Source organism: Tripterygium wilfordii, chromosome 1 (assembly GCF_013401445.1).
Source record: "Tripterygium wilfordii isolate XIE 37 chromosome 1, ASM1340144v1, whole genome shotgun sequence".
Lineage (NCBI taxonomy): Eukaryota > Viridiplantae > Streptophyta > Magnoliopsida > Celastrales > Celastraceae > Tripterygium > Tripterygium wilfordii.
This window is the reverse complement of record NC_052232.1, coordinates 10,922,732-10,992,995: the sequence shown is the minus strand read 5'-3', so window position 1 is coordinate 10,992,995 and position 70,264 is coordinate 10,922,732. Positions and strand designations below refer to the sequence as shown.

The 70,264-nt window shown below is 36.8% G+C and overlaps 7 protein-coding genes, 1 long non-coding RNA gene and 2 pseudogenes across 14 annotated transcripts in view; 6 read left to right on the top strand and 4 right to left on the bottom strand.

The window, feature by feature from the left end:
• The window catches only part of LOC120002225 (AT-hook motif nuclear-localized protein 10-like), a 5,350-nt gene extending 4,113 nt beyond the window's left edge, over positions 1–1,237 (top strand). For all 4 annotated transcript variants that reach the window (XM_038851088.1, XM_038851163.1, XM_038850939.1 and 1 more), the window contains exons 5-6: positions 1–158; positions 666–1,237. The exon at positions 1–158 is cut by the window's left edge and continues 4 nt beyond it. In XM_038851088.1, the coding sequence (XP_038707016.1) occupies positions 1–158; positions 666–893 (386 nt within the window). In that variant the 3' untranslated portion in view covers positions 894–1,237. The remainder of the gene's footprint in view (positions 159–665) is intronic.
• A 7,313-nt stretch (positions 1,238–8,550) lies between these two features.
• On the top strand, positions 8,551–12,136 carry LOC120002901 (monosaccharide-sensing protein 2-like). Its single transcript, XM_038851761.1, has 6 exons — positions 8,551–8,687; positions 8,806–8,990; positions 9,394–9,960; positions 10,073–10,932; positions 11,298–11,485; positions 11,578–12,136. Exons 2-6 carry the CDS (start codon positions 8,912–8,914, stop codon positions 12,014–12,016), a joined length of 2,133 nt encoding a protein of 710 aa, XP_038707689.1. The 5' UTR covers positions 8,551–8,687; positions 8,806–8,911; the 3' UTR covers positions 12,017–12,136.
• A 2,664-nt stretch (positions 12,137–14,800) lies between these two features.
• LOC119996776 lies at positions 14,801–25,713 on the bottom strand (annotated as a pseudogene).
• A 7,665-nt stretch (positions 25,714–33,378) lies between these two features.
• LOC119996747 lies at positions 33,379–35,869 on the top strand. The gene is made up of 4 exons (XR_005467934.1): positions 33,379–33,428; positions 33,606–33,663; positions 34,314–34,451; positions 35,733–35,869. It is a non-coding gene; the product is annotated as an uncharacterized LOC119996747 (long non-coding RNA).
• A 3,320-nt stretch (positions 35,870–39,189) lies between these two features.
• Positions 39,190–44,407, top strand: LOC119995052 (protein PIN-LIKES 7-like). Of its 2 annotated transcripts, none has more exons than XM_038841425.1 (11): positions 39,190–39,354; positions 41,823–41,980; positions 42,108–42,187; positions 42,284–42,408; positions 42,496–42,617; positions 42,787–43,002; positions 43,111–43,230; positions 43,339–43,439; positions 43,562–43,614; positions 43,726–43,911; positions 44,014–44,407. In XM_038841425.1, the coding sequence occupies exons 2-11, from the start codon at positions 41,846–41,848 to the stop codon at positions 44,136–44,138; spliced, it is 1,263 nt and encodes a 420-aa protein (XP_038697353.1). In that variant the 5' UTR covers positions 39,190–39,354; positions 41,823–41,845; the 3' UTR covers positions 44,139–44,407. The 2 variants fall into 2 exon arrangements, with proteins under 2 accessions (XP_038697353.1, XP_038697345.1); XM_038841417.1 differs by having other exon boundaries at positions 39,191–39,354; positions 41,773–41,980.
• A 150-nt stretch (positions 44,408–44,557) lies between these two features.
• LOC119995036 (exosome complex exonuclease RRP44 homolog A) lies at positions 44,558–54,859 on the bottom strand. 2 transcript variants are annotated; one of them, XM_038841398.1, is made up of 24 exons: positions 54,718–54,859; positions 54,495–54,635; positions 54,237–54,394; positions 54,054–54,109; positions 53,665–53,787; positions 53,376–53,506; positions 53,023–53,263; positions 52,701–52,860; positions 52,211–52,451; positions 51,914–52,070; positions 51,690–51,758; positions 51,177–51,302; positions 51,012–51,064; positions 50,139–50,245; positions 49,163–49,217; positions 48,954–49,053; positions 48,432–48,543; positions 47,838–47,958; positions 47,295–47,354; positions 47,107–47,212; positions 46,920–47,015; positions 45,954–46,035; positions 45,797–45,862; positions 44,558–45,021 (listed from the first exon to the last, which is right to left on the bottom strand). In XM_038841398.1, the coding sequence occupies exons 1-24, from the start codon at positions 54,769–54,771 to the stop codon at positions 44,823–44,825; spliced, it is 2,814 nt and encodes a 937-aa protein (XP_038697326.1). In that variant the 5' UTR covers positions 54,772–54,859; the 3' UTR covers positions 44,558–44,822. The 2 variants fall into 2 exon arrangements, with proteins under 2 accessions (XP_038697326.1, XP_038697333.1); XM_038841405.1 differs by having other exon boundaries at positions 52,701–52,857.
• Positions 54,860–55,147: 288 nt separating this feature from the next.
• On the top strand, positions 55,148–55,718 carry LOC119995066 (annotated as a pseudogene).
• Positions 55,719–56,735: 1,017 nt separating this feature from the next.
• On the top strand, positions 56,736–59,350 carry LOC120002718 (probable serine/threonine-protein kinase sky1). The gene is made up of 4 exons (XM_038851498.1): positions 56,736–56,921; positions 57,649–58,434; positions 58,603–58,650; positions 58,730–59,350. The coding sequence occupies exons 1-4, from the start codon at positions 56,736–56,738 to the stop codon at positions 59,048–59,050; spliced, it is 1,341 nt and encodes a 446-aa protein (XP_038707426.1). The 3' UTR covers positions 59,051–59,350.
• A 1,831-nt stretch (positions 59,351–61,181) lies between these two features.
• On the bottom strand, positions 61,182–63,387 carry LOC120002194. Of its 2 annotated transcripts, none has more exons than XM_038850841.1 (5): positions 63,113–63,387; positions 62,612–62,696; positions 62,371–62,404; positions 61,442–61,580; positions 61,182–61,291 (listed from the first exon to the last, which is right to left on the bottom strand). In XM_038850841.1, exons 1-5 carry the CDS (start codon positions 63,284–63,286, stop codon positions 61,199–61,201), a joined length of 525 nt encoding a protein of 174 aa, XP_038706769.1. In that variant the 5' UTR covers positions 63,287–63,387; the 3' UTR covers positions 61,182–61,198. The 2 variants fall into 2 exon arrangements, with proteins under 2 accessions (XP_038706769.1, XP_038706760.1); XM_038850832.1 differs by having other exon boundaries at positions 62,371–62,425; positions 63,113–63,384.
• A 303-nt stretch (positions 63,388–63,690) lies between these two features.
• Positions 63,691–66,590, bottom strand: LOC120002186 (WUSCHEL-related homeobox 13-like). Its single transcript, XM_038850821.1, has 3 exons — positions 66,138–66,590; positions 64,528–64,950; positions 63,691–64,057 (listed from the first exon to the last, which is right to left on the bottom strand). Exons 1-3 carry the CDS (start codon positions 66,376–66,378, stop codon positions 63,978–63,980), a joined length of 744 nt encoding a protein of 247 aa, XP_038706749.1. The 5' UTR covers positions 66,379–66,590; the 3' UTR covers positions 63,691–63,977.
• Positions 66,591–70,264: the final 3,674 nt, after the last annotated feature.

The following is a 70,264-nucleotide window of genomic DNA, read 5'->3' as shown; positions in this document are numbered from 1 at the left end:
GATTCGAGATCTTGTCTTTGTCTGGCTCATTTCTCCTGTCAGAGAGTGCTGGTCAACGCAGCAGAACTGGTGGTTTGAGTGTGTTATTATCTGGGCCAAATGGTAATGTTTTGGGTGGTGGAGTGGCAGGGCTTTTAACTGCAGCTTCCCTTGTTCAGGTTTCTTTCTATTAAATATCATAATTTGTTACCTTTTCTCTATTACTTCCTGCTGTATATTTGTGAATATGCAATTTTCCAAGATGTTGGTCCCTGCTAGCCTGGAGGGCAAGTATTGTTGTGCAGTCAATTGGCCACCACTACCTGCCAATTTTTCTTTGTGAAGGAAAGTTATTGGATTTGTTTTGCTTTTATGTCAGCCGGGTTACGTACTATCGTGTCACTTTCTAATTTGCTGTGCCTTTAGAAAGTTGTGTTTCAGATAGCTATGTCGAATAATTCATGGACAATGGAATAGATGTTTTTCGGATGTCTCATCCTTCTTCTAGTCTTTCTTGTGTAGTTTCAATAACGTAAAGGAATAGATCTCCACATGTTTCAAAACTTCTGAACCGGTATTTATCAGCACTCTTAATTGTGACCAACTTTAATTCCCTGCTCATGTAAGAATTCGCTGCCATTGCGGAGCTTGGAATAACTGATCGGTAATGTAATGGTTTGACACAGGTTGTCCTTGGCAGTTTCAATGCAGAGAGGCAGAAAGAAGCAAAGATGGGAAATAGTTCTGACCCTATGTCAGCTCCAGCAAGGCTTGTCCAAGGACCATCTGCAACTTTCAGCCCACCATTGCATGGAACTTTCAATGAATCATCTGGAGGGCTTGGGAGCCCTCTTAATACTGGTGCCTGCAACAACAGCGATCCTCAAGGCTTGACAAATATAAATTGGAAATAGAGCTATGAAAGGGTTGCGCTTGCATGCATAAGCATGCTCTTCGCATGAGCTTCAATCCTGGCTTGCTTAATTAATGTAATTTATGAGTTTTGCAAAAAAGTGATTAGAGAGAGTTCCCATTGGGTTGGCCAACAGTTTGCAGATAGATTAAGTTAGGTTATGTTCTAGGTTTTTCTTTTCTTTTCTTTTTTCTTTTTTTTTCCTCTTTTGTTGGGGTTGTTTTAGTGAGATTTTGAGACATTGCTTTCATTTCTGTTCTCTTATGGCACTAAATATATTTCGTTTTTCCCCTTTGGGATGTGTATCCAGTGCTCATGGATAGCTGCCACAGGCATACGTTGCGTCGCGTTGCGTTTTTGGAATTTGTTGTGTTTGTAAGTTTTGCTTTGAAGTTTGAACTAGTCTAAGAGTATAAGCTCAGGAATTGTAATAGATCTTTAGTGACAAGTGTCGAAATGGTTCCGTATTTTCGAAAAATGGTCGATTAAGTTTTACCTATTTCAAGTTAAACAACCCCCTAAATCCTAAATCCTTAAAAAAAACTGTCAGGCTCCATTTGGATCTTCGTATACCAGAATATAATTTTGTTATTCAATATATAAGTTAATCATTCGATAACTGGATGGGCTAAATCATTGTTTATATCCTTGATGTTTCTCCAAATTCTCGATTATGTCTTCCAAGTTTAAAATTTATCAATTTTATCATTGATGTTTTCAAAAAATTTCAATTCTGTCCAGATTTTGAATTTTTTGGCAATTTGCTCGTCAGAGCTTGCACATGTTTCAAACCTTAGTACAAATGTGCATGACACGTCACGTTTTATTGTAAAATAAAGACAGCTCAAAAAAGGAAAAAAAAAGATTTTATAATTAAAATTTAAAAAAATCAATAAAAGAACATTACTGTAGAGACGTTGTCACATTTTATCGTTCAACGACAGCCACTCGTTTTTCTACCCCCACCCCATCACCACCACCACCAAATATCATAATGGGCAGATCCACAAACTGGGTGGAGGACCAAAACCAAAAAACAAACAATGGAGCCCAGGAACTCACAACAATACAAGCTTGAGGACTTCCTATGAAGAAACTGCCAAGAAAAAACAAGAGATTAAGTCCAAAGCCTAACAACAACCATATCCTCAAGCCAGAAAAGGAGACCACACCACCAATAATTAAAGAAAGACTAAAACTCCCTGCTTGAAATGAAGAAAGTGATTCCATCATTGCTGAAGAAGCAGGAGGTCAGAAACTAAGTGAAATAGATACATTAGAAATTGGTCCAGAATCCAAGAGAGGGGGAACCCCTGAGCAGACTGGAAAAAAGATCAAAGTGGGTTAAAGGATTTTCTGGAAGAAGAAGATAGGGTAGAGTGTCGTTCGGAAAAGAAGATGGATACGATTCTCTCGTTCGCTTAAACCAGTGAGAGAAATAGGAGATTTGCCCTAGGGTTTTATTGAAAAATGACCTCTGCTAATAAACATTTTTCAAATATAACCCTTTTTTTTAAAACACTTAAATCTGACTATTTCAATCAAGGAAAAGACAGAGATACCCTTTCACGTCTTTTTATGCATTTTCCTCTCACTTGTAACCCTAAAAATGTTTTCCCTCCTAAAACTACTTCCCTCTCTCTATAAAACCTCTCTCTCTCCTTCAAACCCAGTAAAACCGCCCCATCTATACCTCTTTCCTTCAAACTTTGTCACAAATCTAGTGAAATCCATATGCCCAAACTCAAATCTTCAAGGTTGAAGTGTCGCGACGTCAAATCTCCGTAAGCTGTCATAGCGATGTCGCCCACAATGCCAACAAGCCTAAAGTCAGCAATGCAAACTCCGTCTTCATTCCCGTTGAACATAGAAGTGCTCACCGTCGTCGATAAGTGTCTCACCCTTCGTACAAAATATTTCGTTAATAAATGTATGTTTTTTTCGTTGAGAACTATATTTGTTTTCGTTGATGTAAGACAAATTTTTCGTTGGAAACTTCGTTTGTTTTCGTTTAACTTAGACAATTTTTTCGTTGATAATATCACGATTTAAATGAAAGGTTTTTCTCCACCAAAGACTTTAAGCATGGCTAGATGCATAGCACAGAACATTGTTCGACCAGTCAAAATGAATGGGATGGTTATTACTTAAGTTTTGCTAACTGCTTAAATGGAATATTGAGGGATGTTCGAAACTTACCTATTACAAAATTGATGGATCATCTGCAGCCTTTATTACAACGATGGTTTCATGAGAGACGATCAATCATTGTTGAAATGAAAGACGAACTGATTAACTATTAAGTTTCAGAAGAAAGAAGGGATAGGTATATAACGTAATTTATTTTTCGTTGATAACGTTGAGAATTTTAGTTGATGATCTATTTATTTTGTTGGGAATTTTGTTATTTTGGTTGACAAACTTTTTTGTTGATAATTATCATTTTCGTTTACTACTTAAGTTTTTTCGTTTATAGTTAGTTTAATAGTATTTTCGTCGACAAATGATTTAGTTTACGTTATAATTTTGTTTACTACTATAATTTTATCGTTGATAATTAAAGTTTTTGTTAAATTGACAGGGCTAGAGTCATGACTGTGGAGCCTATTTGTAACGGCCCATCCCGCAGGATCCAGCCGGGCCCATGGGCCGCTACCCCCAACCCATCCCCAAGTCCGTCTGGGAGGTTGTTGGTGGCTTAGTTGGTAGCATAAGTCGCCTTGTAATAGGGTCTTATGTTAAAGGGTGAGGTCTTGTGTTCAAGTCTCACCAACAACCTCCCAGACGGACTTGGAGATGGGTTGGGGGTAGCGGCCCATGGGCCCGGCTGGATCCTGCGGGATGGGCCGTTACACTATTAGTATAAATATTTTTCTTGTGAAAGACGGTGATGTTGGAGGACAAGTGGATTTGGCCAGTAAGACTTGCTCCTACGGAGTTTTTGATCTTGATCAGATAACTTGCGTCCACGCATTTGCAGCATGTAAAGTTAGGAAATTACCAACAATTTCCTTGTGGTCGCCTTATTACCGTACTGATATGTTTCTACTAACATACGCAGAACCAATCAACCCTATTTTGAACACAGACACTAATGTGTTGATTGAGGAAGTGAGAGTTCTGCTACCATCAGCAACCAGGAGAAAAGTGGGAGACCAAGGAAACGTTGAATATCATATTCCGGTGAGCAAATATCAAAAAAAAATGCAGTCATTGCAAACAAGATTGTCACAACCATCAAACTTGTAGTGAGCTCATTGTTTTACACCCTAACACGTCAGGACCATGAGAATTATGGTTGATAACTATTATTTGTAACGTTGATTACTGTAATTGTTTACGTTGATAGTTATTTGTTAGGGTCACTAATTTTTCATTGATAACTATTGTATGTAAGGTTTATTATTGTATCTGTTTTCGTTGATAGTTATTTGTGAGGGTCACTAATTTTTCGTTGATAACTATTATTTGTAACGTTGATTACTGTAATTGTTTTTGTTGATAGTTATTTGTTAGGGTCACTAATTTTTCATTTATAACTATTATATGTAAGGTTTATTATTGTAACTGTTTTCGTTGATAGTTATTTCTTAAGGTCCCTAATTTTTCGTTGATAACTATTGTTTGTAACGTTTATTATTATAATTATTTTCGTTGATAAATATAATATATCATACATAGAAATTAAATAATTAGAGTTATATAAATTAAATACAGTTAAATACAATATCATTTTTCTGATCATCAATATAAATAATCCCTTCATTCTTTTCATCCTCATTTTCTTTTTTTCTTCTTCTTTTTCAACAATCTCCTCTACACGCTTCTTCTCTTCCTTTTTGTACGTATTCTGAGTCGATTTGAGGGCCAAAATTTTCTGCTCAATTGAACTGAGCCTTACGAAAATATCAATTGTATCATCCAACTTTTTAGCTGAAGTGACATCAGGTTCAACTTCGGGCTTATTCTTGGATTACTTAAATTTCTTTGCCATGTTCACTATGAATTCAACATTCTCATCTATATTAGTAGTATAATTCTGGTCACGCTCTGAATGTGTAGGAACTATTTCAATGACATGTACCTGAAGATGAAAAAAATCATATAAATTAATAAACTATATTGTAAATCATTATCAACCTAATAATACACTTATCAACTAAAATATAATATATTATCAACGTAAATATGGTAATTATCAATGTAAAAATTTACATTAGCAACATAAAAATTTATATTAGCAACGTAAACATCTATATTGTCAACGTAAACATTCTCATTAACAACATAAACATTTTCACTATCAACGAGAAAAAATATATTTACCTCCTCGTCTTCCAATAAATCATTGATTGTCTTGGATTTTGGTGCCTTTTTTGATGACCACTTCAACATTATGGACAACATTTTAACATCAAGACCGTTGGGAAAATGTTCAGCAATATTGGGACTAACCTCATAAGCCAACAATTGAAAAGCCCAAGGAAAACTCAAGAGATTGTACCACTTATAATCATTTTTCTTCTCCTTAAATTTCTCATCTACCAACAACACAATTGTTCAGGGACTGAATTGTTTTCTTGTAGGACAAAATACCCCATGGATACTTGTTAAATAGATCCACAGTCATGACTCTAACCCTGTCAATTTAATAAAAACTTTAATTATCAACGATAAAATTATAGTAGTAAACAAAATTATAACGTAAGCTAAATCATTTGTCGACGAAAATACTATTAAACTAACTATAAACGAAAAAACTTAAGTGGTAAACGAAAATGATAATTATCAACAAAAAAGTTTGTCAACCAAAATAACAAAATTCCCAACAAAATAAATAGATCATCAACTAAAATTCTCAACGTTATCAACGAAAAATAAATTACGTCATATACCTATCCCTTCTTTCTTCTGAAACTTTATCATAATAGTTAATCAGTTCGCCTTTCATTTCAACAATGATTGATCGTCTCTCATGAAACCATCGTTGTAATAAAGACTGCAGATGATCCATCAACTTTGTAATAGGTAAGTTTCGAACATCCCTCAATATTCCATTTAAGCATTTAGCAAAACTTAAGTAATAACCATCCCATTCATTTTGACTGGTCGAACCATGTTCTGTGCTATGCATCTAGCCATGGTTAAAGTCCTTGGTTGAGAAACCCCCTTCATTTAAATCGTGATATTATCAACGAAAAAATTATCTGAGTTAAACGAAAACAAACGAAGTTTCCAACGAAAAATTTGTCTCACATCAACGAAAACAAATATAGTTCTCAACGAAAAAAATAGGCATTTATCAACGAAATATTTTGTACGAAGGGCGGGACACTTATCGACGACGGTGAGCACTTCTATGTTCAACGGGAACGAAGACGAAGCTTGCATTGCTGACTTTAGGCTTGTTGACATTGTGAGCGACATCGCTATGACAGCTTACGGAGATTTGACGTCGCGACACTTCAACCTTGAAGATTTGAGTTTGGGCATATGATTTCACTAGATCTGTGACAAAGTTTGAAGGAAAGAGGTATAGATGGGATGATTTTACTGGGTTTGAAGGAGAGAGAGAGGTTTCACAGAGAGAGGGAAGTAGTTTTAGGAGGGAAAACATTTTTAGGGTTGCAAGTGAGAGGGAAATGCATAAAAAGACGTGAAAGGGTATCTCTGTCTTTTCCTTGACTGAAAGGGTCAGATTTAAGTGTTTTAAAAAGAAGGGTTATATTTGAAAAATGTTTATTAGTAGGGGTCATTTTTCAATAAAACCCTTTGCCCTAATTTGATATTATTTTAGGATTTTAAGAAATGGGTATTACGATGTGGCTTTTAATTTTAAGATGTAAATTATGTGTCATTTGCAAACAGTCTCTCTGGCGCCACGTGTGCAAGCTTCAGTGAGTAAAAGTGGAAAAATTGGAAATCTGGACAGAATTGGAAAATTTTAGAAACATCAATGATATAATCGATAAATTTTAAACTTGGAGGACATAATCGAGTATTTGGAGAAACATTAAGGATATAAATAATGATTTAGCCTAAGTGGATGTATAATTTAATCATATCTAGTGTTTGGAAAAAATATGATATTAGACTTGTATAATATAATTCTTATACAATACAATGTTTAATTTATTGTTAAACAAAATGATAGTATAAAATATGGGGTAATATGTCAGAACTACCCTCAACTAAAACAATTATTATTTTTTAATTATTTTTTACTTTTATCAATTCAATTTTTTATGAAAAATTAAAGATAAAAAATCCTTAGATTTTTGTGGCTAGTATGACTATTTTTTTTAAGATGTACATGCAGTGTATAAAGTGATAAGTGGCCAGGTTTTTTTTTTTAAGAGGGTGTTTTTGTAACGACTGGCCAACCCACAGGCTCCAGCCGGGTCCATGGGCCGCTACCCCCAACCCATCACCCCCTCGCAAGGCAGGCAGGCAGGTTGTTGGTGGGAATCGAACACACGACCCTCCCACCCTTTAACATAGCACCCACGGCAACCTATGCTACCAACCAAGCCATGGCTTAGTTGGTGACATAGGTTGCCATGGGCACTATGTTAAAGGGTGAGAGGTCGCGTGTTTGACTCTCATCAACAACCTGTCTAACGGACTTGGCGATGGGTTGGGGGTAACGGTCCATGGGCCCGGTTGGATTCTGCGGGATGGGCCGTTACAGTTTTTATCATTTGTTATGCTATCCCTTATCCTATACGGTTTGTATAAAATTAAAACGAGTTGGAGATGTTTTAATATTATACGACCTGCATCGTATAAGAGCCTCATTTTGTATAAAGTTATACTATCCTGAGTTTTTTAAAAACCACCAAACACCTGATAATTTCATTAAAAGATAATTTTATATAATACAGAGTCTTATCCTCTGATCCAAACGAACCCTTAAAGATTCATTACATGGACTGGCCCCTAAGGTGACATTTTGGGCCTCAACGATCCAATGGACCAATTGCATCCCTCTCACTTTTAGCCCGCGATTGGTGAACCACTGAACCATATATCACCACAATACATGGCTCTAGAATCATATATGGTTCTCATGCAACAAGTCAACAAACGACAATTTTTTACCCGAATTCCCAAGCAATTTTGTGACCATTTGACTCATATTCCAAATTGTTATGATTTCAATCATTTGGAGACCATTTCACATTCCATTTACTGCTTACCCTCCAATTTGCTCTATTTTACTGGTATACCTAAGGTCTTTTGACGCACCATTTCTTCATGCGAAGTTATCATTTATTATCTGCAATATATGCTGCAAACACACCCTTAGTATGGCTAGATATGTGGATTCGGGGGAGGATGGTGCATTTAGCATGGAATCCGACCAATGCACCAAAAATTTTTAAAAAATTAAAATTATTTACAAAAGAAGATACATACTTCATAAAATATATTCGATATTGCATTAATATGTCAACTTATTTGTAAAGGATCCACATACATTTGGAAGGTAAGTGTGTGTTGTTTGTTACTTGTTTTGCTTAATTTCCTTTTTAAGGTTTTTGAAGATATACAAAATGACTGGATTGGATTAAATTGCCGCGTAAGAATGACTAGGACACCATATATGATTCGTATTTCCAAGTGAAGGAATAATGTCTTCTTCCTTGGACACATCTATAAGAATGTGGTTAATTTTGCTGAATCAGTTAATTTTCAGGCTACACTGATGGTTTTCCTCCTTGTGATTGACAGGCTTTACGTGATTCCAGGATTGTCTTGGAGTCCTGTACAGATCTTTTCTGCTCCTCAAGAGGTAATTAATAATATTTATACTTTCCTTTTCAACATTGTGGTGTGGTTGATTTCAAACGAGATTTTGATACGGGTTATCAAATCCGAAATTGAACCCTTGAAACATTAGTGGCTTGCAGGTTCAGGTAGTATTCCCTTCATTTTCAAAAGTTGGCACATCTCAAAAGGGGAAACTTGTATACATTTTTAGGGTGGAGCATATTTGTTTGTTTCTCCGGAAAAAAGATGAGGGGAGCTGTGCTCGTGGCACTGGTTGCAACCGTTGGAAACTTGTTACAAGGATGGGACAGTTCAACCGTCGCAGGTAATTTATTTGTCCGAATTACTATGAGAGATTTGCAGAGACCAATTAATCCATTTCTGTTTTAATTTTCCTGGAAAATAAGCAACAAACGGTAGCATAGAAGAAACCAGGGAAAAAAAAACCCTCTTCATTCTGTTGATTAACTTCTGTTCTATATGTACTTCCAGGCCCTTCCTCTACTTATTTCATTATTGCAGGAAAATTAAGCTTCAAACGGTCATATGAAAAATTCTTTTTGGAGCTGTTTAGTTGTCGTTGGTGTTAATATACTAGAAGGTCCATAACTCAACGTCGAGAGAGAATTCAAATTGATCATTTTCCTTGTTAAATTTTTCACGGAAATAAGTGAAAAAAGCAGTCATTCATATAGAAGATGAACACATTCATTCTACATACCTTGTAGGGTCCGTTCTCTACATCAAAAGAGAATTCAATCTGCAGACTCAACCAGCAATCGAAGGCCTAATTATAGCCATGTCACTGATTGGGGCTACATTTATCACTACATTTTCTGGCCCTGTATCAGATTTCCTGGGACGAAGGCCAATGCTGATAATGTCATCAGTTCTCTACTTTCTTAGTGGTCTTACAATGTTATGGGCTCCTAATGTTTATGTTGTACTTTTGGGAAGATTAATTGATGGATTTGGGATTGGATTAGCTATCACTCTCATTCCAGTCTATATATCAGAGATAGCCCCTCCTGATATCAGGGGGCAATTGGGTACGCTTACACAGTTGATGAGTTCAGGAGGGATGCTCTTGTCATATTGTATGGTGTTTGGAATGTCGTTGATGCATTCACCGAGCTGGAGGCTGATGGGGGGCTTTATTACTGTCCCAGCACTCATTTATTTTGTATTCACGGTGTTTTATTTGCCTGAATCTCCAAGGTGGCTTGTGAGTAAAGGGAGAACAATAGAGGCCAAGCAGATTTTGCAAAGACTTCTTGGCAAGGAAGATGTTTCAGGTTCTTCGACCATACTTCCCTTGTAATTTCTATCTTTTCCATCTCATAATATCATCAAATTTCTTGGCCTGATTCAGGGTACTTTTTTTTTTTATTGTATTTATCTATACAGGTGAAATGGCTATGCTAGTTGAAGGGCTTGAAGTTGGGAACCATACTCGTATTGAGGAGTACATAATTACTCCGGCATATGAGCTTACTGATGACCATGAGACCACCACTGAGAAAGATCAAATCAAATTGTATGGCCTTGAGGAGGGCAAGTCATGGATTGCCAAACCTGTCTCTGGACAAAGTCGTCAGGGGAGCTCTGCATACAGGAGCCTGCCTCTTATGGATCCTCTGATCAATATCTTCGAAAGTATGCATGAGAATCTTTCTACAGCAGGAAGCATGCAAAGCACTACGAATAGCATTTCTAGTGTCTCGGGAAATCTAGGGCAAACTGATTGTTGGGATTTAGAGAAACAAATAAAGGACACAGATCATCAGGACTGTGTATATGCTCCGGGTAAGATTGATTCTGATTACAATATCCGAACCCCATTCCTCCCTCGTCAAGGGAGTGACACGGAGACGGATAGATCTCATTCTGTAGAAGCCACTGTTGTTGGGGGTGGCTGGCAATTGGCATGGAAATGGTCAGAGAATGAAGGTGAAGATGGGAAGAGGAAAGAAAGACTTCAAAAGGTATATTTGCACCGTGAGAGTACCCTTGCATCTCTGCCTTTAGGATCTTCCATTTCAATTTCTGGTGACGATCTTCATAAAGGTCATGAAGTCCTTCAGGCTGCTGCTTTGGTTAGCCAGTCTGCCTTTCGTCCTAAGGATCCAAGTAATCATCCTCCAATTGGACCACCAGTTGTTCAACCATTGGATATTGCTGCCTCAAGGCCAAGCTGGACTGATCTTTTCGAACCAGGAGTTAGATGGGCACTGATTGTTGGAGTAGGTCTTCAAGTACTTCAACAGGTATAAGAAAATTTCATTTGGGTTGTGCGAAATATTACTACGTTTTAGTTGCTCAAACAAATAAAGAAAAGGAACCAGCAACATCTTTATGCGTTGCACAAACACAAGCTGCAACATCTCTATGCTTTGCATTAACACAAGCTTTACTCGTATTCTCATAGCATGTGGCACAGCGGTAGAGTTGCAAGGGTGCAACCTAAATATCACATGTTCAATTCTTGGAAATAATCTCTCCATATATTATTATTATAATATGGAGATAAAGTCTGCATCCCCAACCCCGCTCATGCGGGAGCCACCGGTGTTGTTTTCCTATACTCTCATAATATAATTTCTCACTTAGTGCAATTTTCTTGACTTTTCAGATTTCTGGGATAAATGCGGTTCTCTATTATGCTCCTCAGATTCTTAAACAAGCAGGTGTAGCAGTTATTTTATCAAATTTGGGATTGGGGACAGATTCAGCTTCTCTTCTGATAAGTGCTTGCACAACATTGTTGATGCTTCCTTGCATTGCCACTTCCATGAGACTAATGGATGTCTCTGGTAGAAGGTTAGAAGTGTTTTTCAGAAAAACCTGCCTGAAATTTTCAATATTCCTTTACTCCTGAACTAACATCAGTAACCTATTGGCTTCTCTTTCAGGTCGATTCTGCTGGCTACAATTCCAATCTTGGTAGTGTCACTCGCTGTACTGATCATCTCCAACACGGTTAGCATGGGCGCCATGGTGAATGCTATAATTTCAACTGCCAGTGTTGTGGTATACTCAAGCTGCTTTGTGATGGGCTTTGGAGTCATTCCTAACATGCTGTGTGCTGAGATATTTCCCACCTGCATTCGTGGAGTCTGCATAGCCTTATGTGCCCTCACCTCTTGGATAGGAAATATGATCATCACCTACACATTTCCTATTATGCTCAACACTCTCGGCCTCGCCGGTGTCTGCTCAATCTATACTGTCGGATGCATCTTGTCTTGGATTTTTGTTTTCTTGAGAGTCCCCGAGACTAAAGGCACGCCTCTGGAAGTCATTCCGGAGTTATTTGCAGCAGGGGCAGCCACAGCTCCCAGGAGTAGCTGACAAAAACCCATGTTTTGTACTCCTAGCTAGGTTCATAAAAGTAGAGTTTGTTCCATTCATCCTGTGCTCTTTTGCACCATCCCCATTGCATCATGTTTCTTGATGAAATAATGGCTTGTCCTCAACATCATTATTATTTTCATTGCCCAAATTCAAGACTTTGGTCGATAGTTATCCTACGCTCAGAGGGAGAGGGAGATCAGTGCAAGCCGGTTTCCTCAAGTTTTAACTGTTTAACATTTGGGAAATTTTATCTACACCCTACAAAAACACAAAAACACTATCTTTACATTATTTTTAAATTTTTTATAATTTATATAAATATTCTAATATAAAATGACATATTAACCCTTAATCTTTAAATCACTAATTAAAAAAAAGGATTTTGAAACCATACAGATGGAGCTGAATATCGAGTTTAGTCCTCACCCATTTCATGTTTGTAGCCCCAAATCAACATTACAATTAAGAATCTCCAGTTTTATTAGATCCAACATATTCACTCAATTGAAAAATAATTAACATATCAAAAATCACAACATTTTTATTCCAAAGCAAAAAGATGCGAAGAGAGAGAGAGAGCAGCTTCGTTCGTGATTAGATCTACAAGCTTTCTTTGGTGATGAGATATGTTCTCGTTGATAACGAGATCTACAAGCTTTCTTGGTTTCTTATAACACAAAGCTTTGCTTTGTGGGTCAAAGAGACAATGGGTTTGAAGCCACTCTCGCAAGTCAGTTCATCAATTTTTTTAAGAAAATTATTTAATGTACTAAAGAACAATAGTCGAGCAATTTTAAATCGGTAAGAGAGTGTGAGGATGAATTTAGGGTTAAAAGACTGTATGTAAACTTAACAATAGAATTTTTAATATTTTACAGGGTAAATTTATCTTTTCACTATAATTTTGTGTCTACACTTATAATTTTTTGGTATAAACTTATTATGTTCAAAAAGTGGTGTAAACATAATGTTTTTATGGTGTGTAGATAAAATTTCCTGTAACAATTATGTAGGCCTACTCGAGCAATGGCTAGTGAGCGGCCCAATGAGGTCTTTATAACTTGAACCCAAACTCTATTATGGATGGCTGGATGCCCGCCAGACTTAAAGAACCTGACTGAGCACTTGCAATGGTATTATTTTGTCTGAGCCAACAAATATGTATGGGGTTTTGTGTTTTGCTGATGTGACTATATTGGGATATGTGTTTTGCTGATGTGGCTATATTGGAAGATTGTGTTTTGGTGTAGTTTTATTGTGGACAATATGGAGGGAATGAAAATTTATTGGCCTCCATGTTGGGTGGGAAGGAAAAATCATATACATAATATGATTACTGAATAAGGAAATGCTTTTGGTGTTGCCACATCAGCACCAAAACTAACTCTATGATTGCCACATCAAATTATAATAAAGATTAAATTAAATCAAATAAATTACAAGTTATACACTTATGCATAAATAACGTCTCTATTTATTATTGTTTTAAATAAAAAAAAACTAAATAAGATCAAATTGCAGTTAGGGCTTCTTGGTTGCCGTTCACACTCTTCTATTCCCCTGTTTATTTCTTTCACGTTTCTTCTCCACTCTCCTGCTTTTGCAGTACTCCACGCTTAACGGCTTGTATTCCCTTTGTCTGAAACCGGTGCATCCATTTATATCCCAATTGAGGACATTGCTAGCGAGGGAGTCTGTGTTCGCGGCAAAGCCATGGATAGAAAACCATACGATCTTACTGCCCGGTGAGTAATTTAGGTTTGATTCCAATGAGGGCTCATGAATTCTTTTATTGATTGATCATGTTATGTTCGTTCTATTTATTTGTGTATTTATATTTCATATGTATACTTATAAATGATTATATTAACTGTTCAAAATCATGTCTTCCTTGGTTAACGATTTTCTGCTATTTGGTTTATGCTTCCGTCCTGTTCTTATTCCTGTTATTTGGGTGCGTTTTTTTCAAAGCTTTATACCATGAACGCTTGCAGGTTCGGATGAAGAGAAGGTGATATGGGATGGCTTATTCATGTTTTCTTACCAACTCCACAAAAAAAAATCAATAACATTATTGATTGATCATGTTGTGTGTTTATCAAGGTAATTCTCTCCTCATATTCGTATATTACAAACTTAATCATTCTATATTGTTTTCTTTTTCTTGGCGGTTTTTGGGTTCTCTTTCAGTGGCAGGCAGTAAGTTACAAACACCATGCGATTTCGATTATTTTACAGGCTGATTATAGGCAAAATTCATTGTACTCGCGACTACTGTCATGAAAAAGAGGTAACTCTCTCTTGGTTTTAATTGGTCAAATTACATTTTACATTGTCTGAATTTTGTCTAATGTAATGAATGTAAGGGAAGCATCGAAGGTATTGTTTTCTACTATTGACGTGAAGCAAATTGACATGTTCATCACATCTAGGCTCCAGTATCGGTTTTGGCACTGATTGTAGGTTAACAATTACATGACCTTTTATTTTGATAATTTTGAATCCATAAGTCTGGGTTAGAGCTATTTTCAGTGTTTATAGGAGCTTTATCATGCCCGGTGCAATCACTGGACATGTCTTTGGATATTGGTAGGCACAACATGGCTGCAAGATATTACGAGGAAAATCCACAACAGATTTATAAAGACAGTATAAACTTTTCACTTTTTCAGTATTTTATAGAGCCAAAGATTTTCTTGGTTTGTAAATTATTCCATGGGCGATTAGGGTCTTCACCTCTCCTGCATTTGGGCTTCTTCAAGCACTAAGATTTGCAGCTGGTTAGGTGCCCCTTCTATCTTTGTCAATTGCGTGCCCCTTTAGTTTTCCCAAAATTACAATCTGTTTCAATCAGTTAGAGAATAATTATACTCGCCTCGACTCTTAACATAGGAAGTTATAACCTTTACAGGTGCGGCGATCGTGCACCAGAAGATGTATCAAAGGCTCTAGCAAAAAATTCAGACAACCTGCACCACGCATTGTCTCAAACCTTGTGTGCTTCTTCTGCACTTCACAAACGGTTAGAAGTTTGTCAATTTTCATGATAGAAAATTGGGAGAAAGTGAGGGACAATTAATCGAAATGACCAATTTTCATAATACAACCCTCAAACCTCATGCATACTGTTTATTCACAATGATGATCTGAGCTAGAAGACCTCTACCAAAGCTTATAACTCAAAAAAATCACTAGAACGATATTGTCACGTGTGGAAAATAATTTGGAAATTTTTTTCAGACTAATCTAACCTCCATTTGGTTGTTTTCCATGGGTACAATTTTTTTAAAACCAAAAGAAAAAAACAATCTAAATAATTATAATTGCATATGCTTCCATCATGGAAATTGAATATGTACACTACATTTATACTACAATATAAGTGTACATTTATACTACAATATAATTTAAAAGTAAAATTACATGCCGCGCAAAGCGCGGGCATAACCCCTAGTGTATAGGAATTTGTGTTTTGTTGATGTGACTATATTGAGAGATGTGTTTTGTTGATGTGACTGTATTGAGAGACGTGTTTGACTTGACTTTTTATGTAATAGGTAGGACCCAATATTGGTTTTTGCTAGCCCAACAAAATGGGACCAATGCAATTGCTCTGAATGGCTCAAATGAGCGGCCCAACAAGATTTTATAGATCGAACCCAAACCGTAATATGGATGCCTCATACCTGACAGACTTTAAGAAAAGTGACTAAAATGGTTAAATGATAGACCTATGGCCCATGAAGGCCCACGCACCATCAAAAGACAAAATGTATTACCAGCCCATTATTTCACTATTTACACATTCATGCATTCAGCCCAAAACAACTTCCTAATCGGGTTCACAATCATCTTGTCTAAATAAACCCTCATGTCCTAAACAGCACCAAACGTTGTTGGTACAATCTTTCTGTAAGTCGTTATCTTTCGTCTTTAACACGTATTTGTAAAGCTTTTGACATGTAAAATTTTCCTTTTTTGAGAGACTTGGTGTGTATGTAGATACGTATTTAATACTTTTTTTCAATAAAAAGTATATTTGTCATTCCAAATAGGGATATATATATATATGTAAATAAAAAGTAAAAGATATAAACTTAGTAAATTTTACTGTGTAAATAAAATTTCTCTTATGAAATAGTGCAGAGATGAATATTTAATTTGAGGTGGCCCATTAAGAAATAATAAAATATTTGGCCTGGCCCAAACTAGGTTGAGGTTTCGGCCACGATGGAATTTTGGGCTTTTCCTTTAAATTGAATTTGAGTCAAGAGAACAGCCCGTTTGAGAAATGTTGTTGTCATGTATTTTTAATGGACCGACAGCTTGGACATCTTGATTATTGTGTCGGCTTGTTTGGTGGGTTTAGGTGATCCCAGATTCCCAGCCCAAGTTAGCCCACGCCCTCGTTTCATTTCATTGCTAAACAGCAATTGCGAGAGGAAAGAGAGTGCCACAAATAAATATCAAATTTCAGAGTTAGCAAATAGGTCATTACCCATATCCACAGGAAATATGTTATCTGGAATGCATTCTGCATACAACATAAAATTCAAAAAAAGAAAAGAAAAGAAAAGTTCAGAACGATTATAATCAAGTTACAAGTGTGAGCGTAGTTGCCATATCTTGTTATTCAATCAAGTCTCAAGTCAATCATCCCTACATAATCGTAAATGATCTTACAATTAGTATGAGAAAAAGAAGAGACCACGTCATACCTGAAATAAAGCAAAATGAATAAGGTGAAGAAATAATTGAGGGCGGGCGGCCCAACCAAAAATAGTTGTCTGAGATGTCAAAGATATCAACAAAATATCAATGATATCTTTGACAAATCAACAAAATCTTTGAATTTGTCAAAGATATCAGCAAAATATCAATGATATCTTTGACAAATCAACAAAATCTTTGAATTTGTCAAAGATATCAACAACATCTTTGATTTACTTTATTGACATTATTTTTCTTACTTTTCCTTTCTAACGCCTATATAAAGGCATGTTGTACACAATCAACATATAGTGAAATACAGATCTTTTACTTCTCTAACATATCCTTTTACTTCTCTAACATGGTATCAGAGCCTTGGTAATCACTGTCCCATTTCATATCAGTTTCTCACCTTCAAATTCTATTTCATCTTTCTTGCCTACTGCAGTCCTTTCTTTCGTCATTCCTTGATCTGGTTGTTATATTTGCACCTGTTTATTGCACTTATGGACAAATCAGATATCTCTCAACCCATCAACATTGTGTTAGATGGGCGTAACTACGTTTTATGGGCACAAGCCATGTGCAGCTTTCTCAAGGGTAGGAGACTTTGGCGATATGTCACTGGTGATTTCATTCTACCTACACAATCCCAAGATGAAGCTGATGATAAGTTTGCTGAACGTTTAGAAACTTGGGATAGCAAAAATCATCAAATCATCACTTGGTTTCGTAATACTTCAGTATCCTCCATCAATCTTCACTTTGGTCGATTTGATACTGCCAAAACTCTCTGGGATCATCTTGCTCATCGTTACACTGCCACCGATCTCTCTCATCAATATCAGATAATTCAGAATCTCAATCAGCTACGTCAACAATCCGGACAAACTGTCACTGACTTTCACTCTCAAATGCAGTTTCTCTGGGATCAACTCACTCCTACTGAACCAGTCTGGAAGAATACTGAAGATGCCAAAGCTTTTACCACATATAAAGACCATCGCCGGCTGATTCAATTTCTTATGGCCTTACAAGATATTTTTGAGCCTACTCGTGCAGCCTTACTTCATCAGAAGCCATTACCCACTCTTGATCAAGCCCTTGATGATCTTGTTTCTGAAGAAACACGGCTCTCAATCCGTCAACCACGACATCTCGACACAGTACTTGCCACTCCTCAGGTACACCAAACAAAGAAAGCTGACACTTCTTCAAAGTGTCGATATTGTCATCTATCTGGTCATATGATACTTACATGTCCAACTCGCAAATGTCGCATATGTCGCAAAATTGGACCAAGACACTATGAACAAGATTGTCCCAGCAAAGGTGGATCAACTCAGGGCACTCATTCCAGAACACATCTTTCCGCTGCCACAACTGATCATACTGCACAGGAGAGTCCTGAACATGTACCCACAACCACTCAATTGACCAGTGATCTTGAGTCACTACTTCGTCAATTCCTTTCTAACTCTGGTAACCATTCTATTTCAGCATCCACCACTGTGTCAGGTAAATCATCATCATGGTTCTTTGACTCAGCATGTTGCAATCATATGACTGCTGACTCTACTCTTTTCACTTCCACACACTCTTCTTCGCATTTGCCATCTATACAAACTGCCAATGGTTCAAGGATAAAAGCTAGTCATATTGGTCACATATCTACTCCAAACCTATCAGTGTCCAATACATTTCTTATTCCACAACTCACTTTGAACCTGTTATCCGTTGGTCAGTTATGTGAACTTGGTCTTAATATTCTATTTACTCCTTCTGGCTGTTCTGTACAGGATCCGAAGACGGGACAGACGCTTGGGACAGGCCGTAAAGTTGGGCGACTGTATGAGCTCATCTCTTTGCACCCCTTGCATCCTACTCTCCCGTGTCATCAGTTTGCTGCATCCACAGTTCCAGCTTCCTCTTTGAGTCTCTGGCATTCTCGATTGGGTCATGCTTCTGTTAGTCGTATTCAGTCTCTTGTTTCTCATGGTCATTTGGGAATTGTTTCTAATAATCATTTTGATTGTTTAACTTGTCCTCTAGCTAAACAATCTGCTTTATCTTTCAATAATAGTGATTCTGTTTCTCATGCACCTTTTGACCTTGTGCACTCTGACATTTGGGGACCTTCTCCTACTGCTTCTATGGGGGGATCCAAATATTTTGTAATTTTTGTCGATGATTACTCTCGTTTTACATGGATCTATCTCATGAAAACTCGTTCTGAATTTACTACAATCTATCATGAATTTTCTCAGATGATTAAAACTCAGTTTTCATGTCCTATTAAAACTTTTCGCACTGATAATGCCATGGAATATAAGGATTCTAAATTCTTAACCATTTTACATGACCATGGCACTATTTGTCAGCGTTCTTGTCCAGGTACTTCCCAACAAAATGGAAGAGCCGAACGTAAACATCGACACATATTAGATACTGTTCGGGCTCTTCTTATCTCTGCCTCTTGTCCTGCACGTTTTTGGGGTGAAGCAGCTCTCACTGCTGTGTTTACCATCAATCGGATTCCTTCATCAGTCATTGGTAATCAATCGCCTTATAAACGTCTTTATGGGTTTGTTCCTAACTACAATTTACTCAAAGTATTTGGATGTGTTTGTTTTGTTCTCCTTCAACCACATGAACACACTAAATTAGAACCTCGTACTCGTCTTTGCTGTTTTCTTGGGTATGGGATAGAACATAAAGGTTATAGATGTTGGGATCCTATCTCCAAACGACTTCGCATTTCTCGTCATGTCGTATTTCTGGAAAACACTTTGTTCTCCTCAGTATCACATTTCTTATCTCTTCCTTCTCCCACTAACATGGTTGATCTATTTCCTGATGAACCATCTCCCTCTGAGTCTCATACAGGTGACACTCAAATTACTTTGCCTGCTCCTGAACTGTCTTCCTTGTCTGATGGATCTACTGCAGACACTACCAGTTCCCCTACTCTTCGACGCTCTACCCGGGTAAGAGAACTTCCTATTAAACTTCGTGATTTTCAGTGTTTTGCCACTACTCTTACCTTATATGAGCCTCAGTTCTATTCGGAGGCCAAATCTAATCCTGTTTGGCAACAAGCTATGTCTGAAGAATTGCAGGCACTTGAGCAATCTCATACTTGGGATCTTGTTTCTCTCCCACCAGATAAGTCTGCTATTGGTTGCAAATGGGTTTACAAAATAAAAACCAAGTCTGATGGTTCTATTGAGCGATACAAAGCCCGTCTTGTTGCTAAAGGCTTTACTCAGGAGTATGGCATTGATTATGAAGAGACATTTGCTCCAGTTGCTCGTCTTACTTCAGTACGCAGTCTGTTAGCTATTGCTGCTGCTAGAGGTTGGACATTGTCACAGATGGATGTGAAGAATGCCTTCCTCAATGGTGATCTTGCTGAAGAAGTCTATATGAAACCTCCTCCTGGCTATTCACATCCCCCTAATACAGTCTGTCGCCTTCGTCGTGCCTTATATGGCCTCAAACAAGCTCCACGCGCATGGTTTGCCAAGTTTAGCTCTACTATTCAACAACGTGGTTTTCAATCCAGTTCTTATGACTCAGCATTCTTTGTTCGTCGGACAGCCTTAGGCTGTGTTTTTCTACTAATTTATGTCGATGACATGATTATTACAGGAGATGATTATTCTGGTATCACTGATCTTAAGGAATATCTTCAACAACAATTTGAGATGAAGGATCTTGGTTCTCTAAGTTACTTTCTTGGCCTTGAAGTACTCTCGGACACTACCGGGTACTATTTATCTCAGGCTAAGTATGCTTCTGATTTACTTGCTCGAGCAGGTCTCACAGATAGTAAGATTACTTCTACTCCACTGGAACCTAATATCAAGCTTAAACCTTCTGATGGTACTCCTCTCAGTGATATCACCCTCTATCGACAATTGGTTGGTAGTCTCGTATATCTTACTGTCACCCGCCCTGATATAGCCTATGCTGTACATGTTGTTAGTCAATTCATGTCAGCTCCTCGCTCTTCCCACTATGAAGCAGTCATTCATATATTGCGTTATATCAAAGCAACTCTTTATTATGGCCTTCATTTTTCTGCTGCTTCCTCACTTGAGTTGCGCGCCTACTCTGACTCCGATTGGGCTGGTGATCCCACTGATAGACGATCAACCACTGGCTTTTGCATCTTGTTAGGGGATTCTCTCATTTCTTGGCGAAGCAAGAAGCAGACTTCAGTTGCTCGTTCGAGCACGGAGGCTGAATATCGTGCACTTGCTACTACCACTCAAGAAATTGTTTGGCTTCGTTGGCTTCTTGGAGATATGGGAGTTCAATCTCCCAGTCCTACACCTCTATTTTGTGATAATAGAAGTGCAATCCACATTGCTCACAATGATGTTTACCATGAGCGTACCAAACACATTGAGATTGATTGCCATTTTACTCGTCAGCATGTCACACAGGGAACTATTCAACTCTGCTCAATATCTACTCTTGACCAACCTGCTGATCTCTTCACCAAGCCACTCCTGCCAGGTCGTTTCAGAGACTTAGTTTCCAAACTCAAGCTTACTTCTACTGCACCAACTTGAGTTTGAGGGGGGATGTCAAAGATATCAACAAAATATCAATGATATCTTTGACAAATCAACAAAATCTTTGAATTTGTCAAAGATATCAGCAAAATATCAATGATATCTTTGACAAATCAACAAAATCTTTGAATTTGTCAAAGATATCAACAACATCTTTGATTTACTTTATTGACATTATTTTTCTTACTTTTCCTTTCTAACGCCTATATAAAGGCATGTTGTACACAATCAACATATAGTGAAATACAGATCTTTTACTTCTCTAACATATCCTTTTACTTCTCTAACATGAGAGTTGCACCACAGGTATCCCTTGGACCACAGCATCTCGTTCTGCTATTTCAACAGCCATCTTTGTTAAAATGGCTTGAAGTTTTGTTCCAACAGCCAAGATTATCTACAACAGATATAGCATGGATAGGTATGACTGAATTTTCACTGTCACAATGGAACTCGTGTTAAAAAGTATAGAATCTATAGATTACTTACAAACACGGGGAGAATGGAAGCCCAGAATAATGCTTGCCACCCTGGAAAGATAGCAATAATATATGAACAGATTTACCAACATTATATATTCAAAAGTGCATAATCATTTGCCATAGGGATCTTTCCAAGAAAAAAGTTGGCTTACCATTAACATTAATGAGCAAGTAAATGACGAATGATGCCCACAATACAGGATTATCAATGACAAATAAGTCAGTCAGGATGATATTGAAATTTCTGTAGGAAAGTTTCAGATGATTGGAAAATATTGGTAGTACCTTACACCCACAACTGTCTTGAAGTCATCCTCTAATGATCTTTTGATGTACTTTTGGAAATTAAATCTGCTTCCAGGTGATAAATGTACCTGAAAATATAGAAATTTTCAGAAAAACTAATGTGCATGTCTTATGCAGTGCTGAAATTATGCAACTAAAGACTCACATTGATGAACCCATTTCGCAGTGTTAGGTAATCAGCCTTATTAACAGATTTGAAAGATTGTCGAAAGAAGCATCCCTGCAATAGATATGTAGGAAAGGTTGAAGTCCCAAAAGCACTTGTGTAGCTCTACCTCAAATATCATAACACATTCTATCAAATACAGAAATGAAGAGATTCTGCTTAAGTAGGTTGCTTCTTACAATATAAAAGAAGAATGGAATCCTAGTCCAGAAGCTGGTATGTGCCCTGACGAAAGACGTCTCATGAGTTAGCCTGAATCTTGAAGGATCTGCAAAAAGAGAAAATCCAGTTAAGCTTCCAAAATAGAATATCAAAAAATTTAGGAAAGACACTTATGAAGTTCATGTTTAAAATTGAGGAACACAAGACTTCAAGGTAAAACAAAAAAAGTGAGCAATGTCTTTATCATCGAATAATAGACCGTTTGAAAACTCATAGCCATGAGACGATGTCTCCTGCTCCCATTCCTCCCAACCACGAATCTGTTGAAAGCAACTTTAATAAGTTATCAAACATCAGCACCTATATAACCAATCCACTAACAACATTGTGTAAGAAACCAAACACCGACTGTCAAGCATAAATGTCTGCAGGAAATAGACAGAGAAAATAATTTGGCCAACTACGTACACTTAGGATGACCTATAGGTTTCCTGTTTCACGCAAGACAGTTCGAATAATGCATGAGCTAGAAGGTGATTGGGGAAGCCCTAACAAGTATCGGATAGAATTTTCACTATGTGTGTATAAATTCGATAATAGACTAATTTAATGAATCCCATACCTTTTGTCTCCCAAGCAACATAGTAATAGCACTGTATATCACATGAAAGAGGGCTAAAAAAAAATGAGAATGTGTAATTGATGCAATCCCTCGACAGATATAAGCGGTTCAAGCCCCTGCATACAAAATTCAGATAAGCTATCTCTTGAAGGAACAAAAGATTGCAACTCATGAGCCAAAATGGACACAAAATAAATTTCAGAATTGAACTGAAATAACATAACCACATGTATAAGGCCACAACAATTGATTTTTACGAAGTAAACAAGCGAAAAACCACACAATCGGTGGAGTGAGGAGAGTGGAAGGATAATAAAGAGAATCATAGAAGTACACATAATTCATAATTGATTAATTAAGAATGAAAGGAAGGATGGGCATCAAGTTCACACTGAAATAAATTTTCATAACCTGGACCCTAACATCAGAAAACCAAAAGAGAAGGCTTTAGTATTGCATATAGGACAATAACTTCTCTTCTCATCTGGTAAGATCCAATAACTTTTTAATGGGTCCCATCTACTTTACAATTAATAATTCTTATATCTTAAGATTTTCTATTAATATAAATATTAATTTAATAACGTAGTATATATTAAATTACAAACTTATTTAAACATTAAACTAAAGTAATTATAATTTAAATATTTAATTAATTAATTAAGTTATTTATAATTTGTATTTATTCATTTATAATTAGAATAAGTAATATTTATATTGAAATAAAATAATTAAATTTACAAAAAAAAAAAAAAACAAAATATATTTTACACTACTTAATCGCTAACAACAATAACAGCTTTACCAAACATCTCACAGTTTATTTTACAGTTTTAAGTTAAGTTTTTTTTTCACAGCTTAACCGCTAGCATTGAAAATCAACACAGTCGCTCTATGAAACGGAGTCATTATGTAAGTATATATACGAGCCATTATGTAGTAGTATCCCAAAGCCGTATTTTTTATTTTTATCTTTTTGTGGTGGGACCCATACATTTAAAGTAATTTAAAATTTTTTAAAAATATTACTTAATGCAGTATTTTAACCTATTACTTACTGCAGTATTTTAACGTTAATGTAATATTTAAAGTAATTATAAATATGTTTACAATATAAATTATTTTTTATTAAATTAATTGCAAATGAATAAATTAAATTATTTGTTAATAAATATTCCTTAAATTATATTGGACTCAATAAATTAAATTAATTAATTAATTAAAATTAAAAAATACAAACCACTAACAACAGTTAACAGCTTTACCAAATACCTCACAGCTTATTTCTTTAAGCTCAATTTTTTTTTTCACAGCTTAACAGCTAACGTTGAAAATTAACACAACCACTCTACCAAACAAACACCGTCTTTGGTGGAGCAGAGACTTTACCAAGGATGTTGGCGCCAAACCTACTAAAATACTAGGGCCATAACAAATACATCATCTAATACTGGAGATTGCCAAAGAACATGTAAAATAGTCTCTTGTGCACGCAAATAGATAGGACATAATTGAGATAACGAAGTGCAGATTATTTTCAACTTCTACAAAACACTAGGGCCTGAACAAATAGCATCACCTAATGCTGGACATTGCTAAAGAACGTGTAAAACAGTCTCTTGTGCACGCAAATAAATAGGGTAGAAATTCTCATTCAGAATAGTACGGTCTTCAAATTTTGCTTCATAGGTAGACTATCTTGTAATAACCGCCAAAGAAAAACCTTGGTCGATTCGTGGACTTGCAACTTCCATATCGTGTTCCAAATATTACGATCTGTAGAATAAAAGTGGAAGGCTGTGGACGATGTAATATATTTTGTACTTTATGATAACCAATATGAACAGTAAAAACTCCATTATATGAAAACTAATTGCTACAACCATGTGTAAACATTTGCCCCTAAGTCCATTTTCTTATATATCGTATAGTCTTTTTTTTTTTTTAGAAAGGGCTTGAGAACCATGAACCTTCATTGAAATTAAAGAATTCAAATTAAATTACACACATGAATAACATTCACAGTAGAATGCCTCCTAGACAACATCTCAATAGAGAAGAATAAGGAAAATAGCAGTTCAATGCATACTGCATAGCTTGCCTAGAAGACTTAAAATTGAAATTGAAATTGTGTAGTCAAATTAATTAATAAGATGTTGAAATTGTGCATTGATTGAGCTGCTAATTTAATTAATGCATAAAGAGGATCTTCTTTAATTTTGTAGCGTACCTCACGTATAATTAATTATTGTAGAAGGGACTTTAATCCTCTCCGTGCAATTGCATGCCTACGAGACTTAAAAATTAAATTGAAAAATATACTCATATTGTTCAACTCCAAAAACCGAAAAACCCATATCTAATCCTATGCCACATTTTCAACGGAAAATATCATTTTAATACACACTTGACAAATGTTTGACACATAAGTCAAACAAAACTTCTCATTTCCATATAAGTACATTTTTCCACGTAAGTATCTCTTTTAATAATTAATAATTATATAATCTTACATTTACCATTCTTCTTCAACAGACATGAATTAAAAAAAAAAATCTATATCTAAGACACCTATTCTCCATCTCCACCATTGACATATTTGCCTACATCTCCACCACTGCCACTGCCTCCTGCATCTCCACCACCGTCGCCGCCACCACCATCGTACGTCCACAATCATCTTCTTCATTTTTTTTACTATCCTTCTTCTTGTTTTTATTAGTTTTCGTCTTTATTTTGTTAGATATGAGATGTAATATGATATCTGAGATTGTAATATGAGATCTAAGATCGTAATCTGAGATCGTATGTTACCGCTTCAATAATATTACAGATCTGAGATTGTATGTTACTGTTTCAATGTTATTGTTTGAAACAGTAACATTACGCGAGCAAAACGTTCCAGCTTCGGGTCTCCCTTTCCGGTGGCCATTTTGGACAAAAGTTGGCTAGGCATTATGCCTCTCAATGAGGTGAGAATAACGGCAGTGGTGATGTAGCGAATCGTCTAGATTTGAGACTTTTTCTTTCATATTACTGTTTCAAACAGTAACATCATCATGTTGCTGTTTTAAAAATTAATATTAGACTAATTTTGAATCACATTATCATGTTAATGTATTGGCGTTGCAATGCAGAACCATGTACTATAGATTGAGTATTTTTTTTAAGGTCATTTGCTTCAGTAAGAAATATGACAAGGGTTTTGTTTATTATGAAACAGTAACATGAACATGTATGAATGATTTTGCAAAACTTGACAAATTAATTATTTCAGATCTATCACTTATAAACTTAAAGAAATCCTGAACGAAAATCATGTACCCAACATTTACATCTAAATAAAAGCAATGAAGAATATAACACAATAGATCTAGAGAGAGATCTAGAGAGAGAGGGGAGAAGAAGAAGAAGAAGAAAGAGAGAAAGAGAGAAAGAGAAGAATAAGAATTAGAATAAGAAAGAGAGAGACGAAGAAGAAGAAGAAGAAGAAAGAGAAAGAGAAGAAAGAGAAGAAAGAGAATAAGAAAGAGAGAGACGAAGAACGCAAGAGAGAGACGAAGAACGAGAAAGAGAGAAGAAGAAGAAAGAAAGAAAAAAAAGAGGTTGAGAGTATAAAACTAAATGATCATTCTATGAGTACTTTTATATCTATGTGTTTTTTTGTTGGATCTAAATGTCTAAAAGTAAACTAATAGGTACTGGCTTGGCATTGTCCCCATTTTCAATAAGGTTTTATTGGGCCAATCATGCCTTTGGGCCGCACTATGTAGTTGTCGTCTTTTCCTTCCGATTAATTGTGCATTGAAAGAAAGAGTTTAACTGGGCCTCATATTCTCAGTCCATTAACTCTTTTGGGCCTCGGGTCCAATTTATTTCTTTCTTTCATGCTGGATCCAATTCCTTTCTGTATCGGTGGGACCGTGGGTGTTATCGAACAACAAAGAATACGAGAAAGCCAACCACGACCGCTCTTAAAACTTCTTCCTCCTCGCTTTCAATCACCAATCCACCCGCCCACTTTTCATCCTCTGGTAATCCCCATTTCTACTTCCTCACTCTACTCTGTTAATCTCTTCCTTTCTTTTATTTTTCCACTTGTTTTTCCTGATTATGTATAACCTGTGCTCTTACTTTATTCGTGTACGCATATTAAATTGCTCGCCTTTCGGATTTTTTTTGGGAATCGAGAAATGAAGTGGATATGCCCGCTAAGTTTATAACTTTATATGATTTCTCCCAGGTAAATTGGGGAGATTGGCAGTGGTTATATAATGCTGCTTTCTTTTGGAAGAGAACCTAGAAGTTAGATTGCCGTAATCCTCTATAATGCCGTGATTGAACATACACCATATGCCAGTTGTAACTAGTAGCTCGCTGATATTTTGTCAAGCAATTTTGTTTTGTTAGTACAGTGATTGGATTTTCATTTCTATAATGCCTTGATTGAACATACATCGTATGCCAGTTGTAACTTGTAGCTCGCTGATATTTTGTCAAGCAATTTTGTTTTGTTAGTACGGTGATTGGATTTTCATTTCTATAATGCCTTGATTGAACAATGAACATACGCCATATGCCAGTTGTAACTTGTAGCTCGCTGATATTTTGTCAAGCAATTTTGTTTTGTTAGTACGGTGATTGGATTTTCATTTCTATAATGCCTTGATTGAACATACACCATATGCCAGTTGTAACTTGTAGCTCGCTGATATTTTGTCAAGAAATTTTGTTTTGTTAGTATAGTGATTGGATTTTCATTTGTTTTACCTGTCTATTTAATGTTAGGTTCCTCTTTGAAGTCGAAGAACCAGTGCTTTGTGAACATTAACCCCTCTACTCTATCTGATAAAGCTACACGGGCTACGTGTAGAAGGTAAGTTGCAGTTCGAGCCAGGTATGAATGTTGCAATGATTGGCACTCCATTATGAGCGTTGGAAACATTGACATGCTAAAAATTATGTGTTTCCCCACTTTGTATGCTTGTTAAACTATTGGTTTTCATGTGTTTCACTCCTTTTTTGGTTATGTGCTTTCCGAATCTCACTTGTGTTTACATCTGGCTTTCCACTTACATGTATTTATAGCATCAAATATTGCCACAGCATGTGTTTGGTAAGGCAAAAATTCTCATCTTATTTAGCTTCCCGTCAGTTATGTTGAATAATTGCCATCATGTTCTGATTGGATCTTTGTATTCAAGTTTCCATTTTTGTAACGCCATAGAGGCACTTTTTTTGCTAGTATTCTTCGGTCCCTTTTTAAGATTATTGTCTGTCATGACTAGTAAATGCTTCTTCTGCCATTTAAGTAACATTCATCTCTTAATCACTGCCACTTTCTCTTTTCTTGAAAGTTAAGTGGGGATGGTGGAATGCCAAGTAGTGCTGGTATATTTGTTGGCGGCTTCATTTTGGGAGGAATAGTTGTTGGAACATTAGGTAGTGTTTATGCTCCCCAGGTAAGCATACATAGTTGGATTTGCTACCTGTTTTGCCTGACTGTCAAGTAAGCGTTCTTTTAAATTATAGATTTACTCTGATGGTATCGGTTTTGTTTGCTTTCTATTTAAATTTTTTGTCATACCAGTGTTCAATTGGATACAAATCAATTTCTTCCCTTTATCCCTAAAAACTTCTCTTGCGATCTTGAATTGCTGATTTGCTGTCATTTATTTTTACTGGCCTTATTTTTTGGCTCGAACTTGTCCTGTTTGCAATGTGGATATGTTAAAGCTATTTGGTTTAACAGTCAAATTACAGCTTTTGACTAGCAAAGTATGGGCCTGAGCAGAACGTTGGCCAATAGTTTTGCATTATGCTCAGTCCTTCATATTGAGAAAGAAGTAGATATATGATATTTACTATTGTCATCATATCTGACAGATAAGCAAAGCCCTTGCTGGAATTGACAGGAAAGATTTGATGAGGAAGCTTCCAAAATTTATATACGATGAAGAGAAAGCTCTAGAGGTGAGAACTTGTGTCATGTGCAGTTATTTATTGAGGGAAGATGGTTAGGTTTTTGAAGCATATGAAGATGGGAATTAAGATGGTGGTGGTTAGTGGAAGCATATGAAGCTGTTCCGCAGAATTTGTTTGTGTGTCAGACTCAGACATCCTGGGTATATATGTTTGTTGCTCCTGACTTGTTGTCTAGTTCTGTGCTGAAATTGGTTTTGTTTGTGTTGAATTGTATGGTGACAACAGACAAGATTGCGCAGTTGAATTCTGCTATAGATGAGGTTTCTGCTCAGCTGCATACAGATGATGCTCCAAATAGAGGTACTGTGAATCCAGATGAGATTGAAGCTGTTGAATTGTAAACATACTAATACACGCGTGATGAATGAAATACTTGCCAAAAAAAGTGATGAATGGGGGGGGGGGGGGGGGGATATAGTCTCATGGGGATCGGATCAACACTGGAGATTTGGAAAGTTTATAGTCTGATTATTGAAATACAGGTTATGTTTAGCTTTATAGTACCAGTATGAGTAGTGTAATCATACACCTGGATTGTATTATAAAAAACCTCTACAATTTGAGATTGTGATAGTATTACTGAATGTCTTAGGTGCCCCTGTTGAGATTTTCATTTAATGCTTTTGGTACTGCCAATTAGAAATGGATCGTTTTAGGGAAGCCTGTGATTTTTTAAGTTTATTAAAGGGTTTCCACGCAGTCAACCAGTCACCACCTCAACTGTCGCTGGAGAAATATATGGTAGTAAGTTTTGTCATTGAGATCATGTTCGCACGTCAATATCATGCAATGCGCTGCTTCTTCACTTTTTTGTTTTATGTTTCGGAATGGGCTTTGTTAAGTTTACCCAAATTATGGCTCATGTTTGGAGCCCACACATAACATAAGGTCAGTGGGGTTGTTTGAGCAGTATTTGGTCCTAAATCCAGCAATGAAAGCAAGCACATCCCCACCACCCTGATAAAGAAAAGAAGAGACCCAATGAGGACAAAAGAAAGAGACACCAATAAAGAAGAAAATAAAAAGGACATGAGTGCAATAATTGGCTCATAGAAAAAGTAGAATAATTTCCAATAAAAAGAGGTGTCAAATATTGGGTGAGCTATATCATGATAATAATTGAGGCCGTGTTCCCTTTGAATAGTTGTATTTATGTACAGTAATGTGCTTATTACAATAATTTATTTATTAATAAATATTTTTATCACTTGTAATGTTGAAAATGATGCGGTTTGTCGAGCAGTCACCATCACTTTAAATCAAAATTATTGATTTCTGCTATTTTAATTCTCACTTATTTAGAAAAAATCATTTATTTTGACTTGATGTCATTTATTATTTATATAAGGTATAACTTCAGGTTTTATGCCCAAGTAAAATATACCATTAATCCTTCTCAATTTGGTGTAGTTTTTATCTATTTCTAGTTGGGTAGTGCCAACAAGAATACAAATTTTAAGTTTTAATAAATTTCACATATAAAAATATTTTATATTAATATATTATAATTAATCTAGTATTATCATATATATGTTTATTGAGTACAAATCATATAAATTTTTTATTAAAATTTGTTTTATTGACTACCGTCACGCGATGTATTTCACCTTTTAAGAATTGTTTATAGATTAGACTATTAGGAAGAGTGGGTGATTTGGATTCATAAAAATGGTTCGGCTAACCCTTAAGCTACACAAACAAATTTAACCAAAAGAGGAACAGACAGTCAAAGTACTTTATTACAAGACAAATAAAATAAAGTAAAACGAAAGAATTAATTTTATTTCATTTTTATTTTTAAAAGGAATGAATGAATGAATTTAAACTAAATGACAAAACAGAGATTGCAATTTGCAGCGGACAAAGTTTACTAAGCCACGCCACCATCAATGAAATCATATCTATCTATACTATATATAAAAGTAGAGGCTCTAACAACTGTTGATATATTTTTGACAACTGTATCTCTAAAACTCTCAGGTTGTGCCTACGTGGACTGTCCAGTATTTCTCATCTCTATTTCTCTCTACTCACAATTTTTCCAAGCAAAATTGTGCAAAGGCAAGGAAAAAAAATTAAATAAAAATAACGTACAACGTCACCTTGAACGTTTCATCTTCTTCATATCACAGCGATTTCGGTTTTCTTTAATTCCTATTTTTCCCTTTCAATTGGATATGGGATGCTTTAATTTCTTGGGTTTCTTTGCTTCTCTTGAATCTTGATGGTCTCTCCCAGATTTCGACGACACATCTTTCTGCATCTTCCATATCCGATAAGTTAGTGGACCAAATCACGATGCCGATGAGCTTTGTACGGTTCGGATTAGCGATTATGGTCCGAGGATCTTTTCAACGGTCACTTTTCGCTCGGTGGCATCGAGGAACCTGATTGGTGCGTGTAGTCGGGAAGCTCATGTTCCCTCTCTGACCCTACTAGGTCCTGGAGCAGTATGGGCCTGTACCAAAAGGAGAAGATGAAGCAGATCGATGGATCTAAAAAAATTATCAAAGCGGATGGTATGTGGGAGGCAGCTCAGAAAAGGAACCACGTGGATTTGAGTTTCTCAAAGCTTAGTGATCGAGACCCTTTTCTTTGCGTTATTCAATAAGATTTCTCGAAGTTTGCTAAGTTTTATGATAAGGAGTTCCTGAAGCGCAGCACAACTGGGAAGAGGTGATGTAGAAACCAACACCCTTGAGTTTAGGTACGAAATAATTTGACATTTATTGATAAGTTAAATTATGTTTGATCAAGTATGCTGTTGAGACAAATTCAAAGGGTTTGCTTCTAATGGGTTTGAACAATTTTGCTGATAAAATTGAGGAGGAATTGTAGCGACTTACTAAAGGTTAGGATATGAAGTTTGCCTAGCGAATTCTGGAAATTCTTTACGGAGAAGAAAGGGTGGAAGAACTCTTGCCAGTGGCTGTAATGTTGGCAATCGATTCCTTCGGTGAGTTCTTCGAAGATTATGGTATGTTCCTGTTTCTTTACTTGATGTTTCAACAAAAAACAATTACAGCTTTGTCATTGTACGTTTTGTCATGTTTTTAGAGAGCATTGATTCGTTATTGTGAAATATTTTGTCGTCAGAAGCAAATAGTATATTCCACATGTTTCTATAAAAGAACCAAGTTTTGTTTATTAATTTTATCTGGGTGTGGATTTTTGCACGCAGTGTAAGCTCCTTGCCCTTGCAGGCAGTTCTAATATTTAGGGCATATGGAAGATGATGGTTCCTTATTGAAATTTTACAACTCAGTAATGGATTTCACTGGTATACTTGATGCACAAAACAAGATGCCTTAGGTTTGCACAAAGTAAAGTTACCTAAGTGATGGGTCCTTTTATCCAGAAACTGTCCTTTGGCTATTTTGGCGCACTGATTGTATATGTACATGTGTGTTATTCACATTAGTGCATTATCACATACTATTGCATTGTGACGTTAGACATGGTGTATTTGTCTAATAACCATAGTAAGAGTCACAAAGTTCATGTTAATATTTTTGAGGGTTAGACAGTTGTACTATCTGTTATTTTTCGAGATTTTATATAGTTTTCATGTTACAAGTTTGGAGAGGCAATTAAAAAAACAAAAAAAAAAAAGTAAAAGTCGTTTCGTGTTCTACGGACCCGTTGTCTGCTTTCTGTCCCCGACTGAATTTGCAAGGTTTGAGAGAAGCTCAATCTCTGATTTCGCTCCACCAAAATTCCCCCTTTAATTTCTGGCCCACTCGCACCTTTGGATCTAAAAGGCGGAATCGCCACTTGACTTGCTTTGTCTGAATGATTTTTCGACATAGACCTAGATTGACTCGACCAAAGACCACAATGTTCTTGTGGCCGAGCATGAGGCATAAGTGAGGAAGAAGGCTTGACTTGCTTTGTCTGAATGATTTTTCGACATAGACCTAGATTGACTCGACCAAAGACCACAATGTTCTTGTGGCCGAGCATGAGGCATAAGTGAGGAAGAAGGCTTGCAACAGCAGAGCACACAGCCGGAGAGAGGATGATCTGGTGGAGCTCAGTTAGAACATGCTCAAGAAGCGCTGCGAGGGACTCCTCCACCCGTCCCATCAGCAATTCCTAGATGCCTCACAAAATGCCGCAGCCATGGAGAAAAAAAGGTGCCCATTTGATTTTGTGTGCATGCTCTCTCTATATTGGAGTTTTGTTGTGATTAATGGGTTTTCTCGGATTCGTTGCTGGGCGTGATCAGAACGTTGATTTGCAAATGGAATATTGGTCTTGAGGGCAATATGGAATCTTGAGTTAATTAGGTACTGTACTAAGTACACTCTATTTGAATGATATGATTTTGATCAATCTGCGTTGGGTAAGCAAGACATGGGAATTTATATCACCAATTACCAATTTTCTAAGGGTATGATTTTGATTCATCTCTCTGTTAGTATTAGCGTACCTTATGAATGGCATTCATCCTTAATTTTATTAAACTAATGTATCATTCCACTTTCTTCTGATTCATCAATCCGCACTTTTTTTTTGGTCTGATTTTGTAATACTGGCTTATTGTAGTCTGTGTGCTTTGTCTCTGTAGGAACGGGAGCAATTATCATGAAGTCTATTGAACTTGATTATTGTGGATCTTCTTAATGGTATGGAACGTTCCACTTATGGTTTATGATATACAAACATACACTTCTTTCATTATTTTCTACACCGTAATTGAAATATAAGACCTTAAGGTTAAATTGTATAAGATATCTATAGTAATATAACTCAATCTCTTCATGTTTTTGCTAAGGTTTGATTAACTGTTTCACTGTGCTCTTAAGCATCAGTTTAGTGGGAGAATAGCTTTGTAATCAATTAAAAAGAGATAAATAAATATTTTATAGGAGATGCCTTCAATAATATTTTAGAGATACATTAAGGTGAAGGTACTTCTTTCTTTGACTGTAGGAATTGCAATAATTTGATAATACTATTGATTCTATACCATGAGCACAATTGAGATGCTTGAAGCAGGGCAAAACTACAAACAATATTAATTCATTGTTAGTGAAGAGGGGGGTTCTTCGATGATCAGCAAATGGCTCTAGCTCCTAAATCCTTTAAATTGTACGAACATAATATGACATGTTCTCCCAATATTCATGTCGTGCTTATATTTTTCATTGTTAGATAATCAATATTTTCGAGGAAATGACTTCAAAATGATTGTGGAGATGCATTAAAGTGAAAGTACTCCACTCTGACTGTATAAATTGCAATAATCTGATAATACTATTGATTATGTACCAAGAGCGCAATTGAGATGTTTGAAGCACAGCTGAGAGAAACTACAAGCAATTTGGATTCATCGTCAGCGGAGAAGGGGTTCTTTGGTGATTAATAAATGGCTCTATCTCCTGAATCTCTTAAACTGTAAGAATATAATACGGTATGTTCTCCCAATATTCATGCAATACTTATATATTTTCATTGTTAGATTATTTATGTTTGATGAATGGGCATATACTTGCTCATACTAAGAAGAAAAGGCTAATTTACTGGTGGCTACCTTCATATAGAATATTTTTAAAAAAAAAAAATGAATTTATGGGGGACAGCAAGAGGTAAGTTACAGATCTATGATACCGTTAATTAAATTTAACGAGGAATGGTGTTATAAACTAATGCTATATGTTTGGGCAGTTTTAGATTATGCTGTTATATTCATTGGTTTTCTAATAATCAACAAATGCCATCGCTTTGGGAGATTATGTTGTTATATCAATGCTCTAATGAGTGTTGTTGATATTATTTTTACAGCTGGCTTACTAAAACTCTCAGTTGTTCCTACATGGACTCTCCACTCTTTCTTATTTCTATTTCGAACACTCACGTTGTCTCCATTACAACATCTCCAGAGGCAATTAAAAAAGTTTAATGTTCTACGGACCTGTTGTCTACTTGCTGTTCCCGACTGAATTTGCAAGGTTTGAGAGAAGCTCAATCTCTTATTTCTATCACCTCTCATCTCTGAATCTGGTGGTGTCAGTTTTTCATTAATTTTATGCTAATTATATATCCAGGCACTAAAATAGACGCATCTTGCTCTTATCATTGCCCATCTCTTACAGCTTGTTAGGAGTTTTGTAGGTTAGTATGGCATGCCCCACTGAAGGAGAGTGGTTACATAATGTTTAAGAGTCTTGATCAAAGAGTTAAGAAATAACCACAACATATTTATCTCTAATCATTTTTTTATTGCAAATAGTAATCTTCCTTAGGGAGCCAAGCCATTGTTGTGGCTTATCAATTGCGTATAAATTAAGTTCTACTCCAGTATGCAAAAGATTTTCAGTATTTTGATAATTGAAGTCATTAGTATGATTAGATAGTCAAGAGCTATGTAAATGACTTAGCGGAAATGAGCTTTGTGGGGCGTGTGTTCTCCTCCATTCCCCTTTTCTTACCTGTAAAAAGGAACAATAGGAATGTAAGGGTTAACCTATAGTCAATTGGTAAAGTTCCTTCACTGCAGTCATGGGATCATAGGTTCAAATCTAGGAAATACATCTTTGCAATGTCTATCTTTTAATGAGTTCTATAAATTAGAAGCATCTCTTTTTAAACCATCGTTGTTTTATTATTTAACCATGTGTAGGCTGCACTTGGTAATGTTTCAACTTTTATGGCTATTCTCAATGATAAAATGCTCTTTTCCTCTTGATTGCAGGAGCTATACCACAAGTTGCAGATTGATGACATTGAATACATGCCAATCTATCAAGAATTTATGACAAAATTCTTCAATTCGGTTTTTGGATCACTATCGCTGCCTAATTACCTTCTTGGGACTAACTATATAAGAGCTTTGGAGGAAAATATGAAGGTGTTTTTTCATGTCTATCATGGAATACTTATGGTATGTATATCAAGTGTGTGCCAAAAGTTCATTGTGCTATACAGGTAAGGAAAAATGTTGTTGATTTGTCAAGGCAATTGGCACAAGAGAGGAGAGCATCTAAATAAAATCCCATGTGCATGCTTGGTCGGCTAATGAAAGACGAGGAAAACATTGCTGGCCTTTGAACAACATGAAAAGGAGTTGTAAGTTCATAGTTAAATATGTCTAGCTATGGAAAGTAGCATTTCATGGCACCTCTCCATGATGGATTCACAGCTGCTAATTAATTTTCATTAATTTTATGCTAATTATATATCCAGGCACTAAAATAGATGCATCTTGCTCTTGCTCTTGCCATTGTCTATCTTTTACGGCCTGTTAGGAGTTTTGTAAGTTAGTATGGCATGCCCCATTGAAGGAGAGTGGACATAATGTTTAAGAGTCTTGATCAAAGATTTAAGGAGTAACCACAACCACAACCACATATTTAGATGAACAATGCAAATTTTTTCTAATTATGAAAATTAATATATTGTAAATACATTTTAATTAGTTTGATATAATTTCTCATAATAATTATTAAATCAATTTGAAAATCAAAATGTAAAACTTGAACAACGAAATTGAAACAAGTAACATATGAATGCAACAGTTCAAAAAATATCAATTAAACAAAAAAAACCCGCGCTATGTGCGGGATTTCGACTAGTTATTATATATACACATACGCACAATGACCACTGACTGATCTAATGTCTACGTGTAATGTGTGTGTGTGTGTACGGGGTAATTCAAGTAATATGTGCAGTCGCCCCCTTGTTTACATAATTAATGTCAAAATATTTTTGTTCTTTTGAAGCCTTAAATGGATTATGGATGAAGCTAATTAAGGATTACGTGGTTGGTTTGATTTTTACAGCGTCAACATACATTAATTAATTCCACAATTTTTTTTTTTAAAATAGTTCCACGCATAAATTGCATTCCAAAATCCAAATGCATTATCGTTAATTAATTAATTGTTGAGGAGAAAACAAAATGATTATGAGAGATCTGATCGTGTTGCTTAGCTAGCTGCAGGTGGGTTGGGGTCCCTTCAACCTTGGAACATGGATAATTATTGCTAGTGGTGGGGATATCGAGCTTGATTGATTGGTGGACAACCAAATCATATATTCCTTCTGTCTCATTTTTTTAGTTATTCTTTTTATTTTGTACTGTCTCAAAACTAATGTCCCAAAATACATGCCCATTTTAATTAATTAAAACTAATTTCATCTATTTTTTCCATTTTACCCTTATTTACCTTTAAATTGAAAAGCTGATGGAGTGAATTCCCAATGAGTCATTGACATCTTAATTGTCCTCTATAAATGAGGGTATAAATGTTATATTGAAGGGGAGTAATGTAATTTCTTAAACTGTGTATAAAATTGAAGGGGACAATTAAAATAAGACGGAGGGAGTATCACTTTTCTTCATTAATTAATAATTTTATTGTTGTATTTTAAAATTACCCTTATAAACTTTAATGACCATTGTTTCAAGGAAAAAAAAGTACCATCATGAATAAAGATAAATTTGGAATAACATGGTTATTTTGTGTAGTTGAATTGTATTAAATCATGTATTCTTGAAAAAGTTAGATTTTCAAAGGATAACAAACAAAACCACAGATATATTATATGATGTTGGATTAACAGGCCCAACACGTGTACGCATGAGTCATGACTGGCCCTCATCATATACATAGACAGTATCTGTTCTCCATTTCTATCTCTCTCTTAATAATATATCTGTGGTTTTGTTTTTTTTTTTTTTTTATGTACAAAAATTCTATGTATGACTAGCAGTTTTGTTAAAGTTATACCCAGCGTCGTTATAGCAATGTAATAAATTATAAATCGAAGTGAAGGAAACTATGAACCAGTACTCAAATACAACAAAGGAATAGACAATCACAGGAATGACAACACAAATCTTGATTATTCAACTATATATATATATATATATCTCATTAAACACGTGAATAATGTAATTACTTGCGACATGCATGCATGTTTATGATGTAATTATCAATTCAATATATTCTGTACTTTTTCTACCAAATCAACTAACGCAACTAACAAAATTAATTTTATGTATAATATTCCTTAAAACTTAAAATTTGTATTGAACTAGCTCCCCACTGGTATCCGTATACATAATATTGGAATCGATCAATTCAAAAGGGCACCTTAATTTTTCTTACAAAATCGTATCAAATTGATAATTATAGAAAGAATTAAAAAAACAACACGCAAGTACAAAGCGACAAATTGGCACTAGCAGGCTAGAAATTATTAAGAGAATGCAACCAATTTGCAATTGTATATCTAACAATTATTGGACTAATTAATGGAAAAATCCTAGTTTGGTTTGGAGTTCGACAGCTCCTCTCTCTCTCTCTCTCTCTCTCTCTCTGTGTACGCTTGTATATATATACATAGATGATAATGATACGTAGCACATGCATGCATGTGATTGTGTGGATAGCTATAGGTTATTATAATTTTTTTTCTGAATTTATAATCTGTCTTGATCACGCGACTGTTAAAAGCTAGCCCATGTTTCATCCAAGTACAATCCAAGTTTGGCTTCTCAACCTCAAAGAAATTAATTTGGTTTTAATTTGTAACTCAATCAAGTTGAAATTTCAATTCAATTCAATTATAAGTTCCATTTTGGCTTCTTCGTAATATATATCACTAATTAATTAGTTGAATGAAATATATTTATACATGTAGAAATTATTCATGTCATTTTATGCCAAGTCTTAGATATATATTATGGGTCCCTAAATCCTATATATATTTATAAGTAATTTTTATATCAATATAAAACAAAAAAACTTTGAATCGTCTCTCTCTTGCTCTCTCTTTCTAAAAGTCAAATTGGCCAACCCGCAATAGATAGGTCCATGTTGGGCAAGCTGTAGTTAATTAGGAGTAAGTATTATTTGTCGTGTTGTTTACAGTCATAATGGACATACACACATATATATGCATTTGCATTTATACACATATGGTAAGCTAATTAAGACATATATATATATATATATATATATAGTTAATTAGGAGTAAGTATTATTTGTCGTGTTGTTTACAGTCATAATGGACACACACACACATATATATGCATTTGCATTTATACACATATGGTAAGCTAATTAAGACATATATATATATTGTAACTTTTTAATTCATTCATTCGTGTATAAATACATCATCATATTCCTATAACTTCAAGACCACACCCAGATACACACAGAGAGAGAGAGAGAGAGAGAGGGAGAGAGTATATAGTATCTGTCTCCGAGTCTCCTGCCCTCTCATGCATTGAAGCAGACAGCTCTTTCTCTCCCATTTTTGGTTGTCTGCATTTGCTATTCATTTAATTCATTTCAAGGAAGGTTTGTTTCTTTGATTCACCTAATTAATCTTTTATTTTCTTAATTTCGTCTTTTCACTTTTTCAGCTTTAATTCATTAATTTTTTCTCCCTCCGCGCTGTATATATATGTGACTCTGATCATATCTATATATATATATATATATCTGTCATTCATTATCTCTCTCTCTCTCGATCTCTCGTTTTTGGCTTTTGATTAATTTGATATATATAATAGAATTAGCTAATGCAACACATGGTGATGGGGTTGCCTCTGCTTTAATTCTTCTGCATCGTTCCTTCGTGTTGAATACTGCTTAATTCTGTTTTCATTCCGTGGCATTAGTTTCTCCTTCTCATGTTCATTAAAAATCTTTTTTTTTTGTTTTTGTCTAATTTATTTATGGAAACAAAATAGAGAAATTAAGACTCTTTCTTTATCTACTATATATGTAATCCAACAAAATAAATATTTCTACATTAGACTATTAGAGGTGCCGTATAGAGCTTCTGTTTCTTATTTAGAGGTGCCGTATAGAGCTTCTGTTTCTTATAGGATTAGGATATGCAAGAATATACATATAAATACATAAATAGTGGTTTTGCTGTCATTTATGGCCTTTTGACCTTAATGTTTGTTTGTTTATATGAAGATGGAATTATTTGAGGGGCCAAGTAGGGATCAATCAATCGTGTGCGTGTACACATGTCATGTTGCTTTGATTAGACGTCATTCATCAATCTAACTAATTAATAAACTAACAACTAATTAAATCACCATGTATAAGTTTGATTATATAATTGTTATATATATATATGTGTATATATATATGTATGTATATAGATGTCAGTGGGATGTTTGTGTTTGTATTGTTCTCGATCTTCTCAATAAAATCCAAATAAATAACAGTTGCGACTACCACCTTCGTGGAGCCCAACTCACATCAATATTTTTGCAACCATAGTATTGATTTGGGAACACTTGGCACCCGCTGCCTTGCTCAGATCAGAACATATCATCACATCATGGATCACAATATATATACTTTAAATGAGGCTAAAGTATTATATATGTCCTTAAACCATTCAATTTTTTTTGATTCTATCCTTAAACTATAAAATTTCTCATTTATATCATTATACTCTCATTTTGTAACCTATTTATGTCCCAAGTCAATGTTTAAGTGTTGACTCTGACAAATTTACTGATGTGGCATTCAAGCTCCGGTGATCGTATCTGATGTGTCAAAAACAAATCAAATCAAATCAAATTATTTCCACCTGTGAAATTAACAAAGAAAAAAAAACAAAAACCTTCCTTTTATCATCTTCTTCCTAGATCTCCCTGCAACAAAAACGCACTCACTGGATATGTCGGATGAAGACATGGCCTTAACCAGTTCAATTTCAGATATATACACATATGCATACAGCCAAGGCACTCTCTCTCCGTTCAAGCATGATAGAGTCAAGAACTTTCCCTCTTACAATTTTCTCTCTGCGCGAGATCGAGATTGTCTTGATTTCATTTTGATTTGATTTTAATTTTCTACAAAGATCTGCATCCTCTCTCTCCATTGCAACCGCCAACCGGCGCTTCGTCCTCCTCTTCCGTCCCCGAGATCTTGAACGCTAAGCTCCTAAAGTTCAGTCTCACTGATGATTTGAGAGATTTTATTAAGGGATTCACGTCTAGTACATTCTAGCACTTTCCTATTGTAGTTATCTTGCAAATGGACCATTGATTTTGAGAGATTCCTATCTTGCTGATGATTTGCAATTGTCCAGCCATTTCATCTCACGTTCTTCGAGAAGTATCCAGTATTTTTGTAACTTTTTTTATTTTTTTTTTAAATTTTCACGGGTGAAAAGAAATGAATTAAAATTTTTTTATTTTGCCACATCATCAGCCCATGTGTAATGTTACTTTGAGTTTAGGGTGACACATCAGTAAACCTGTGGGAGTTAGCATTGGAATGTTGACCCAGGACATAAATAGGTTGTAAAATGAAAGTTGAAGGATATAAATGTGAAATTTTATAGTTCAAGGATAGAATGGAGAAAAATCAAATAGTTTAATGACATATTTAATACTTTAGCCATATTACAACAAGTTTAAAGTTTAAACAGACTCAATTAATATATTCTGACCGTCCACTGTGACGAGGTTGGGTATGTATAATGCCCAATCATGTCTTTCTTATTAATGGAATGGTCCCACACTGATGGCCCCATAAAAACTATTTGTACAACAACACCATGTCCACTCTCCACATCAAAGTACTGGATTCGGTTCCTTCATGGGTCTTTCCTTCCTCCTCCTGTCCTTGCCTCATTAACCTTTGCCTGTTGTCAATTTCCTTTGTGGCTTCTGGCTTTGATTTCTTGTCTCAATTTTGCTGATATTGCTCTCTCTTGTTCTTCCTTCTCTTTGTATTTAGAATTTAGAATAGCACCAAGAAAAAATATTTTTCTTCTTTCAAACTTGAAGGGGAAGATTTCTAGATTGGAAACATGGGTTTTTTGACACTATTTGAGGTGGCTTCCATGCCCATCTTGCAAGTGCTACTAATCAGTGCATTGGGAGCCTTCATGGCTACTGAATATTGCAACCTTCTCCCTGCCACTACTAGAAAATCCTTGAACAAGGTACTGTATCTGAGTATGTAACACATATTTGTATACTTACACATCACATACAAACACACATTTACATATATATGCCTCGATTTCATATGTTTTACTGGAACCTATCTTTCCCATCCCCAAAATGCAGATTGTGTTCATAGTGTTCACCCCCTCTCTGATGTTTGCAAGTCTGGCCAAGACTGTCACTCTTCAAGACATCATCTCATGGTAACAAGAAAGCTTGTGCAGAACCTCCGCTGACCTGTCACCCACAAGACATTTAACATGTATGCATATGTAAATCTTTCATCTCTTCTTGATCAGGTGGTTTATGCCAGTCAACATTGGCCTCACTTTTCTATTTGGAGGAATTCTTGGATGGATACTTGTAAAGATCATGAAACCCACGCCTTACCTAGAAGGACTTGTTATTGCTACCTGTTCATCAGGTAACTTGCTGCTGTTGTTGCTACATAATATAGATGCACATATTTGGATTGCCTGTCAATTTGTTGTCTAATCTTCTTGATAATCAGGAAATTTGGGAAACCTTCTGCTGATAATTGTTCCTGCAATTTGCAATGAGGCTGGAAGCCCATTTGGTGATCGAGCTGCTTGTAGCTCTGTTGGACTCTCATATGCATCTTTCTCCATGGCCGTAATGAACCACAGTCTCTATCATTTAAACATTCTGATTTGTCTCCTTACTTCGATGGAATCCAAAAAATTGTGGTGTGGAGGGTCTGCAACCAATGTCATAAGACCAATCAGCTCTACTTTGTTACATGGATGCCTTCATCTGATGGACTCTATTTTGAATTCCGCAGCTTGGAGGCTTTTACATTTGGACTTACACATACCACCTGATACGTACCTCATCTGTGAAATTCAAAGCCACAGAAGAGGTCTTAAAAGAACCCAACAAAGATTTGGATGCTACTCAAGAAACTCACTTGCTCAAGGCAGGAGAAGAAGATCAAGAGCAAGTTGCTATAGTTGTGGCATCATCAGGAAAGTCTACAGAAGATACAGAGAAGCAAGCTGTCAGTCCCTTCTTTCTCAAACTTCCTGAAGTAAACAAGATATTGTCATGACATTTTATCAACTAGTTCCTAATACAAACACTTGGGAACTTTTAACGTGATTTTCAGATTGTCCCCCGAGAATCCGCCAGTCAGTCGGACAAAGAGCAGGAGTCTTTCTGGAGTAAATTGGGAGGAATTGTTCATATGATCGTGGAGGAGCTATTGGCACCACCAACAATAGCGGCCGTGAGTATGCTAATAATTGGAATCTCACTGTTTTACATCACAACAAAGATTGCAACTGACAAAGTTGGTCTTTTTTTTTTTTCCCCTTTACCCACCATTTCCTCTCAGATTATTGGGTTCGTCTTCGGAGCAGTCACCTGGCTGAGAAACCTTATAATTGGTGAAACAGCTCCATTAAGGGTGATCCAAGACTCAGTCAAGTTACTTGGGTATGTTTCTTTTATATTCTTGTGTGTGCATATGTTGTGACTATTGCTAGAAGTCCAGTTGGTGTAATTTAATCTGAAAGTTTAAATACTTCACCAACTGAAAATTGGAAGCTCTCATGTAGGGATGGAACCATTCCATGCATCACTCTTATACTGGGAGGCAACCTCACTCAAGGTAATAAGAGACTCCAAATTAAAATTTCCTCTCTGATGTTGAAGCCAATTATACAAGAAGTAACCAAGGACGATGATCTTACCGAGTTTTTGTGTTGCAAAATTGGAACAGGCTTGCGCTCATCGAGAATCAGACCATGGATCATCATTGGGGTGGTCCTAGTCCGGTACATTGTACTTCCTGCCATTGGCATCTGGGTGGTTAAAGGTGCTTCGCAACTTGGCTTCCTCCCATCGGACCGTTTGTTCCACTTTGTGCTCATGGTTCAGTTTACCCTGCCACCTGCAATGAATATTGGTGAGTCAGTAATTTTCACAAACACTTGATATGCACACGCACACTTGGTTTCATTGCGATTTCCTCCAATACTAGTTGATGAAATGAATGATATTTGTTCAGGTACCATGACCCAGCTGTTTGATGTGGGTCAAGAGGAGTGTTCAGTCCTCTTCCTGTGGACGTACTTGGTTGCGGCCCTAGCTCTCACTGTTTGGTCAACAATCTATATGTGGATCTTGTCCTGAACAAACCTCAAACCAGAGCAGCCGCATCCATGTCCACCAACCATTGTATAAGAGCGTCCTTTAGTATACAAATTTTAGGGAAAAAAAACTTCTTCCTTTCTTGGTGTTTTCTGCGGAAAGTACAGATTAAATGTTGCATTGCGTGCCTTTAGTTGTGTTACGAGAGTGATGCGGCCACACAGAAAAAATTGTACTGGTTCTGTTGAATGCCATTCTTTTTGACCGATCTCTTCCATTTTTTGATCATAAATATAAAATATATTTGTACACATTCCATAACCATATCCTCGACATTTTGCACGGTCCAATCGCCAGTTTATCTGAATCAACCCCGTAAGAGGGGGGGACCCTTGGTATATCAGCATCTGCTATTCATATTTCAGCAAACAGCGAATAAAATAGGCACAATTGTTGTTGAATAAAACCTAATAAATAACCTGCATTGAAAATAAAAAAATTTACAATATTAACACTTGAAAATACAAGATTCAACGATAATCGATTTCGATTGCACTCTATTTTACAATAACACAAATGTTTCCTATCCCCCACTGCAGCAATAAAAAACCTGAAACCTAAGGTGTTTCAAACAACACCACCACAAGTTCCATAAAACAGTCCCAAATCAGGTCAAAGGCTCCTTTGCTGCTTAGACGTACAGGCCACGTATATTCTTCTCATCTCCTAAATAAGGGAAAGTTCAAGCTTTGGCCGGTTCGGCTGCGGTTCCACAACCTCCATGTGAATCTTCACCGACTGCAGAACACTGTAACTAACACTACCATCCATCTTTTTGACCTGCTGCTGCTGCTCATCCACAAACCATTCCCCATCCCCCTTCTCACCTCTAGGTGTCAAGTATACAGGCCCTTCTATACCGTACCTGCACAAAAGCATCGTCAATTTCCATGCAAGCATAAATAAATAACCTCCAACAGCCTCCACAAAGTTAAATGAGCAAGGTGAACTACAGGTATTTCTTCCAGTACAATGTACAAACTTCACGATTCTCTCTCATAAATGTTTTTCATAAAATTTATAATTCAGTATAAACTTGCTGGAATTCACTCTATTGCAGCGAGTAAATCATATATACATATAAGTGACCTGAGGTGAAAGGGCATATCTGGCTTCCCTAGGTGTTAGATAAGAGGGAAGACGCACACCGAACTCCAATGTTTCAAAAACCTTGAGAGAAGCTAGAAATAGAGTACTGCTGGAACGATGTTGTAGGGTGTCCCTCCTAACGACAATGCAGTGGCACTTTAGACTTCTTAACACGTCTAGTTACAAGCCTGAATATCTGCCATTGCTTACTTAAAACTTTCTCGATTCCTAAATTAGGATATCCCATGACTACAGATAAATTTGGTCTCAAACAGCTAGTCAGAACCAACAGATGAATGATAGTTGGATGCATATATATTCAGGAGGCGTTATTTAAGAAAGAATACTTCTCCTGGCAACTGCTGGTATGTATGGCTTTCACTTCTTTTTCTCATTGTTCCCTCTAATTTTGCTTAGACTTGTTCATCCTTTTCCCAGAGCAGGGTAGGTAACGGTAAGTAACCAAGATAATAGCAAACCAAATTTACATGATATAAAAGAACACAAAAATCATTACTAAAAAAAAGCACTTTGGATGCTAGAAAACGTACTTGGGAACAAATACTATGAAACCATTGGATCTGATCTTCACTATTCTGGCCTCCTCGTCAGTGGGCCTAAAACACATGAAAAAGAATAAAAATACTTAATGCGCTTGCGTGCAGTGTGCATTGGAGAGAGAATTTTGGAAGGATTAATAGTACACACCGCTTCCTAAAGTAGATCAGAGTATGGAGCTCCACAGAGGCCCGGCTTGCCATCTGAGCATTCCTATGTCGATAGTTTAAATCTGAAAAGAAACATTAACAAGTGTTCTCACTGTTAAGTATGCATGGCAGCAAAAATCCACATTACCAAGTAGTGGCATCACCACTGATAAAATGCCATTGCAAAGTCAACCAAAACAATTAGTAATGTGGGGAATGAGGATAAACTCTGAAAGAGTGGGTCTATTACACTGAGTGGTCCCTTCTATTGATTTGTCGAGCTAATCGTACAAACAATGCAAGAATATGAGGATCATCTACTCATTCATTGACCATCAGCACAAGAATTGTGGTTTAAGATTTTTTATTTTATTTAACATGAATAAGGCAATGCCAAGAACTGCAATGTGGAGAGAAAATGGCCAAAGTTCCTTATACATTCCATGGAATTTTATAAGGGGGGGGGGGTCCATAGGAACTTGTTTAGGTGTTGTTCATATTCCAAAAAAACCTCCATTCATTGACTATTTTCATGACCTTGTTATAGCTCTAATTTCTACATCTAGTATGTTTGGCCCCATCCTCCATAATATCCGAGTCCTCAGGTTCTCACCATTTTGGTATTTCATTGTTCTTGTTTAAAAACTTTTATACATTTGGGGAAAAACATCGGAGATGCAGTGTAGCAAGGAAGGGGCAGCACTCTGGATTTGACAATAGAACTCATTATGATAAAAAAGAGTGAACTTTCTATAATACTGTACCTATGCATTCATGAATAATTACAAACAACTGTACATGCAAACTTGTTACATTGAAAAATCATGATGACCATGGGAATGCATAGAGTATCGAGCTAATAGCCAATGAGATGAACATAGCTTCATATAAGCTAGTATCTAAGTCTAACAGGAAGAAAGTTTGATTCTAAATTTCTGCACAACTACAAGAGGAAGTCTGTACTTACTCTCGGCAATACTAGTTAGTTGGGTCCTGTCTTGGAAAATTTGTGGAAGTTTATTTATCTCTAAAGATGCAGCAAGCAATCTGTGCACAATGACATCTGCAACCAGAAAATGTTACAAAGTCAGATGAAGCATCCCATTCATCAAGTACATACAGATACAGTACCTGACTTATATAATCACACTGACCAGCATATCTCCTGATTGGAGAGGTGAAATGAGTATATAGAGGGGAAGCAAGTCCATAATGATGGAATTCTGGAGGGCTGAGATCCCCGCTACAGAAATAGACCGCCTAGCCCATAGTTCAAGGGAAATAAAACAATTCAGAAATAAGAAAGATTTTAAGGTCAACTTATCTATTCTAGTGAAATTACCTGGGTCATGCATCTGGTTGCCAATATCCGAATTAGCTTATTGAAATAGGGATCATCACCCTGACAAAAATGTTTTTGCAGGTAATGAAATAAGAGACGCACAAACAAGCGCACACACAGAACAAATAAATGTAATACAAAGGCTGCAAAGAGAAGAAACAAACAAATGTAGTCAATGGCTAAGCAAACTTAAAAGTAATAACAAGAATGGTAACACACCTTCTAAGTAGCTACAAGATTGTAGTCAAAATATTTCTTCTAAAAAGCACTCAATGTCAATGAATATGTATAAAACCAAAAAGCACTGGAACATGCCAACTGACAGACCTGAGTTCTGAGTAACTAAGAGAGAACACATGATCTTGGAAGGAAGTAAATTAAAATCCAAGAATTTTTTTTTTACAGTTGGCATCCAGCATGGATGTATTTGTAAAACAAGAAACAAAAAACAAAAGCCATACCACAGCGGGATGGTAAACAATCATAGGAAATGGAATCCAGGTCTAAGTAAATAAAACAAGAAACAAAAAACAAAAGCCATACCACAGCACGATCAAGTGAATCAGCTAGAGCTTTTGATGATGTGACATCCAAGTTGAGACCAATGGCAGCAGCGGTACGAAGTAAAGGTTCAAGCATCTCTTTTGTCGGAGTCGGATGACGCCTGCACATAAAACAAACACGAGACATATCCAATAACTGATAGGATGAACACTATCCTCCCAAACAATTGCCAGTAGCACAAGACCAAGAAATGCCAGTACTTCTTAGAGACACAACAAGCAGACGCACACAATCAGTCCCGCTAAACAACACCCGAGTACAAGGATCTTGCACATGGGCAAGATGTATTCAGCCTTAACCCATATTGAGGCTGTTTACGGGATTTGAACCACTAACCCCAACGTTGCAGCAAAGCAACTTTACCACTAAAAGTATAAATCCTCCTGCAATGTTGTTCATAAAAAGTTCAACCAATAATGCTCCCCTATAAAAGAATATATATATATATATATACACACACACTATATTTTTGAGTCTCATATCACTCACTAGCATTCATGGCAAATGAGCACAAGAAAGTGAGAAAGAAATTACATAAAAAATGAATATGAGATAAAATGTAGATCAATTCACCTCAACAAAGAACACAGTGGAAAATGTTTTAGTATTTTTTCAGCCACTGAAACATTAGCAGCAAGCATAAACTCCTCGACCATTTGGTTTGCTTCTCGAATCTGGTACATACCTTCATGTGGGCAAAAAAGAACCCATTGAACAAGAATATGACGGATTAAAACAAGAAGAAGAAGAAAACAAAGAGAGATTTCAGAGAGAGCTCATAAAAGGGGATCTGGTTATATTCAAAACAAAGCATAAAGAAAATAAAATATTGTGACCCTTACTTTTTTTGAATAGCAAATGACATTCTCACCCTAAAGAATGCAATATAATTGATTATACAACTTAAGGACTGAAAGTTTTGGGTCAAGCTTATCGTTGTTCCTGATGAAAAAAAGATTTGAAACAAATAAAACTGTGCAGAGAGTTCATTTGTGACACTGTTCTACAGTAAAGGCTGTTTAAGGAAATATGAAAAAGGAACAGATTCCCTCAAATAAATCTATAAACCAGAATACGGAATTCAATAGTTCATACCTATATCGAGGGGGTCATGGGTCTCAGTATCAATCTGAAATTTGACTTCAGCTGAAGCAAGAGTTAAGGCTCCTCTTTCAATTCGCCTCTGTCTCATTATCTGTAGAATTTTACATGACAACATACTTCTCAGGGAATTAAGTCCAGAAAATGCAAACAGTCAATTTCATATAAAATGATGTGCCAAGCGAAGTCCAATTTATTCATACCTTTGCTAATGTATTCATATCTCTCAAGTCAGTAGTTAAAGGATCAACCAATCGACTGTCAAGTAAAATACAGATTAGAATGCTTAAATTGAAGTAATTAGATACTGCATAAGAACAAAGAGCCCTGAACAACTATAATGCATCAGAAATTCAACAATCTGGAAAGATGAAGTGGTAGCGCAGGTATCAACAGGCAGTACTACCTCTTTGCTAAGGCTAAGCACTATACTGTTCTAATGTTCTTAAGCGACTCAAAAAGAGGAACGCCGAACCTCAACCGATTCTATTACTCAGAGGAGTTTCTAGATTATCTTGTATCAGGTGAGGGATCTCATTGAAAGGGAAGGATGATAGGTCAACACTTGCTGCATATGTGATAATCCCCATAATGAGTACTCTTCTTTTCACAGTGATAGAATACTAAATCATTAGAAGATACATTAATTTCCAAATATAACCTCCTTATGAAAAGGCTAATAGTAATCATATAATTACTACAGGTCCATCAAAGTTCACCAACTCTCATCTGAAATACAAATAGAAACGCAACATACAAATCCCGGTTATGAGATTTAACTTCCTTTTCTATTCTTTCTGACATTGTCTCAGTAGTAATACCAAGTTGTTTTAACCTTCCTGAAACCCAATTGGACATTCAACGAGCATCAGCATTAGTTCCTAAAAAAGGCAAAAGTAAAAATTGATATGTACTAGGTGCATCACTTTTGATTATCTATGCAAAAGTGCAAAACTTTTTGCTTATCTTAACCGAGACAATCTACTGAAAAGCAACAATCTCATAGTCACATCATATTGCCTAAAATCGTTTTGACAGAATAATGTTTCCCACACAGTCACTTTACAAGTTAATAAAAAAATAAACAAATAATATAATAAAACTCCCCAAGAGGGCGAGGCCTGAAGGGAAACAATCTTGCATAAGTCATCCAAGACGAAGACTGGGAGAAAGAAGTACCTGTCATCCATCCTAGCCTGAGCTTCAACGTAAGATAATGCTGCACATGATTTGATGATACTTTTTGTGTATCTTGTAGAGATAATCTCTGCCTGAGGTGTCATTTCCTAAAACACATGGAACATATATATATAAGAATATAAAACAAAAAAAACATTAGTTCAATCAACATGCATCTAAGATACAAAGAGTAGGCATGGTTACATATGGGCAATCTTTTATTGGCTTGAAGAAGATGCAAGATCATAGTAAGCAAAACCAACAATAAATTGGTTGCATAAACCTCTCCAGCCAGTTGTTATATAGTACGATATCAAGTCAAAGAAGGGATAAAATCATAAATCAATCAATCATCCCTCCAAATATGTTTTGATAGCTGACAGAAAGAAATAAGAGAAGGGGCAATACCAGTTTAACCTAAAATGGAAAATTCCTAAGTGTTACAAAATACTAAGGACACCTTGGTTTCAGCAAAGATTTATGCTGGGCTCAGTATGACCCCACTGCCCCACAACATAAAACCACACCAGGCACTAAAGGGGAAAATGAGAGTTAATATAAATAATTAAGAGTGTTGTAACTAATACATTTTGTAAAACCCAATCCAACATCTTATAATTTTTTAAGAAAAAGAGAAGAAACTCTTCACATCTTTCCATCTTAAACAATGATATGAAGGTCAGAGCTCATGCTCTCAAACTAACTTGTATTTTACATGTTTCCTGCATGCCTGATAATTCACAGAGTGAGAGCATTGTTTCGCTCAGGAACATTGCAGATCAGGATGCAGAAAATTTAACAGGATCAAATATATTAGTGAAGAAATGTCCATTTCATCAAAGAGAGAGGAAGTATTTTCATGTCTATACATACCCAAATAACAGAGAAAGCTAGTCTCTCCACATCAGCTCGAAGAGAACATATATCTGCCAAAAAAGGAACAAAATTTATCAAGTGAGCTTTAACATTAAGAAAACATATAAGATGGAATTCAAGCGCTTTGTCAAATGCCACAGAATCACACAACAACAGGATTACCTTCGGTTAGAGGTTTTGGCAACATGTCAATTCGGCGCTCAACAAGATATACTGATGTGCCCCTTTGAGAAGCCTCATCATCAAGTGGTGTTCCAGGGTGAACAAAATTTGTTACATCAGCAATATCTAATCGGATATGATTAAAGAAGAACACAAAACTTCTATCTTGGCGTTTAAAATAAATGAGCTGGTGCCACAGAATGGGATCAAACACTTGTGCGGTGATTAAGAAGTTCAGCAGCTAACCCCTGCAAAATGAAACCTCTTGCAGTATTGATAATGATAGGATGGTTCAGATCTGAATAGTATCTTTGCCGGTTCGTCTCTAGAATTGGGAAAATGAAATTTTTTTAACTCTCTTAAACGGAACCAGGGTTTAATTTTTAGACAAAACCCATGCACAGGTAGGTTTATTTCTGGTTCCAAATACACATAGACGTTCCATTATTAAATAATCAACCTTTCATTCACTTTACCAACATATTTTATGGAAGCCAACAGGTTAAAGGATACGAACTCCAACTTCAAAATTTCCATTAGGAAGAGTTGTACAGTGTAGAGCATCATCAATATCCTTGCATCCTGAGTAAGATAAGCATATATATTGATATAAATATGACCAGCAACACTAATCAAATACTTGTTCATCATTCAGAAATTTAAAGAAAAAGCAATTTTTTTTTTTTGCGCCAGGTGTGTGTTTGTGGAAATCAGCAATAGATCTATAGGTCACAAACCAGGAGGATCTACACTGAAGACAAGCAAATGCCGTAAGTCCATTCTGATAGGGTTGGCCAAATCTTCAGCTGACACAGACCATGGTAATGGAGGCAAGCAGTTCAAAATCTGGCGAGAAAATGGCTCGTCGCATATATCATTCTCCATTAAGACTGCCTACATTCCACACAAAGAAATATTTTGAAAATTCGAACCAAAATTCTTAAAGCTAATGAAATACTTTTCCAAGTCTTCAAAGCCTAATCTTCCCTCTCACTCTCGCAAATGCACGAAAGTAGACAAATGCAACAACATACCTGATTTTCAACGTTTCTATCACCAATTTCTCCTATCTTCCGTACATAATGGCCCGAAGGATACCGAGATTGGCGGTCCCAAGAATCAACCGCCACAACAATTATCTGGTCCAAAAGATTCTCAAGTTGCCGGGTTTGAATCCGGATCTTCGAAATTTTGCGATCTTTCGGAACAAATAATGCATGAGCAATACTGCCACTAGCTGCAGGCATAGGTAGTGGTTCTAAAGATCCAGAATAACTGCACAAGATCATTCAAACGTTGTTTAGAAAACAAGATTTATCATTGAAAAAATTTAAATAATTAGATGAATTTTTTAACAAATTTAAAGAAATTGAAGATTATCAGTATGCTGCGACTCACAACACAGTTTCAACAGAAATCATATCACTTGGCTGATCCAGATTAGGTTTGCTAAAGTTAACCGATCACTGATTTTGATTCTCTAAGAAACACTAAATGTTAATGCAGAGAGTCAGGTTTACTTACGAGTGCCAGTTTCGCTTTATAATACCAATAACACAGCCTGCGGGACGGCATGGAACAGAATTTTTGTCATCAGCAGAGTTTGGAGGATTTGTATTTCTAAGAGCATCATCGGCACTATTTGGAGCAAGATGAACATCTTCTTCCTCTTCCTCTTCCCCTGCTATAGAGGAGAAATTTAATAGGAAAATTCAATGACAAACATTTGCACACTCACTTAGACATAAAGAGGCAACCACACAAGGAGAGTTGGACGCACAAGCAAGAGTTTCTCTCTTTAAGCATGCATGTCCTGCAGGAATTCTAAAAAATTGACAAGACATACCTTCATCTGCTATAGACAAAAACTTCTCCTCACGCCACTGATCTTGAGGCAGAAGTTCCACCGCCACTACATCACCATCAAAAGCCCTATTCATGTTTGTACGCCCATAAATGATTATTTCATCACCTATGCTCTCGCTCCCAACATATGCTTCAAATGGATTATAGCGGTTAACTCGAAGTTTTCCTTGATGGTATATTTTACAACGCAAACCAGATGTAATTTCAGACATAGGCTTGTGCTGAACAAATAACAGAGTGCAAACACTTAACAAAACCAGTATTTAGCTTCACATAAACTCATAACCACCAAAACCTGTTCATTCTAAACTGAAGCAGAACCCATAGCGTTACCTCTGCGTAAAGAACTTTCCTCTTTGAAGGTCTTAAAGCATCAGCATCCTCCATTTCTACATCTTCAGAGACAGGCTTAACAAGTAGATCGAGCAAATTTGGTTGACCCAATGACTTCACATAGGATTCAACTGAGACAAGATATATAAATTTAAGCTCCTTGCATATGGTAGTCAAACAGCCAGCCAAATTGTAAAATACTAATTGGATGGAAAAGAATAGCCACCCGCATTGAAACTTATATTAAGTAGGTCCCTGAAATAGAAAAAATAAAGAGAGATTCAGTTACTTGTCTCTGCGGAAATCCCCTCTTCAGTAGCTTTCCTCTTGTTTTCTCTGTCATTTGTGATAAGCAAAACACGTGTCTGACCACCAAGATGATTCTGGTACCATTGAGTAGCAACCCGTATAGCTGGAATTTGGGAGGCATTTTATATCATGAACGGCATGCCATGTAGACAGAAAAGATAAAATCGAACAAAGTAATTGAATTGATCTACCATTGAGTAGCAACCCGTACAGCTGGAATTTGGGAGGCATTTTATATAATGAAGGGCATGCTATGCAGGCAGAAAAGATAAAATCGAACAAAGTAATTGAATTGATCTGTAGTGATCAACAATCAAGAAGCATGTTACTCGATGAAGCCTCAAATTAGTGATCAATCAATGAGCATACCTCTATCATTTCGATCATTGGGACTTTCTCCTGAAACGTCATGAACAAATGTATCCCTGCAGAGAGAGCATCAGTCAAAGGATAGATTGAAAGACTACATCAACCGAATATAGGATAGTTGTCCATCATCTCCCATGTCTATATTAAAAACAAATGAGATTGAAATTGAAGGAAGAAACTTACTTGTGTAATGTATTATAGAACACGAAAAAATTCCTGGTAGAGTTATAGCAGAGAGTCTCAATTCTTTTGAAAACCGCAATGTTCCTGTTCTTCACCTCGTCCCTCACCACCGACAGAACCACCACATTGTCCATCGCCGGATTCTCCAGTAAATCAATCTGAAAACTGACGGCAAGTAAATATCTACAACAACCAAAACAGAACATACACAAATAAGAGCCAAACACGAATATTCGGATAAGATGGAACAAGTTTTACCTGGCTGAGCACGACATTAGTGTCGACGATGAGAATTGGAGAAGAAGCGGAAGGACTCAAGCGAGCCTTGGAAGTGTCACATACTTTGCAAAAGGGAGCTCCACATGGCAAGTCGTCCCTCAAATACACCTCTCTCACAGTCTGGATCCATTACACTCAAAATTAACCAATAAAATTCTTTTATCGATTTTAAATTAGGGTCACATAAGGGAAAAAAAAACACCTTCTGCACTTTGCCTCCTCTGGTCCTCTTGCTGAAGACTTTGCTCTGCAACATCTCTGTTTAAATTTCAGGATTAGTTGAACAAATTTTGTGTGTTTCTTCTATACCGCGAAGGAAGGCTCCTCGAACATAAACCCTAATTTGAGGTTGACGAAGAACCAAGGCGCGCACGACCCGTGGATAACCCGGGAAATAATGGGCTGGACCTGGACCCTATAATTTATTAAATTAAAATCCCAATGTTGTTGGATCTGAAAAGACTTTGTAACGAAGACGGAAATTGCAAAGGGAAGTAATGGGCCTAATGGCCAATGGGAGTGTACTCCTTGAGGGCCATTCAAACAAACACGGGCTGGGCTAGGATTACATTTGTGGGCTTATAACCCACGAGAAAGAGGGGAGACCAAAAGCCCTCCATTTCTCTCTCTCCTCCTGCAACTAACGGAGCTGAATCCATGTCGACCCTAAAGGAGATCCTAACCCGGCGAGCAGTGGCCGCAACAATCCGCCTCACGGTCCCTGCCGAAGCCGCTCGCCCTGCGCCGCCGCTGGGTCCTTCCCTGGGGCAGTACCGTTTAAATTTAATGGCTTTTTCATTTTTGCAAGGACTTCAACGCGAGGGCCCAGAAGTACAAACCGGATTCTCCAATGGCCGTCACAATCACGGCCTTCAAGGACAACACCTTCGAGTTCACCGTCAAGTCTGCCTCCGTCACCTGGTACCTCAAAAAGGCTTCCGGAGTCGAGTCCGGGAGCAGCCGCCTCCTCCATCACGATCAAGCACGTCTACGAGATTGCCAAGATTAAGCAGTCTGATCCGTATTGTCAGTACATGCCCATGGAGTCCATTTGTAAGTCAATTGCGGGGACGGCTAATACTATGGTGATTAAGGTTGTCAGGGAATTAGAGTAATTCAATTCTTTGTTTTTCCTTGTCAACTTTCTCTATAAAAAGTCGTCATCTTTTTGGTTTGGATTGAATTTGAATGATTTGTCGTCCACTCTATTCCCTTGATAATTATTTTTTTTTCTTGGAGTTTCATTTTTTCCCCAAGTCTTAAATGGACCATTTGAACCAAATGTATATGTATCATCAAACGATGGAAAAACACTGGAGCTACGTACAGAGTCAAAGCCCAAACTGATGCAGCAGCATAGTGAGTGTCAAATTTGCCTCGATTAGGTCGTCAAAACTTGTGTCCCCAGAGAGCACAGGGTCTGCCGAGCCATGATAAACATCATTGAAAAGAAAAGTTCAAAGCAAATAAGAAATGAGTTTCCAACCCAGAATAGGAAAAGTAAAAATTGAAAATAAAAATGAGGTAATTTTGAAAATATGAGAAAATGAACACTGTTCGCGACAAACTGAAAAAAAAAGGCAAACATAGGATTCTAGATCTGAGCAAAAATCATGATTATGCAATCCATTAAAAAAGGTAGAGCACAAAATGACTTCATTCTATTTCTAACACAGTAACACTGACCTGACACATGGCATTTTAGCAAGCAAAGCCCGAGCAAAGAATCTGAAAAGTAACGGCCCAAAAAAATAGCATCAGAGCCCATATCATGAGCCACAGACAGACGCAAAGCAAGCCGCCATAGCCCGAAAGCCCAAGACAGCTAACAACTCCGCAACGGATAACTGCTAAGCAGAATAGGGTTGGGGAAGTGAGACCAATCATTCCACTCCACCTAACCAAACACAACCCCACGCGCACCGTGGCATAAAGCCCATTAACGTAACTTGAACACACACCTTTCTTTCTTTCATGGAGCCGGAGGAGTAAAAAGTGGAGAGACCACATAAACATTTTTAATTTTTAATTTTAATATTAATAAAAAGAAAAACACACCCTTTCTTTCTCTCTCCCCCCTTCCTCTCTGAGGAGACGTACGATCCATACTTAAGGAGTTTAAGGGGACACTCAGGACTCCGGAGAGAGAACTAACTAAATATAATTAAAGAAATAAATCGACTCAGATCCGATACAAAGCACCTAGCAAATCGGACGCTCATGTCTTGCTCGTCGTCATCGGGAGGATCAGAGGAGGATGATGAGGGGATCGACTGCTACCGGAAAGGCGGCTACCACGCCGTCAGAGTAGGCGATACATTCAACGCTGCCCGTTATGTCGCCCAACGGAAGCTTGGATGGGGACAGTTCTCCACCGTCTGGCTCGCCTATGATACACGATCCTCGGTGCGTATTCTTCACTAATTCCAAACTTCACCATTTAAAATCCTTGTTTGTTCATTTCTCATAATTAGTTGGACAGGATCTTCGTTTCTTGTTAATGGATTGTTCTTCTTCTTTTTTTTCTTTTAAATCGATTTCTCATAATTAGTTGGAGAGGATCTTCGTTTGTAGGGCATGTCAATGATTACTGAGTTATTTATTTTCCCAGGGAATCACTGTTTTCTGTGTGTGGATGATCAGTTTATATTTCTCGACAAATTATTGATATTGGATACTTGTAGAAGATTTATAAATTGTCAGTTACAACTTACATGAGGGGAAGCTGTTTTTAAGGTTGTAACTTCCAATATGGTTTTCACAGGCCCTGGACTGGAGTGATTTTGCTAATTGCAATACCCAATCAAATCATTCCATGTTGATTAAGATTTAAATACCAACCTTCATGTTGATTAAAACCCAACGTTTGTGAAAATGACTAGATTAAATAGTGGAACAGGAGATTTTATTGAGTTTGATCAAGGGGAATAATTTCTATTTCAAACTATAACCACCAACTGTTCTTATTTTGTAGATGACCATAAATCTATTTGCAAATGTTGTATTTGACTTTACAGGATGCTACTACTTTTTTTATGCCTCCATTTGAAGTTAGATAAGGTATTTAGAGGATAATTTTTTATTAATGCCCCTTCCTGTTCCTCATTTTCTTCATTTGGTTTGATTTTGCCAGAGCTATGTTGCTCTTAAAATTCAGAAGAGTGCTGCGCAATTTGTTCAAGCGGCCCTTCATGAGATCGAAGTCCTTTCGGTCATTGCCAATGGCGATCCCTCAAATTCCAAGTGTGTCGTGCGACTGATCGACCACTTTAAGCACACTGGCCCAAATGGGCAGCATCTGTGCATGGTACTTGAATTTCTCGGCGATAGTTTACTCCAGCTCGTCAGATACAATCGCTACAAAGGCCTTGCATTGAATAAAGTTCGGGAGATCTGCAAATGCATTTTGACAGGTCTGGATTACATGCATAGAGAGCTTGGTATAATCCATACTGACCTAAAACTTGAAAATATTCTGCTTTCTTCCACTATTGATCCTGGCAAAGATCCTGTGAAGTCTGGGCTTACCCCAATTCTTGAAAGACCCGAGGGTAGCCTTAATGGTGGAGCTACGATGAATATCATTGAGAAGAAATTGAAGCAGAGGGCAAAAAGGGCAGTTGCTAAGATATCAGAAAGAAGAGCCTCTATGGGGGGAGTAGTGGTTCAGAAGTCGGAGAGAAGCCTCGATGGAATTGATATGATGTGCAAGGTTGTAGATTTTGGCAATGCATGCTGGGCTGATAAGCAGTTTGCGGAAGAAATCCAAACAAGGCAGTACAGAGCTCCTGAAGTCGTACTCAGAGCTGGGTATTCCTTCTCTGTTGATATGTGGTCATTCGCTTGCACTGCATTTGAGCTTGCTACTGGTGACATGATGTTTGCTCCCAAGAATGGACAAGGCTTCAGTGAAGACGAGGTAGGCTGATTATGGCATGACAAATTGACAGGATGGCAGGATGGTATTCCTATCATACCTAGTACACTCTTCATGGTTTTTCGCAGTCCCAGATGTTTATGTGGAAATATTTGTTTAAACAATATTTATATCAGATTAAATTGAAATGTTTCCCTGGGTTGGTTTCAGGATCACCTTGCTCTTATGATGGAACTCCTTGGAAAGATGCCTAGAAAGGTATTTGTGTTGCTTCTATTTTCTGAATATTTGTTTTCTTACTTTGGTACCCATTTCTCTTCCATAAATACATGAGCAGATTGCCGTAGGTGGAACTCGATCGAAGGATTTCTTTGACAGGCATGGGGATCTAAAACGGATTCGAAGGCTGAAGTACTGGCCACTCGACAAATTGCTAATTGAGAAATACAAATTCTCAGAAGCCGATGCTCATGAGTTTGCAGAGTTCCTTTGTCCACTTCTCGATTTTGCACCAGAGAAGCGACCAACAGCACAGCAGTGCCTTCAACACCCATGGCTCAATCTCAGAACTTCAACTCAAAGTGAGATGAATAATGAATCTACTGTAGAGAATTTGGATTCTAGGGTGAGCAAACTTCAGATCAGGGGTGGGTGGTGAGTGAAGAATGGAGCAAAGGAGTTTCTCAATAACTGGTCCAGATTCAAATCTCTCCACATTTGTTCTGTTACATCTTAATAAGATTTATTTTTTGATTAAAGCTTAACTACAATGTAAATTAGTAAATGATTTTTGTGAGGATATACGTGAGTGATTTTAACATCATGATAAGAACTGGTGGCCTTGTGCTACCTAGTATAGCCTACACCTTTTGTCTTTTACATTCAAGTACTGATGTTGAGGGTTCATGAATGATAAAGGAATTTGATTGTTGCTTTAACTTTTCTGGCATTTAAGGGAGTAGTTTGTTCCTCTGGTGGTTTCAAATCTTGCTTTTCTCTTCCAACTTGCATCATTTTGGATCAGAAGACTTTATATTGAATGGATGGGAGGTTGCTCTTTTTAACAAAATATCAATGTACCATCACAAGCCAGTTTTATGTTCTATACTTCGATGGATAATTTGGAAAAAGAGACATCTATTTGACAAAAAAATGCAATTCAACACCGTTCAACAAGGATTTGGATTTTAGCAAGGAGAATCTGCAACAGCATGCATGCATCCTGCGTGTTTTGGCAAAGAAAAACTCTCTTATCTTTCATGTAAATTTATAAAATGCGCGTCAAGGAATCCAGAAGAAGTACCGAATAATAGCAAAGAAAATGGCTCATAATCTCATTCATACCAGATTCATTCTTTCTTGGACACTAATGCCATGAAAGGATGGCCGTGCTCCAAAGGAGTAAAAATTATGACATACAATTCAGGCGTTGCTTTCAGTATAAGATAGAGAAGAAAACCAGGAAAATGGACTGGTGAAAGCAAAAGATTGAAAACCAAACATTATTGTTATTACATGCATACATCACTAACAGAAGACCAGGATCAATACACATGAATTAACAAAAGAATTATGTATTTTTATTGCAGTTCCACACCAATCTCTAACTTTCAACCTTGTTTCTGTATAAATCAACAACCAAAAAATATACATTTGGTCGGTTCCACTTCATTACAATTACAAAGCCGAGGAAGCCAAAAGATAAATCAAATTAAAATATTTATACAAAAAGAACATCATCAAAAGTCCTACCTCAGCTATCAACTTCCATATTTGAGGCCGCATGTCACCAAACTGGGGTTTAAACATTATGACTGCATGTTAATCAATCAGATACTTCGCATACACCAAACTAAAGTTTCCTCCAAAGATCGAAAAACAGATAAGAAAAGGGAAATTCATCAAAGTAAAAAACACAATCCGCCATTGCTTGAAGCTTAAGTCGATCGAATTATCGAAATCCGATACAGCTCAAACACACCTTTTAACGTGGATTGATAAACAGAGAGGAAGTAAATTTGGACATTTTAAATCGGAGTACCTGACCATTTAGTCCTTTTTATCGTCTGCGAGAGGTGCAGAGAAAGAAACAGAGGTTTGAAATTAGGGCTCCTTGTCACAGGAATGAATGGAGGATAAATACAGGTGGTGAAAAGAAATGGAAGATCTGTGGTCGGTCTGTATTTATTTATGCATAGAATAGAATATTTGGATTGGCTGCTGCTTCTAGAAACAAACATTGTACTGAATCATTCTCACCTCAATTTTATTTGGATAAAAATAATTTAAAAAAAAATGATGTTGTCCAATCCGATCCGATTTTAAAAATAATAAATAAATAAAAACTTGTTTTGTTGTCACAAGTACCCAACTAACAAATTAAAAAATTTAGTTAGATTTGCTACACAAAAAGAAAAATAAAATTTAAGTTTGTTTCATTTAAAATTTGGGTTTTTATTTAGGGTTTATGTAGGATTTTTGTTTCCATCTGCAGTCATAAGAGAATGTAAGAAGATTTCGATTAATGGGTTATTGTTTTGTGAAAAAAGAAGAAAAGAAAAAGAAAAACTTATTTTGGTACAATAGGCTTACGACTTAGACTTATTTTGTGAATTAGGCTTATTTTGGCTTATTTTGGTGAACTGAAGGAACAAGTGTCGCTCTCGATGATCAAGATGCTTGTGTTCAGTTGTTATACAATGCATATCTGATCTCTCTCTAATGGAGTGCCTGTTGAATGCTTTGGGGCTGCTTGCACCTCCATTTCTTCCAAAACATGTATTTTTTGCCTTGATATAAAAGTCCTTCAACATTGTTGACCATCTTCTGTAAAAAGTGTCGGGACATTCTTCAAGGCCTTCCAGATGGGGACTAAAATCTTCAATGGTGGACGTAATTCCTGCACTAGATTCATCTCATCAGTATGTCAAAAGGCGCAACAACAAAATCCTAACTTTCTGAATAAGAATTCCCTAAGAATTTCCGTTTTATCATAGTTTAAAATTCTTAGCCCAAGTTCAGTATATTGAAATGCACAAGATCACTTCACCTTGAATAACAACATCAGTTCCTCTTCCCCCCGCATCATCAGAGCCAAGCTCCAGTAACAAGTAGTTGGGGTCAAACATTCTAGCAGCACGGGTTTCAGAATCTTTTCAATGGGAATAAAGTGGCGGAAAACCTTTCCACTGAGGAAAACAAATATCAAATTATTAGAGAAACCAAAACTATTTAAGCATCTATCAGTGCATGTATATTTCAAGAGGTGGTACATGAGCAAAGTTTGATATACCGATTCTAGATTGTAGTCATTTTCCTTTAAGGGCTGAGATATATATATAGTCAGCTCCGAGCAAGAACATTTGAAGTAGAAAACAACATAGAGTCTTCGATAAAGGGGCAATAAGTAACCCAAAAAATGTAGCAGTTCACATAAATAAATATAGATGCACAATGCACAGGTGACATTGATTCTGTCATGAAGCACCTGATGAGAGCTTACAGAGGTGAACAAACTGATTTTTTTTGTGAGAAGCAAAAGACAAATTTTACTACAGTCAAAAGGCGCCAAGGGGATGCCATGACCTAAGACTAAGAGTGCAGAGGGGCTAACTGCAAAAGAAGGGATGGGTTACATGGAACACAAATCTAGAGCTGAGTTAAGAGTACAAGAGCATGAGCTGGTTATATACTTATATCAATAGCATTCTTCCCATGTAGAGCTGAAATGCTCAAGAAAAAGGATGGGTCCAAATTTGCAAAAGCTTAAAGCAAAAGGTATAATAGATAAGGATAAAAGTATTAAGACTAAGAACTTGAAAAGATAAGCAAGCCTGCTATCTCTCCAACAAAGAACAAACCATTCAGGAGAAAAAACCATTCCTCCAGTTGGAAAACAGTTTCAGAGCCAAAAAATGATACATCGACAATATCCAACCAGTATGAATATCATACATAGGGGGTGAACAGAAAATATACCTTAAATAATGAGTCTCGAGTTGAACTCCAAAAGCTGGCAGGATTATGATAGACTCTGATTATGCAAGGGCAAAACTAAGTAAAGAAAACTTAAATGCCTTGCCTAAAAATAATGTCGAGCATCTATTTGAATGGAATGTGATGTAAATTACTAAACGGCAAGCTATTGTGATTTCCCTTAAAATAAAATATATGATAACGAATATCCAGGTGCTGAGAGGATGGTTTCTCAGGCGCTCACCTTTCTTGACTGGCTTCCGAATCAACAATATGACAATGAAAGAAGAGAAAAGACAGCTCCAAAGTAAAATACTGAGTGATTTGTCCTGTAAATTACATAAGCATAATTTTAGATATCAACTACTATTAAACCTGCAAATATTATATCCAAAATTTAGTACCAAATCTAAAGAGCCTGACATCAATAAATGCCTTTACTAGCAATTAAAATAAGGACAACTATCAAGCACTCGATCGCATTTCCTCTCCCTTGATTCACAGTTAGGTAAGAAATTAAGACGGTAGGCTATCAGCCAATGATGGGATAATAGCAAGCAAAACCACGGGCGATGAGAAGATCAAATTTGAATCAAGTTGTAGTTTTGGAAAGAACTAACGAATGTTATCCCGAACAACTCAAACGGATTTCATCAAATCGGAGCTCACAATGCAAACGTAACTTCCTAGAAAGAAAAGTAGCGTAAAATCGGTGAGAGGGAGGGAGAGTGATGATATGTATTACCTTGAGCAGGAAGAGATTCAAGGCATATGGTAGAAGAAGAAGAAGAAGTGGAGACAGCCTTACAAGAAGGCCAAGCCCAGCCCCAACATCACTCCTCCTCCCAACTTGAACATGGTGAACGCCAATTGCATTACGTTTCTCCTGGGAGTAACTATATCTCCGACTACCAATCATAATTCACAATCGACCGAAATCAACAGCCCTAAACAGACCGAGATCGTCGTCTGCACTCTTGCACAAGTGTTTACTTCTGTTACTGAATTTCAATTTCAACCACCTTTACCAACTCCAAGAATAAACAATGAAAATTTGGATCAAATGTGTTTTCGTCTGGCCCAACCCAAGCCCTGGCTTTGTCTTTAAGCCCACTAAGCATCTGGAAACCTTGAACCCATATTTATTTAATCATTTTTAAGATGCAACTCATCCACCAATTTGCATTGCCAACTCAACTCCAATAGAATGATTAATGAATGCCTTCGCTTTTAGTCCAAAAAACATTAGAAGTTGAGAATCTTCCCAAAAACAATCCAACAATATCAACTATTCTGATCATTCAAACAAGACTACTCAAAGCGTAATAAGGCAAAAACTTCCCAAGGGGAAAAAAAGTAGTACTAAACACAAGCCGAAAGGAGAATCACATTCCCGTGGCACACAAGGTTGATCATTCTCACATCATCATCTCATTAGTAAAACATTCAACAGTAAGTACTCATAAATAAAACTATTCGGTGTTAGCCATGTATGTTCCCATTGATTGGGATGAATTTTCTCTGCTTTTCATCAAAATGACCGAGCAACATCATTTCTTGCTACAAACTAACAAGGGCATATGAAGTGTCTCTCAGTATGTCAACCCCTCTCACATGCTATAGTTTTCTGCCTGCTCATAAAGATTGTAGCTTCCTGACGTTCCCATCTTTCCACTCTGGTGGTCATTCCCTGCATCAATTAGTTAGGGAGTCACAACACATACATAATCAGTGAAGACAATGCAGCACAAACAAAAAGAAATTCATACAAAGACAATATATTTGTTACTGTTTGATTAACCCTTAAATCGACAGCAGCAATATTGTAAAGTAGTCACAAGATATCTTGTTAACCCTTGCAGTATGTGCTTTTGCAGTATATCTAGGATGCTCTTGCTTTCTCTCTGGACATTTAGGCACAAGAATCAATCTAGATATGACTCCTGAACCTAGACCATACACTGAACCTACCAAGTTTGAATTATCCGCAAATATATCATTGAAAGAGCGAGCTTTTTATCAAAATGACCCTCCAAGATTTAACCGTATCTTACGATCCTCATTATACTTCTTGCGGATGTTACGTTTCCTGACTATATTGCCAGGCAGCCGCAGTACATCAGAAATTATAGATGGAAGTACATGGATACGGTTACATACCAAAGTAATGAAGTTCAGAGCTCATCTCTGGGCTATGAAGACACAGATCTTCAGCTTGAAGAGGTTGGTTCTGTTGGGAATGAAAAATCTCCGGCTTAGTTTTTTTATCATTCTGAGAATCAACCTCTGTCTCCACTTCTGATTCAGCGTTGTTAGATGCTCCAACTAGTTGCTTCCTTTTTGATCGAGCACGCCGGTTTTGGAACCAGTTATAAACATTAGTTTCAGAAATTTGGCCATGCTGACTGAGTTCAGAAGTTATCTCTTTGATCTTTTGCTTGCTGGGAGTTCCATTTCCTCGATCAAAGATACGTTCCAAAATCTGAAGCTGCACAGGAGTTGGAGTCCAACGCTGCCTAGCAGTAATTTTGTGGCCAGACGAAGTCATCAACGGGTCACAGTAGAGATTTCCAAGCATGCCTCCTTCAAGGAGAAGAGTATAAAAACAGTATAAGCACGTAATAAAGTTGTTTAATTCCTATCACAAGAATTTCATCACATCATACTTTTGGCAAACAATTCATTCGATAATTAAGAGTACTCATGAGCAGGGGTACCAGCATTCAGGAACTCCATTTAAAAATTCAGGCTTCTGAAACACAAGTAGAACCATGGTATACATCTTACAAGTTATAGCACCATATCTTTGAGGAAGTTTATTTCCAAAACGAAAAGTGAAAAAGTAAATGGAAACTCATTAGCATATCATGTTATTACCGAAAGAAGGGCTTCCTACAATATCTACTTCCAGAAGAACAAGATTGCACACGTAAGTACATGATGAAAAGTTGAAAATTTCAGCATCTCAACAACCTAAACCAACAAGATGACATGCCTATACTTGATTTCAGATCACAAAAAAAAGAAAAGAAACAACAGTCAGTGAACAAGGCTCCCATCCTCATTTCATGTCTAAGGAGGGAGAAGTTTGAAACCTCAAGTCACATTGCAGAAAGGTTATTTCCATGGTTTGAACTGGTGATGTGGAGGTTGCTATGAAGCAACTTTTCTCTTATGTCAAGATTCAGAGTACAAATGCAAGATTCTCCCAAAGCAACAATCTTTTTCTAAAAAAAACAAGGTTGGAATATTACATAACATAAACATGCAATCATGGGGGGAAAACCATGAGAAAGCAGCTCAGTATTCACACATTGGTTTATGTAAAAAGAAAATTATAAAAATCACAACGCCGGCAGTTGAAAAATCAATATGTATCTATGGTCAGCTTTTATTACAACTTTGTTCACAATTATAAACAATAATTGAAGAATAAGTTACAGAGCCACCAAATCAGAAAAAGGGAAGCCAATTAAGCAATTGAAACAAATTAGATAACAGTAAATTACTTCAAGAGGAAAATTGAGTGAAAACGAAATCTGAAATAATTTAAAGACAAAAACAAACCCTAGACAAGTAATATTAACGCAGAAAAATGAAAAAGAGGAAGTAGTCATCGAAAACCCAAAAAAGAACCAACATAAGATTTCACCATATAAGCATATAACGACATGAGAGATCATCATCAATATATACAACCACTAAGAGGTTAACTATTTAATACAGGTTAAAGAATAAAATTTGAGAGAAAAAAGAGAGGAGACAGAAACCTGCAAGATCTTGCTGAGCAGTGAGGGTTTTGTGCATCTCGACAAGTTGCTCACAAATAGTAGCATAAACTGCAATCTGCTTCCTGAGAGTCTCCAATTGCTCATCTGTCATTACCTTGACATACATTACCCCTCCTCCTCCTCCAGTATTCCCATTAACAGTAACGGCAACATTTGGTCGGTGATTCTCTTGATTTTGATGGTGCGGTGGTTGTTCCAGGGTGTTACAGTCCCAGTCCATGATGGTTGGTCTCGGTCAGCAGTCAATAGTCATCCATATCTCTCCTTTCTGTAGTTTCCTTTTGAAAAGGAAAAGAAGATCCAATGAAGCAAAGAAAGAAAAACAGAGAGTGGAGAAAAGGGGAAGGAACTAGGAAGTGGACAAACAGACGAGGGGGCGTGACGGACGGACGGACGGACGGACAGTGACAAAGATTTATTTGTTTATTAAGGGTTTGGTCTCCACACTCTATGTGCGTGCGTTAGCAAATCATCCCATGTTATGTACCATAAAATATAAATTGAAAAAATTTGTTTACTGCCACAATGTAACTTTGCACCAGTGAACTGAAGGTAATATGATTAACCATTGAGTAGTAGCCTAGTAGGTAATTTTAGGGTGGCATAGCAATTCGATTTCAAAGACACATAAAAAGCTATACAAATATACATTATAATGATTGATCAGTGATGCTATCTTTGTTTCCTCTTGTTGAAGCTATGCAAATCTTGTCAAGTAACAAAAGTTTGCAATTTCCCCCCACTTTTGAAGCTACGATCGACTTTGTTAAATTAATAAGCTCGTCATTGGCTTGATTTAATTATTTTTAAATTTATTTCATATGCCTTGATATAAAGGGGAGTATTGAGTCTCTGACAGAGTAAAGGTAAGGAAGAAAACATTCTCTAGTACCTTGTTTGATCGGGGCAGATAAAAAAAAACGGACCAAGCAGCCAAATGCCAATACAATACGGGCAGCAGGCGGATGTCAGAATTAAAGCATTTGTCACTAATAATTTGTACAAATAAACAACACCTGCCCTCTCCCTCTCTTGTCACTCCTGTTGGTTTGGTTTGGTTTGGTCGGTATCCAGCACATCAGATTCAGAACAGAACAGAAAAGTAGTATGTTTATATAAGTATTGAAATCATCATACGTGCGTGTGCGTGTGCGTGTGCGTGAGTAACTGTGCATGTGGTTTTTCTTTTGGCTGGCTGCTTCCTTGTCTTACATGCATGTGAATCACAATTCAACACGATAGCAAATCAAATGTGCCACCTAACAAGTGTATTTGGACAATAATCCATCCACAAAATTAAAAATTGTACATGTTGCAGTCCCTTGAGGCCTTGACCTTACTGATTACTATCATAAATATTAACCATGTTACTCTGTGAGTGATTATACCAATTCAGATGAATGAGACCAAACTGTTGACTTCGAAACTCATTTCTTGTTGAGATCGAATAATATAATAAAATACGTACCTTAACGTGCATGTAATTGCTTCAGTATATATGTAGTCACTTACTTTGGCACTATATATTAGGGAAATTGTAGGAGCAGATTTCTACAATCGTTGAAAGGTCAATTTTTCTTCCTATGGGGTCCGTTTACAGCTTTGGATCCTGCAAGTTTCACAACAAGGCAAACCGTGAAAGCTCCTTAACCGGCTTGGGGGGTGCTGGTCGTGGAGGCTCCGACGATCAAGTTAGTACTTGTCGGAGATGGAAGACCAGCTATCTCTTAAGTGTTTTTGTCTGAATGGGTATTATGTAGAGTTGGTAGAAAGTGTTTTTGTATTGTCTAGTTTGTTTTTGTCCCAAAATGACCGATCCCCCGCATATGAAAAGAGGGGGGTATTTATAGAGAACAAGGATCGACCTCGGGAATTGTGTGTACACTCCAGTTATACCATTAGACCAATTTGTATGAAAGAAGTGTATAAAAAGTCTACTATCCTGGTTGTGTCAGGGTAAGCGATAAAGCAATAATGTGTCATAATTAAGACAGGCGTCGATGAAAGTATGGAAGAATTGTAGGCGGTATTTAATGAATAGATACGTATATGAAAGAAAGTCATACCTAAGGATGTGAGCCAGTCACACATACAAATATCGGCTGTAGATTAGACTGATAAGGACTGCTTTATGAGTGAGGTAGTCCGAGTAATGGCGCTCATATGTGGCGTCGCCATTACTCTGTTCTGGCGACTGTACCCAGTCGCCAATACCTGCGGATGTCTTGACACCTAGTTCCATCATGCTAAGGAAGGATCATAATAAAGTGACCAGTCTGTAAAGCTATAAAGATCCTGTAGATAAGTGTCAGAAAATATGACAGTTTTGGTGTCAGAATACTGTTTATATCACTTAGCAATGATGTAAAGATTGTATATGGACCCAAAGATAGGCTTTTAAGTTTGGGCCTAACTGTGATAGTTAATCTGTGGACCTAGACAGTCCAGCTTGTCTTGTCGTTATGTGACCATGTGGGGCCATACCATTTTTGGCACCTACAATTGTCCCCCACTCTCTAAGCATGAAAACGAATTCATCTTGGAGAGTATGCATATTGAATTTCCTGCAACAAACAAGAAAAAGAGGAATGAGTATAACTGAAGATGAAATGTATAGCAGAGGCGATCCAAGATGCTGGGTCTCTGAGAAGATTCTGATGGAGCAGGTTGTGAAGAGGCGTGTGTAACCTAGTACAATGTTATTCACTGATGCTGGTGAGATACAACTTCTTTGTTCGAAGCTATATGGGGGACACCCTCGTTTGTTTGAGGGTGACAATGTATACAACCTCGTTTGCTTGAGGTTGCACATAGCCAGCGTGGGCGTTAGCGTAGAAGCTATTTTTGGAGTCATAGTTGTGGCCTGTATTGGTGCTAGCATAATGACTGAAGTGAAGCTATTGCCGTGGCCTGAATTGGTGCTAGCATGCTAGCCATTCGAAGTAACCGATTTGTATTCAGAGGCGATGACTAACACCTGTAAAAAGAACACTTGATGGCGACTTCGTGAGTACGAGCTTTACTCAATGTAGTATGAGAGTCTATGTAAACGGAAAGTGAAAGAACTGCAACTATTATTCTGAAACTGTCATTTGCAATAAATCCAAAGAATATCAGTTATATGAACAGTAGTTATAGTGATAGTAATACTGTATGAATGCCACTATGCTAAGATCAAAACGTTACAGATAGAGGTCGTGACACGTGTCAATCGTAACACGACAATCATTTAATGCATCTGACGTGCACAGTGAAATTTTGAATTGCTACCGCTATCGTTCCTTGGAGAGCACGTTTCGGTAAGCGTGCACCATGATGAACACAAGGGTATTACGGACAATCATACAATACTAAAACTCAAAGATCGTGCTCTTAGTTTTTCAGAAAAACTTTCAATCGAAATTCACAGAAATTGCTCAGATTTGTTGAAGACGGAAGAGAGGAAGGCATCGATTGACGCTCGTACCGTACCAATTGAAGGTAAGTCTCACTTTCTCTTGCCCTGAGTTTGTATTTAATAGAATGATGCGACCTCATGATCAAGAATCGGAGAATGAAAGAGTATCCGGCAACGGTAGAACTCCCGCCGACCATAACAGAGATGAACAAGAACCCAGTGTAAACTACTCATGGTCTGGGTCGGGGAGTCAGGAACCTGGTGATGATAGAGCCGGAACCAGTGCACCAGTTAATGAAGGAGAAAGATCAGAGAGGAATGGTCATATTGAAGGGCCGTTGATACTGAAAGGGTTAAACCCTAAATCGACCTTGGCAGCAAGTGATATGGACTTCTACCGAAAGAAATATAGAATCCACTCATCCATTGAGATAAGACCTGGAGCCGACACAGAGGGAGTCGATTTTCAAGTCCCTGGATGGACGCCGTTTTATCTATTGTCTTTCAGCATAGGATTGAGATTCCCCATACCAAGGTTGCTTGCCGATGCTTGTAGGGTTTGGCAAATATGCCCAAGTCAATGGATGCCTAACAGCGTCAGAATTTTGTTGAGCATTCAGTGCTTGGCTGAACTAGAAAACCTCGAATTCGGGATCAACGAATTGGCGGTGGTTTATTACGCCAAAGAAAGTGATCCAGGAAGGTATTG

Excerpts from the sequence above, each read along its gene's own strand:
- LOC120002901 (XM_038851761.1), top strand. The coding sequence starts at position 8,912 with ATGAGGGGAGCTGTGCTCGTGGCACTGGTTGCAACCGTTGGAAACTTG. Across the intron at positions 8,991-9,393 it reads GGACAGTTCAACCGTCGCAG|GGTCCGTTCTCTACATCAAA; the intron begins GTAATTTATTTG and ends CATACCTTGTAG. Across the intron at positions 9,961-10,072 it reads TGGCAAGGAAGATGTTTCAG|GTGAAATGGCTATGCTAGTT; the intron begins GTTCTTCGACCA and ends TTATCTATACAG.
- LOC119995052 (XM_038841425.1), top strand. The coding sequence starts at position 41,846 with ATGGGTTTTTTGACACTATTTGAGGTGGCTTCCATGCCCATCTTGCAA. Across the intron at positions 42,618-42,786 it reads ATGCATCTTTCTCCATGGCC|CTTGGAGGCTTTTACATTTG; the intron begins GTAATGAACCAC and ends TGAATTCCGCAG. Across the intron at positions 43,231-43,338 it reads CACCACCAACAATAGCGGCC|ATTATTGGGTTCGTCTTCGG; the intron begins GTGAGTATGCTA and ends ATTTCCTCTCAG.
- LOC119995036 (XM_038841398.1), bottom strand. The coding sequence starts at position 54,771 with ATGTTGCAGAGCAAAGTCTTCAGCAAGAGGACCAGAGGAGGCAAAGTG. Across the intron at positions 51,065-51,176 it reads GCCAAAACCTCTAACCGAAG|ATATATGTTCTCTTCGAGCT; the intron begins GTAATCCTGTTG and ends CTTTTTTGGCAG. Across the intron at positions 49,218-50,138 it reads CAGGCTAGGATGGATGACAG|TCGATTGGTTGATCCTTTAA; the intron begins GTACTTCTTTCT and ends TTTACTTGACAG.
- LOC120002718 (XM_038851498.1), top strand. The coding sequence starts at position 56,736 with ATGTCTTGCTCGTCGTCATCGGGAGGATCAGAGGAGGATGATGAGGGG. Across the intron at positions 56,922-57,648 it reads CCTATGATACACGATCCTCG|AGCTATGTTGCTCTTAAAAT; the intron begins GTGCGTATTCTT and ends TGATTTTGCCAG. Across the intron at positions 58,435-58,602 it reads AAGGCTTCAGTGAAGACGAG|GATCACCTTGCTCTTATGAT; the intron begins GTAGGCTGATTA and ends GGTTGGTTTCAG.
- LOC120002194 (XM_038850832.1), bottom strand. The coding sequence starts at position 63,286 with ATGATTGGTAGTCGGAGATATAGTTACTCCCAGGAGAAACGTAATGCA. Across the intron at positions 62,697-63,112 it reads TGAATCTCTTCCTGCTCAAG|GACAAATCACTCAGTATTTT; the intron begins GTAATACATATC and ends TGTAATTTACAG. Across the intron at positions 61,581-62,370 it reads CTCGAGACTCATTATTTAAG|TGGAAAGGTTTTCCGCCACT; the intron begins GTATATTTTCTG and ends TGTTTTCCTCAG.
- LOC120002186 (XM_038850821.1), bottom strand. The coding sequence starts at position 66,378 with ATGGACTGGGACTGTAACACCCTGGAACAACCACCGCACCATCAAAAT. Across the intron at positions 64,951-66,137 it reads TGCTCAGCAAGATCTTGCAG|GAGGCATGCTTGGAAATCTC; the intron begins GTTTCTGTCTCC and ends TTCTCCTTGAAG. Across the intron at positions 64,058-64,527 it reads CTCTGAACTTCATTACTTTG|GGAATGACCACCAGAGTGGA; the intron begins GTATGTAACCGT and ends TAATTGATGCAG.